The sequence below is a fragment of the Oncorhynchus kisutch genome, linkage group LG19 (assembly GCF_002021735.2).
Source record: "Oncorhynchus kisutch isolate 150728-3 linkage group LG19, Okis_V2, whole genome shotgun sequence".
Taxonomy (NCBI): Eukaryota; Metazoa; Chordata; class Actinopteri; order Salmoniformes; family Salmonidae; genus Oncorhynchus; species Oncorhynchus kisutch.
The window spans coordinates 34,643,865-34,715,953 of NC_034192.2; the positions used below are offsets into that span (position 1 = coordinate 34,643,865).

Below are 72,089 nucleotides of genomic sequence, written 5' to 3' on the forward strand. Positions count from 1 at the left end.
GAAAGCAAGGCAAACAACCTGCGGTGTCTTTACTGGAAGTTCCACATCAGTGACACCATCACATACTATTAGATGCCATAAAGCTCTCATTTTACTCTAGCATTACACCCCTTCCCCGCCTCCCCACTGCCGCCCTCCCGCCTCCCCACTGCCCCCCTCCCTCTCCTGCTGGGCTGGATGGCGGAGCCTGGTGGGAAAACGACATTCAATCCGCCGCCGCCTCATTCAGGCCAAATTGGCAAATGACAGCTCTCCGCCTCTAGGATTTAGGGAAGTGAAAGGTACCACTGCCACCGTCCGCCTGAGCCATGGGGAACAGGGGAGCTGATGGTGGGGGCGGTACGTTCGAGGGGTGAGGCGAGGGGGCTGGAACTCTCCTGTCTCTTCCCCATGTCTGTTCCCTAGTTCTGGTGTGCAGGTAGAGAGAAGAGAAAAGGGGACCAGAATGCCTGCTCATCAGATCTTCCCTGTGACTGGAGGTAAAAAGCTTACACACCAACCAGCCCCACTATCTGAGCTTACACACTGCTGATAGAAAAGCCCTTGGCCTTACAGCAGACCAGAGCAGGGAGAGGACAGAGAGAGTTCTTCTTAAAATAAACACACGCTTCCACAGCACAGACCTGTGTGGCCAGCTTTTCTTTAAGGACCGGAAAAATTTGCCCTTTCATGGCTGTAGTTTGGAGGGGATATGAGTTCCTGGATATTTCAAACAAAATCTTAACCCTCAGCTAACAATGAAGACAAGAAGGCAGGCAAGAAAGTGTAGCACACGCGGACTTTGCACACACGTGCTAACAAAAGGAGGCCTTTTCCTTCACATTGGAGCATTTTGCCGTGACACACAGAAACAGAGCCAGAACATATTGTGTTGGACACTGACTGTCCCCTGTCTGAATGGTACTCTTACTGCTAATGAAGTGCTAATGGCAGTCCCCCTGCAGAGAATACTAATTAATGTTGCTGAGTGAGTACTGAATGTACTCCACCATGTCCTAATGAGCAGAGGCAGGAGGCAGGTTTGTCTTCACCATGTTCCAGGCGGGTAAAGAAAGAGGTCCATGTTGGGGTTTGGGGAGTGTTGGGTAAAGATGGGGGGGGGACTGTAGATGTCGAGGGGGCCAGCACAGTGGAGCCTCAGTCAACCACATGGATATAGAACGGTGACGACGCTGCTGTATCTGATGGGAAAATATAGGACAAGGCCGGCCTTTAGATAATGAATGCAGCAACATACAGCTCTGTAGCTCCGTAACGTCACAAAGACTTCCGCCTGGTACAAGATACTAACATGCTTACCGGCAGTAAATCGCTACACTTCACCTACTACAATATTGCTTTTCTCAAGGACATTTGGATTTGTAAAGGTCCAAAACCTTTTCCTTATGCGTTAAATAAAAGCACTCACAACCTTATCGCCTCGTAAACAAATACCTTGACACCTTGTAAACAAACTGGAAACGTGTGCATTTTTGAACAATGTTCATGCACCTTCAAAATAAATACAGATATTGCACATTGCATTTATCCTAAACCAATGAAACTGCTTCCTGGAAACGACTGACATCTCATAGAAAAGGACTTCAGTGTGATATAGTGTCTACCTTTCTAAGCTTATACACACCAGGGAAAAATAAATATATACATAACATATTTGGAGGCAGACAGCGTGTAGGGGAATCAGATTCAAAGTGTTAAAGAATGAGTGAGTGCGCAAGTGCGTGAGTGTGTGTAAACATAGATTGGGGACGGTATTGGAATTACCTGAGTGAGATAATGGCAGGGCATTAAATTAACTTTCATTCATTAAATGCAACACATTTAGGTAATCTTGTCCCCCAAAAACATGCCGATGGCGTGAAAGGCCTCCCTCTCGCTATCAGGAGCCTCTGGTCCCCCACACTGATGCAGCTGGCAAGGCGCTACCGTCGACTGTCGAAACGCAGCGCTAGATCTAGTTATAAAATAATTGAATTTTCATATCAGAGGGGACCAGAGTCTCTGCAGACAATAGGAGTGCTGAGTCCCCTCTGATATTGGCTCAGGCCCTTTGCCACGCACATGAAATCAGTATGTTAATGTTCCAGGATTTTCTTTTTTTAAGGGCACTTGTGCTCTCTGCAATGTACTACCGATGTGGTTTTAAAAAATTGCAACTATTGATAAGTAGGCTGCCAGCAACCCCTGGACCCCCCCCCCCCCCCCATGTGTAACTCCCCACCTCCTCTCAACCAAGCAAGACTCCAGACATCCTCGTACCCCCACCCTACACCATTATTAAAATTGTAATTTATTTTTCTAAATCAGAATGACAGCTTGCTTTCTTTTCAATGCAGCAAGTGGTGAATCATGGAGCTTTAATTACTTTCGTAACTTTGCTGACCCTGTGAGAGCATAACTCCAGTGGAAAAAATGGGCCCTCCAACAAAGGACTTCCACAGCCACAGACACCTATGTTAATTTAAAATGTGAGAATTTATCAAACTCTGGATTTTATACGATTTTGTTAACATTTCACCTCCTACCTTTCTTACACTCCCTACAACTTCCCTACTTGCAGCTTCCCTGTGACCACAATCTTATGACCCACCTCCTGAAGGGAATGGGTGCACACAGGAGAACTAAATAAACTCACTGCGATAGTGTGAGTGAGTGAGAGAGAGAGAGAGAGAGAGAGAGAGAGAGAGAGAGAGAGAGAGAGAGAGAGAGAGAGTCCACGTGTGTGCGTATGTGTGTTTGCCCTCTTGTGTGTTTAAGTGCATGCCTGTGTGGGTAAAGGCAACAGAGTCCATCCAGAGTTCAGGAGCTGGCCAGAGGTCATCATGGTGGTAGCCCCTTAGTCACCCTCTCATATCCAGGCCACGAGCCCCACAGCAAGCTGACAGACAAAGCAGGATCCCACAGCAGGCTGACAAACAGAGCAGGATCCCACAGCAGGCTGACAGACAAAGCAGGATCCCACAGCAGGCTGACAGACAAAGCAGGCTGACAGACAAAGCAGGATCCCACAGCAGGCTGACAGACAAAGCAGGATCCCACAGCAGTCTGACAGACAGAGCAGGATTCCACAGCAGGCTGACAGACAGAGCAGGATCCCACAGCAGGCTGACAGACAAACCAGGATCCCACAGCAGGCTGACAGACAAACCAGGATCCCACAGCAGGCTGACAGACAGAGCAGGATCCCACAGCAGGCTGACAGACAAACCAGGATCCCACAGCAGGCTGACAGACAAACCAGGATCCCACAGCAGGCTGACAGACAGAGCAGGATCCCACAGCAGGCTGACAGACAGAGCAGGATTCCACAGCAGGCTGACAGACAGAGCAGGATCCGGGAACCCAAAGAGATCAACAGGGATGAATGCTGCAGTGGATCACTTCACAAACCGTTGGTCCACAGGGACCAGGGTCAGGCTGACAGACAGAGGAAGCAATTAAGAGTCGTATCCATCAGCTTCCACTTCTGACCAGGAGTAAAGCCAGGATCTGACTTACTTTGATGCTTCTAAAGCAGACTGTAAAAGCTGTCTCAAAAACGATACACTGCCCAATGCCAAAGAAGAAATTGATCGCTGAGTTTCAAGATTAACACAAAAATATTATTTTTTTAAGCGACGGCACTTTATCATTTCATGCAGGGATCTTTGTTGATTCCTGTAGAGGTTCTTCTTGTTCACCGGCAGAGTCAGACTCCTATTGGTTCCCATGCTGCCTGCCACCTGTCTAATTAAAGTTGCTAATATGGTGTAATCCCTACTATCTCTCTCCCCTTCTCACTGGTGCATCTCTGTTTTGGCTCCAGCGCTGGTGAGAACCAAGGGTAGGCAGGCGGGATTGCTCTTTGGCTGATAATTGAATGAGTGATTATCCCTCCCATTAATAGACAATGACACAGATAGCGCTGCCATATGTCCGGAATATTAATGGGTGGCTGCAGTGGCCCAGATAAGACGAGGCGCCATACCGTTGCTATAATAGGGGTTAAAACTATTTGCCAGTAGTGCCACAGCCCCCTCTCGCCCACCCGCCCACTCAGCAAGCAAGCCCGTCCGTCGGCTCCCCTGCCTGTCTGCCTCCCTCTTGCTATGCTAATCCCTGGTCCCCACTAACTAGGCCTCAACCACCCCCCACAGCCTGCCCTTGTGCTTGGGCCTGACCTTGCTGCTCCCGGGGCTATGAACACCATTGTGTTGTGGAGCTCATTGAAGGCCACTCTGAGAGGCATGATGACATGCTGATGACACGAAGCAGCCTGTGTTTGGTATTTATGGGATTTTACATTTTAAAACAGGAGAGAAGATGGAGGGGTGGTGGGGGGGTCTGGTTGTTGCTGAATATCTGCCTCTGTTCTTTTCGGGTCAAATTAAGATTTGTGTCTACACAATGTTAGTGATGAAAGAGTGGAAGTACCTAACCATACCAAGTAAAGAAAATAAGTAAACAGATATCACCCTTGGCTTATGAATTTCCGCTCAAATTCAGTTTCCACACGAATGCACAAATCGCTTGCCTTTTCCAGTGAATTTAGTGTGGCTAGCCTGTGTTTTTCCCTACCAAATGTTATGATCAGTGAGAGAAAGAGTTATCTGGGGCAGTCTAGACCCTCAGTGCCTCACAGAGCCATCATGGATAACCTCCGAGCTACTCACGCCAAAACTCACCATTTCCCAAAAGGCTGGAGAGCAGGTGATCATTTAGGGCACAGCTCTACATGAATCACCATGCCAATCAATATCTAACATCTATTAGCATTTGAAAGCAATATTTCCTCTTTTTACCTTGCAACATTTGTGCTTAATGCTGTGAAGTACCTTATCATAGGTTTGACAGCAAAAGAAAGGCTGGTTCCCATGGAGACTGTGAAAGCCATTGGTTTCCTTTTCAGCTGGATAATGAACTTCTCTCCTCTTTATGTCACTCTTCCCCTCAGCTCTCAGCCTCTCCAGTTAAATTCAAATCCGTGCGTCCTTGAAATCTTGAATTTCTTCCAAATAGTTCTTCCAAACAAGAACACAGACAGACGGAGAGAGAAAGAGAGAGAGAGAGAGAGAGAGAGAGAGAGAGAGAGAGAGAGAGAGAGAGAGAGAGAGAGAGAGAGAGATTTGAAACCCCACAAATACCATATGCCTGTTATATGGGATATTGATAAAAATCATAGAAATCTAAACATAAACTCATGTTAATTTAATATTTTTTGGACTAATATTCCAAAAACTATTTTTGGTTAGAAAATACATTAAATAAAACTAAAAAGGGTAGATAGCCTACTAGAAAGCATAAAATGAACAGTGGAGGCTAACAAATAACCATATTAGGCAAAACACCGACCTCCAAGACTGACCTCTGTTCAGCAATGCACCAGTTTTCTTATCTTCTCCAACACTCATGGCTTGTATAATTTCTCTGCCAAACTCACCCTGCACCAAATTATAAGAACATTGGTTGTAATTGATAAACATTAAACGTTTATAATTCCAAAAGTATTAAACAAAACAAAAAACAATGGTGAAATTATTCAACAAATGTTGTCAACGATTTGGAGGGCATGGGCAAGCACTACCTCAATTCTGCTGTTTTGGCGCCTCTTTTTTCAGGCGGTCTCCTGATTTGCCCGTCTCATAGGATATTAATTCAAATGGGCCTAACAGTACATTCTAATTTCTAGAGCACAGATATGATATTCGCAACTTGCCAAATTAAATATTTCTTAGGCCTCCTACGGCTTCTTCCTTGATACCCTGTCTGTGCGACAACATTTTTTTCCTGACCATTCGAAACATATTTAAACGGCAACTGAACCAAAAACAAACAACTTCTCTTGTCGAAAACGGTCTATGTGGTATCGATATGAGTCAGAAACATTTATTCTAGTGTCAGAATGAACGACAAAGTGTAAATATGATCATCTTGGTCACAAAGTCAGCATCGAATATAGGGTTCGTAACAGTTTTCATTGAGTTGGGGTTTTTTCAATCCTGCCCACATAGCCAACATTGTATCAACGAACGAGGCGGCTCAGCTAATATTGAAACGTTTTGAATCAACTAGACTGCTCGGAGAATATTCATATTGCAACATAGTAGCCAACGCGGAGGCGGGCCGCAAAAGTTTTCCTCCCGGCCAGCATGTCTCTGTCTGATGTCATTGTGTTGCCTACGCTGCATCTGGGTGCTCATTATATACAACAAAACAGCCTTACATCCACACTATAGTTAAATAACTTAGCAATATATAATAACGTTTTGCCAGCCAGATTGGCCTGTTACAATATATAATTTTAATTCGAGAAGATGAACCAGCAAGACTGATAGAGTGAGAGGTGGAAATGCATTATACCAGAGGCAGGTAAATTACAGGTAGAGATGAAGGCAAAGGATGATGATGTAGGCCTACAGCAAGAAGTTTAAATAGTTAGCCCAACTAGGTAATTATTCACTATTTGTATTATCTCAATTATCGTTATGTCACTGCATGACAATACACATTTGTTATAGTCTACAATTGTTATTGTCTTTGAAGCCAAAAACAAGACATGTATTTGGGGAAAATAGAAAATAGGCCTACACGAAACCAAAATTGCATTAGCCTACTGGGCAAATAAATTAAAATAACAATTAGGCTTACAGCTTTCACAACCTATATTTTAATTTCAATAAAATAGCAACAATGAGGGCTCCCCACCTCCCAATTCCAAATTAAATGAACCCCTGGCTCTCAGATTACAATAAGGTTTACAAGGCCAAGATCAAATGCCGACATCAAATTCAAAGCAATTGGTGCACTGCCTAAACAGCTGACCGACAAAGCAAATGACTCTCTTTTTAAAAGTGACAGAAAAGGTGCACAGGCTGGAAGCTGCTCTACGAGCAATTCTCCGCATGGTCCTAAAGCCATCCCTATGGTAATCAGCCATTGCATTTTAATCGGGATTGGGGGAGACTGAAAATTTGTCGTGGATGTTTATTTTTTTACAGCTATATCGAACCGCTAACACAGGACTGGTACAGGCCCAGTGTACTTCTTTTGTGATTTTTTTTTCCACAAAAGAAAGAAATATATATATAGTACGAGTCAAAAGTTTGACACAGCTACTCAGGGTTTTTCTTTATTTGACAAATTTCTACATTGTAGAATAATAGTGAAAACATTAAAACTATGAAATAACACACATAGAATCATGTGGTAACCAAAAAATATGTTATATTTGAGATTCTTCAAAGCAGCCACCCTTTACCTTGATGACAGCTTTGTACACTCTTGGCATTCTCTCAACCAGCTTCATGAGGTAGTCACCTGAAATGCATTTCAATTAACAGGTGTGTCTTTTTAAAAGTGAATTTGTGGAATTTCTTTCCTTAATGCGTTTGAGCCAATCAGTTGTGTTGTGACAAGGTAGGGTGGTATACAGAAGATAGCCCTATTTGGTCAAATACCAAGTCCATATTATGGCAAGAACAGCTCAAATAAGCAAAGAGAAACAAAAGTCCATCATTACTTTAAGACATGAACTTTGAAAGTTTCTTCAAGTGCAGTCACAAAAACCATAAAGCGCTATGATGAAACCGGCTCTCAAAAAAAGGAAGACCCAGAGTTACCTCTGCTGCAGAGGTTAAGTTCATTGGACTAACAGCCTCAGAAATGGCAGCCCAAATAAATGCCTCACAGAGTTAGACACATCTCAACATGATCCAAACACACCAAGACAGTTGTGAAGAGGCCACGACAACACCTTTTCCCCCTCAGGAGACTGAAAATATTTGGCATGGTTCCCCAGAGCCTCAAAAGGTTCTACAGTTGCACCATCGAGAGCATCCTGACCAGTTGCATCATTGCCTGGTAGGGCAACTGCTCAGCATCTGACCATAAGGCGCTACAGAGGGTAGTGCTTACGGCCCAGTACATCACTGGGGCCAAGCTTCCTGACATACAGGTCCTATATACTAGGCGGTGTCAGAGGAAGGCCCAAAAAATGGTCAAAGACTCCAGTCACCTAAGTCAGCACAGCACGGCAAACGGTACCGGACAGCCAAGTCTATAGGACTAAAAGGCTCCTTAACAGCTTCTCCTCCAAGCTATAAGACTGCTGAACAATTAATCAAATGGTCACCCGGACTATTTACATTGACCTCCCCCCTTTGTTTTTACACTGCTGCTACTCACTGTTTATTATCTATGCATAGTCACTTTACACATTACCTTGACTAACCTGTTCCCCCGCACATTGACTCGGTACAGGTACCCCTGTATACAGCCTCGTTATTGTTATGTAATTTTCTTGTTACTTTTTAAAAGTTATTTAATTTTTTTACTTTAGTTTATTTAGTAAATATTTTCTCAACTATATTTCTTGAACTGCATTGTTGGTTAAGGGGATTGTAAAGTAAGCATTTCACGGTAAGGTCTACATCTGTTTTATTCGGCACATGACAAATCAAATTTGATTAGATTTTTTATATATATATATATATATTTAAAAAAATGTAATGGCTCCAAATGTCAATGGCTTAAAAGCCTCCAACTATAAGTTGTAGAAATGTTTATGGGTCTACACATATTGAAAGTATTTAATGTATTTAATGTTTATTTATTTATTTTTTGTTTATTTAAGGTAATTTATTGACTGTCCCTAACTAGCCCCACTATCCAAAGTCAAACCAATTTTGGAAATTTGCAAAGGAGTTGGCTAGTTTGCTAGCTAGCCTAGGCTACTTCCAAACCCAAGGCCTGGGTAGACTGTTTAAATGTATTTAACTGTGTAATGTGTTGGCAGACTGAATGAACTAAAACTTCCCACATGTAAACACACACATAATGACACCCATCACACCTCCAAGACCCAAATCTCGTTTTCAGTCACATTTCCTAATAATGAGGCTTGAAACCAAGGCTAAATCAGTCAGTTCAGACCTCCTTTAATTTGGATGCTACCATTGTCCTTGAGGGTGGGGGTGGAGTTCGATGGATAGCCTATTGTAGATTCCCTTTTTTAATAGCCTAAAATGTGAACCTGTTATTAGTAATATATTCTTATTTAAATAAAACATATGCACCTTTCTATTGAAATATACGTTCCCGCTTCTTCTGTGGACATCTCAACTGTTGGTCTCATATGTAAAATTCCTTCCAGGCAATTGATCCAGTGATTGGGGGCCGGAGTGGTGTCACACTTGTTCCTCATCCCTAGCAGACACAGCTGATTAAACTAATTGCGTTCTAAACTGAAGATAAACTAGTCAGGTGTGTTAGCTGGAGCTAGGGAAAATGTGTGACGCCAATCAGGCCCCCGAGGACAGGAGTTTCCCACCCCTGACGTAGATCGTGAGAGGTTATAATCACACACGAGAGTGGGAGAGACTCCACAAACGTTGGGTAAAAAAATTACATTGTTTCTCGGTCAACAGAAAAAATCTGGAGAATATCATTTGCTTCGCCGGCAGAGCTCAATTCAGTGCAGAATGCGTCTCTTTCCTTTCACACTTTATATAATACACTACTCAGTCCTCAGAGTAACTTCAAGAAATTATTAGAAACGTATTATCCGTTGGGTATTTTATTTTAATTTTTTACATAGACTGGTGTCTACAATATTGTGACCCTGAGTATTCAGCACAGATGTTCTTCACCTGCGCAGAGCCATGTCCTTGGAGCAGCGGCGCCTTTCATGAGGCGAGCGCGATGTGTGTGGAGAGACTACAGAGGCCGGGGGGAGGGGGGGGGGGGGGGGGGGGGGGGGCACGGATCCCTCTTTTTTCTAATGGTGTAATTAATAAGTGTATGAAGAGTAATACATAGATTACAGTACAATATAGAGTTAAATACAGCGATATGTATCATGCATTACTTTGAAACACTGCATGCATTGTCAAAAATAACTTTTGATTACCCCCAAAAAACGTGGGGAAAAATGAAAACATTCAGGAAAAAACGGCCAATTTGTAATCTTTCCTGTGTTTATTTAAGGAATATACATTTTCAATTAAATCAGTACAATTTCAACGTATTTATGTATTTTGAAGAAAATATATGAAATAGGCTGCTGAGAAGTTAGTATTTATGAAACTCATCAAGCTTTTAAAACGTATAACCCCATATCCTGAAAAATAGCGAGATGTTTAGGGATGATTATAAACATTCAATAACTTAACAGATGTGTTATTACTCTATTAAAATATGTTTACCTTAATACTCTGAAAGTTGTAGGCTTTCAATGCATAGTTTCCATATGCATGTGGTATGCTCAATATAATATTTCCATAAGACCTATTTACATCTATAAAAATATACAATTTGCAAATTACAAAAGTTATTTTCTAAGTCCATTGCATTTTACAAGTCCAACAGCATTCATAAATGTTCTCATTACTGAGGTCTGAAAGGAACAACAATATTTTACCCAAATGTTACCCTATATCAAGAGACAATATGTTCCCATATATTTACCGAATAGAGGTTTCAAAAAATAATGTTTGTATTTAGCTTATACCAAGCTTATACCAAGTTCTAGCATTAAAATATCGTCTGCTGTAAATGAATTGCTGAGACTAGGCTACTTAAACTTGCTTTATGATAAACATTATGCTTTTATTACACATTCTGCAGTGAGCTATACAATGCCTGTTTACTTGACTGTTTATATTATACCAATGAAAATGTATAAATTCATAATGTTTAGCTATTATAGAAAATATTGAGGCCCTTCGTATAGTACATGTCTATAACAATTCAATTGACTTGGTACTGACTTCACTGAAAAAAATATAGTCGAAGAAACTCCTTGCCAAACTTCCCCTCTTTTATTTTGGGTTAAGATTATTTTCAACTCAACATCACTCGTAACAATCTCAACCTATATCTCAATAAACGCGATAAGCCCATAGGTAATTAACTGATATAGTTTCACATGATGCCCATGATTTAGTAAAGAAACCGATGGGGCCACCTACTGACCAAGCTGAGAACATCCTACATGAGATGACTGAATGTTCTGTAAAGATGTGCAGTGGTATATACTATTGGTAATTATATTGTATATGGTTGGTAAATACAACGTTATATATCCAAACAACAGAGTACAGTCGTGGCCAAAAGTTTTGAGAATGACACAAATATTAATGTCCAAAGTTTGCTGCTTCAGTGTCTTTAGATATTTTTGTCAGATGTTACTATGGAATACTGAAGTATAATTACAAGCATTTCATAAGTGTCAAAGGCTTTTATTGACAATTACATGAAGTTGATGCAAAGAGTCAATATTTGCAGTGTTGACCCTTCTTTTTCAAGACCTCTGCAATCCGCCCTGGTATGCTGTGAATTAACTTCTGGGCCACATCCTGACTGATGGCAGCCCATTCTTGCATAATCAATGCACGGACTTTGCCAGAATTTGTGGGATTTTGTTTGTCCATCCGCCTCTTGAGGATTGACCACAAGTTCTCAATGGGATTAAGGTCTGGGGAGTTTCCTGACCATGGACCAAAAATATCGATGTTTTGTTCCCTGGCCACTTAGTTATCACTTTTTCCTTATGGCAAGGTGCTCCATCATGCTGGAAAGGCATTGTTCATCACCAAACTGTTCCTGGATGGTTGGGAGAAGTTGCTCTCGGAGAATGTGTTGGTACCATTGTTTATTCATGGCTGTGTTCTTAGGCAAAATTGTGAGTGAGCCCACTCCCTTGGCTGAGAAGCAACCCCACACATGAATGGTCTCAGGATGCTTTACTGTTGGCATGACACAGAACTGATGGTAGCGCTCACCTTGTCTACTCTGGACAAGCTTTTTTCCGGATGCCCCAAACAATCGAAAAGGGGATTCATCAGAGAAAATTACTTTACCCCAGTCCTCAGCAGCTGCCCTTCTTGACACCAGGCCATCTTCCAAAAGTATTTGCCTCACTGTGTGTGCAGATACACTCACACATGCCTACTGCCATTCCTGAACAAGCTCTGTACTGGTGGTGCCCCGATCGCGCAGCTGAATCAACTTTAGGAGACGGTCCTGGTGCTTGCTGGACTTTCTTGGACGCCCTGAAGCCTCTTCACAACAATTGAACCGCTCTCCTTGAAGTTGTTGATGATCTGATAAATGGTTGATTTAGGTGCAATCTGCCTGGCAGCAATATCCTTGCCTGTGAAGCCCTTTTTGTGCACAGCAATGATGACGGCACGTGTTTCCTTGCAGGTAACCATGGTTGACAGAGGAAGAACAATGATTCCAAGCACCACCCTCCTTTTGAAGCTTCCAATCTGTTATTAAAACTCAATCAGCATGACAGAGTCATCTGCAGCCGTGTCCTCGTCAACACTCACACCTGTGTTAACAATAGAATCACTGACATGATGTCAGCTGGTCCTTTTGTGGCAGGGCTGAAATGCAGTGGAAATATTTTGGGGGGATTCAGTTCATTTGCATGGCAAAGAGGGACTTTGCAATTAATTGCAATTCATCTGATGACTCTTCATAATATTCTGGAGTATATGCAAATTGCCATCATACAAACTGAGGCAGCAGACTTTGTGAAAATTTATATTTGTGTCATTCTCAAAACCTTTGGCCATGACTGTACATTTTTCTGTTGGGCCTAAGACTTATGTGACAAATTATTTTGTATATGAAAAGTCATTCAAATGAAATATATATTTTTTATGGATAGGTACATCAGTACTAAACATCTACATTCAAGCCTAGATATAATTTGTATTCCATTTGAGATACTTAGAGGCACCAATGCACACCACTAATCAGCTTTGTCACAGTCAGCCCACAGAGTGGCGCTAGTGCTCATGGGATTCCAAATCTGACCAGACTACAAATCTTCAGATAAATATCCATGGGAATCATATTCTTCCTGGGGCTTGTTATTACATCAGTGTACGGCTTTAGCAACTAGCTGGTCTCTTTGAGCATAACATCTGTATTTAAATATGACCTTTAATACACCCTTGTTTGAAAGGAGAGCAGAGGTATGAAGGTAGTGGGGAATACAAGACAACTAAATCATTGCAAAACACTGAATTGCAGACAATTAGTTGAACATTAGTTTGACTAGATTATGACAATGGACAACAAGTAACTGAAGGCATACAACAAACAATGCATAAGTAAATGTAATTGCTAAAATATACATAAGTATCAAAACTAAAAGTGGAAATGATTTCTAGTTCCTTATATTAAGCTAACCAGAAGGCACCTTTTTCTTGCTTTTTTTCATTATATACTGATAGCCAGGGGCACACTCCAACAGTCAGACATAATTGACAAACGAAGCATGTGTTTTTAGTAAGTCTGCAAGATCAGAGGCAATATGGATTACCAGGAATGTTCTCTTGATAAGTGTGTGAATTTGACCATTTTCCTGTCCTGCTAAGCATTCAAAATATAACAAGTACTTTTGGGTGTCAGGGAAAATGTATGGAGTAAAAAGTACATTATTTACTTTAGGAATGTAATGATGTAAAAGTTGTCATTGACAACAACTAACAATGCTCTACAGAAATATGGAGAATACACCTGCTGTGTACTGTGACTATTTTAACACCATCTCTTGCTTTATGGAGAGTTGGTCTTCCCCTATTTCAGATGTCAATATCAGTTTGTTTATGGATGATTACGATGGATAATCAATATAGAGCCTTGGCTGGAAAGTGGAAACACAAGATCTTTTCCATGGGGTGTTGGTGGGGCCAGCTTGGTTTTCTTGGCACGGACCAGGGAAGGAAAAACCCAAACAGTCCAGTACCATGACCAGCTCACTTCCTGCTCTTGTTTCTCCATCCGTCCTGTCCTCCCACTTCCTCAGGTCTCCTCACTTTCACCCATGTCTGATTCATGGAGGACCTACATCCGATAACGCCTCATGTTTGGATGAGACACGCAACCAACCATTACTTTCCCACACTCTCCCTCTATCATAACCCCATTCAAGTCTGCAAGACACTGCAGCATGAAGGAGTTCAATTCGATATACGCACACAACTTAGATTTTGGTTAATCAACCAATGTCATAGATAAATATTGACATAACACATAACAAAATAAAATTATAACCAAATGACAGTAAGCAAATGTGGATTTATAAAAATAGATTTAATGGCATTATATTGTTATAAACCTATTGAACCATGTGCCTTCCTATCATACCTTGAACCTGAGTTATAACGCCTTTTATAAACACGACCAGTAGCTTTAATATGAAGTACAGCAGTATAGTACTTCAAATACCCTTAGGAATGAACCTCTGACCTGCAATCTGCTTTAAAGAGACATCTGCTTTCACATGGAAAGTAAGGCAGTCTTTCTGAGAGCAACAACAACCAAAACTAATGCGGAAAAAGACCATGTTGGGTCAAGTAATGAATCCAAATTGGGTAATGCAGGAAAATCTCCTCTTTATCCAAAGTGTGGGTTGTTGGATGGAGTTGATACTCCAGCCTACACACCCATTCAGTCCCTCCCCTGGTTTCCTCACAGCAGAGACAGACAGATAGACAGCTGTGGGGACTGTGCTGAAGGACACAAACAGCTGGGAGAGGACTAGTGCTTTAGCTACCACACATTTTCTGGATAACACACACTGTTTCTGTTGAACTGTTTCAGCTTGCCTCAACCTTTGAGTTTTTTTGATTATTGTAACGTCACCTCCACTCTGACTGGAAGTGTCACAATCGTTGTAAGGATTGGACCAAGGCGCAGCGTGAGTAGAGTTCCACATAATTTTAATAAATTGAAACTCACTGAACAGACCGACCGACCTACCTACCGAAATGTGCCGCTACTGATGTGCACTAAGGCAACCCAAACATAGACAAGATCCCACAACACAAATGAGGAAAATGGCTACCTAAATATGATCCTCAATCAGAGACAACGATAAACAGCTGCCTCTGATTGGGAACCATAAGGATTGGACCAAGGCGCAGCGTGAGTAGAGTTCCACATAATTTTAATAAATTGAAACTCACTGAACAGACCGACCGACCGACCGACCTACCGACCTACCTACCTACCGACCTACCTACCTACCGACCTACCTACCGAAATGTGCCGCTACTGATGTGCACTAAGGCAACCCAAACATAGACAAGATCCCACAACACAAATGAGGAAAATGGCTACCTAAATATGATCCTCAATCAGAGACAACGATAAACAGCTGTCTCTGATTGGGAACCATATCAGGCCAACATAGACATACAAAAAAACCTAGACATACAAAAACCCTAGACATACAAAAACCCTAGACATACAAAAACTAGAGTACCCACCCTAGTCACACCCTGACCTAACCAAAATATATAGAAAAACAGAGATAACTAAGGTCAGGGCGTGACAGGAAGACATTTTTACCAGCCAAACTCCTTGGATCATATTTAAAAAATGTTATAGGAAGAGATGCCTTTGATGATCACAGTAACTCACCGATAATCCATAATAATCCAATCTGTTATACCCATCCACAGAGCCTCTCTCTGAGTATGTGCTACCATAATAACACAAATCTGAACAAACAGATTACAGATGACATACATTTCCTCCTGCTCTTCAGAGTCCTGTAGCTACTGTGCATAACAGTCTGTGGTAATATTTTTATTTGATTTTATTTATTTAACCTTTAATTAACTAGGCAAACCAGTTAAGATTTTATTCTATGAGACGACAGTCTGGCTCAGACAGAGGCACATAAACTGTTTTGTTCCCCTGGTTGAAAAGATTTTAACTCTTGTCTTACAAGCACAGCAACCGGCAGAATTAAATTAATAGACAAGTATTCAGAGTAGGAAGAGACTGTACAGTACATGTATAAAACAGACTTGGCTTTTACATTTTTGCAGAAGCTCTTATCCAGAGCAACTTATCGTAGCAATTAGGGTTAAGTGCCTTGCTCAACAGATTTTTCACCTAGTAGGCTCGGGGATTTGAACCAGCAACCTTTCAGTTACTCTTATCCACTAGGCTACCTGCCATAGCTTCTTACTAACAAGGGGGAATGTAGATGTCTCACGGTACTACATACTTACAACACTGGTTTAAAGTGTTAGTGGTGATAAGGAACTTTAAAGTACTACTTAAGTCGTTTTTTGGGGGCATCTGTACTTTACTATTTATATTTTTGACAACTTTTACTTCCTAAAGAAAATAATGTACTTTTTACTCTATACATTTTCCCTGACATCCAAAAGTACTCATTACATTTTGAATGCTTAGCAGGACAGGGAAATGGTCCAATTCACGCACTTATCAAGAGAACATCCCTGGTCATCCCTACTGCCTCTGATCTGACGGACTCACTAAACACACATAAATAAAAAAGCAAGAAAAAGATGTCGTCTGGTTTGCTTAATATGAGGAATTGGAAATAATGTATAGTTTTACTTTTGATACTTAAGTATATTTTAGCAATTACATTTACTTTTGATACTTAAGTATTTTTAAAACCAAATGCTTTTAGACTTACTTACTCAAGTTGCATTTTACTGGGTGACTTTCATTTTTACTTCACTCAAGTATGGTAATTGGGTACTTTTCCACCACTGTTTTCTGAACTCAACCGTACTCCCACTTCTTCATTCTCTTTAACATGACATTGACCGAACAGCCTTATAGGAACTGAATTTCTCACTCAGGTCTGAGCTCTGGCAAGAGGCCCCTTCGTTCACCCTGGACAGTAGTCATCCTGTGTCTGAAATGACAGAACAGCATCCAAAGAAAGTACAGCTGTGTAGTGGCCAGCCTAGGGCTATTAACTGTTTCCTTCCTGTTTATATTATGGAGGTTAGGCATATCTATATGATGCCCCATAGTTGTCCATATGTATAACCTACTATCTCATAGGTTCAACGCTGGCTTTAGGCTCTGGGTTCTTGTAGACCAGCGCAATCTCATGGTTCTTTTTGGGGCGCTTTTTCAGGCAGGCAGCAGAGAGGCTGGTGGTTGTCGGTCTATTTCCAGTGAGAGCTTTGACCAGCTTAGAGCGGTAGTGATCCCCAGCCAGGAAATACAGGAGGGGATCAATACAACTGTTCACACTGGCCAGAGGCCTGGTGATCTTATAGGCAAAGTTGACGATGTTCAGGAATTCACATTTGGCATTCAGTACACGGTAGGTATAGTAGAGGGTACGTGTGATATGGAAGGGTACAAAACACACGGCGAACACCACCAGCACCACCACAATTAGCTTGATGGACTTGGTGCGTGAGGGTGAGTTCTGCTGGCTGGACGAGAGCCCCCGTCTGGGCCGACACAGAGCCAGTGCCATCATACAGTAGCAGACCATGATAACCATGAAGGGGACGCCGAACAGCAGGACCATGACCGCAGAGCTGTAGTCCACATACTCCTCAAACTGCTTGGGATTGGTCGTATCGTGACACATCGTGTCGTTGTCCCTCTGGCTGGTGGTGACAAAGATGAGGTTGGGCACCAGACACGCCGTGACAGCAGCCCACACCATTCCACAAACGGCGTGGGCATGGCGTGGCTTCACCATGGTCAGGGCCTTGATGGGGTGGCAGATGCCCAGGTAGCGGTGGACGCTGATGCAGGTGAGGAAGAGGATGCTGCTGTAGAGGTTGGCGTAGAACAAGAAGCGGACGATCTTGCAGGCGGCCACGCCGAAGGGCCAGTGGCTGCGGTTAGCGTAGTAGTAGATGAGGGTGGGAAGGGAGAGAACGTACAGGAAGTCTGAGAGGGCCAGGTGGAACATGTAGACGGTGCTGGTGTTCCACGGTCGCATCTTGGTCAGGAACATCCACAGAGCCACAGAGTTCAGCACCAGACCCAGAACACACACCAGGCTATAGGAAACAGGCAGTAGGATGTACTTAAACTCCTCATCAAAGCGACAGGTCTCGTTGGAATAACCAGCACTCAGAAGAATGGACAGGTTCTGCACAAGGTGGCTGTTAATGGCTGAGTCCATCTTCTGTCTCTTCAGCAGAGAGCTAAGGCTTGGATTGTAATATCTGTGGAGACATTGAATACATTTGGAATCGACATGGCATCACTCTGAAAATGACAGTTTCACCAATAATAATATATATATATATATATATATATAGTATGAATTCTAATTTTGAAGCAGTCCCTGATTCATTTTTTTCCGGAAAGAAAAATATTAACAGCATGTTGTGTTAGAAATACAAATGTCTTGTTGACATATTTGAAGAATGAACTGAAGTTCAACATGCTCATAAAAGTTTACGGCACTGCATATAACCAGGGCCGGCTCCAGGCATAAGCAATATAAGCAATCGGTTTTTTTTTTTTAGGAACTCAGTCGGGGTCGCAACTTGTTGAGAGTTAGAATAATAGAATAGACCAGGTGCAAGTTCGAATTTTTGTTGTTCATTAGCAGTTTTTCTCTTGTTTTGTCAGTCACTGACTGTCACTCAATTAGCCATGTCAGCTAAGAATTTGGTATGTTAATATGTTAGTCTGCCAGTTATCTAAACGTGTTGTATTCATGGCTGAATACTAACCGGGCACGCAGGGCACATTGATTTTGTTAGTCACTCTCGCTTAGATATCTTTATATTCGTTTTAAACGGCAAAAACACTTCACCCCACCCCATGGCAAGATGGGTATAATTGCAGAAATAAAAAATAACATGGCAACATTTGATAATTTTATGTGTAGAACTGCATGAAATACATTTTCAAATGTACATTTTTCTCTCAGCTGTCAAAAGGGTTCCACTAAAAGATTAGGCCCGTTTGGTGTGCCACCCCAACCGAAAAGGCTAGAGCCTGTTCTGCTCTGCCTAACCTAAAAAAAAGAGTTTTAATTTCCTACAAAGCCTATCCTGAAATGAACCCCAAATATCGAGCTATAACCATAAACTGAGAACATTGGTATTGTATCTAAATATGTAATCTAAATAGTTCGGCGGAAGATTACAGAGAAATGCGCGCATGATTTAAAAAATATATTTTAAAAACTGACGAGGATGCGCACTTCTAGAAAACCTGGCAAAGCAATGTGACTCATCGTAATAATTGTAATATAGCTAATAACCCGGACATAAGGGTTAACTTCAACGTTGAACTGAGATGTACAACTTACCCACCGTAGATACAAAATTGACTTGCCGAGACGGACTTGATTTGTGACCGCTGCTCTCAGCGCAGTGAGTGCACTATCTCTGCAAACGGTTTGGATAGAAATGGGATATGCATGCGTCTGACTGACTGTCTGGTCTAAAGGAAATATGCCAGGTTCTTCTCATCCTTCCCCCTGAAATACAACTCCGATATTACTGAGGCAAGTTATTCGTTTTAAACCCGATATTCAATCAATAGTTTTGCATGATAATAACACTGATTTCAAATAGTGCTCAATATTAACTTTTTGATTACTTCTATTTTATGCCTTTTGAAGTGATGTAGCATAATTCTCACAATATTGCTTCATGTACACAGAGTGTACAAAACATTAAGAACACCTGCTCTTTCCATTAAATAGACTGACCAAGTGAATCCAGGTGAAATCTGTCATCCCATATTGATGTCACTTGTTAAATCCACTTCAATCAGTGCAGATGAAGGGGAGAAGACAGATTAAAAATAAATAGTTTTAACCCTTACGACAATTGAGACATGGATTGTGCTTGTGTGACATTCAGAGGGTGAATGGGAATGACAAAAATATTTAAGTGCCTTTGAACCGGGTATGGTAGTAGGTGCCAGGAGCACCGGTTTGTGTCAAGAACTGTAACACTGATGAGTTTTTCACGCTCAACAGTTTCTCGTGTGTATCAAGAATGATCCACCACCCAAGGGACATCCAGACAACTTGACACAACTGTGGGAAGCATTGGAGTCAACATGGGCCAACATTCCTGTGGAACTCTTTCGACGCCTTGTAGAGTCCATGCCCCGACAAATTGAGGCTGTTCTGATGGCAAAAGTGGGTGCAACTCAATATTAGGAAGGTGTCCTTAATGTGTTGTACACTCAGTGTATTTGCAGGAATTGGTGACTTCTCAAAAATAAATGATTCACATATAACCGCAACCACAACTATCATATCAAGTAGAAAAACACAAACACACGGCATATGGAGCTGTGTCAGGGACCAAATTGGGAAGTAAAATTGATGAGATGTGTTGACACTACGTGCATGTCTGACCTCCTAAGTCTGCAACTTCCTTTCAATAGAAGAGGACCCTAACAATTTCATGAGAACTGGCACATAACCAAAAGCGCCGAAAATCTTATGACTCAACACTGTCGGCGACCCACTGTGTATGAAATTGGAAACAATCTGTAATAAATCAAAGTGGAACTAACATGAACTGCGATTAGCTGTATAATGACCTACAGCAGGGCCTACTGCACTAGCCTACTAATTGACCAGGGCAGCTGTATCAATATGGAGAGTAATGCAAGACTTTTATCACATGAAGTTCATGTGATAGCCCATGGCCCTTGCAACACTAGTGTTGTGGGTTCTATTCCCACAGGGCACCAAGAAAATATATGCACTCACTACTGTAAATGGCCTTTGTTTATGGATTTGATTTTCCAAATGAGTGTTAAGGTTAATATACAGGGAAAGTGATTCATCAGACTGTATTCTACCAAAAAGTATGCTACTGTTTCTCTTCAACTCTGTCCTGCTTGTCATCATTCTCATGTTACTCTACTGCCAGCCAAGCCTGATATCGGTGGGTCATTGCTACAGCTTTAAGGTTAATATTTAGACAGTTCTGTAAATGGTTGTCTCAAAGTAGCACATTTACACAGCGGTTGATCCTGGCATGACAGGAGAAATGTACTAATGACTCTGGCCTCCTTTTCACGTAATCTCAATATTTTGCGGTAAATGTGAGTGATAAAATTATAAAACATGATCATAAAGAAATAAATGTGGGCAGGATGAGGATTAAGCTACTGTTGGCAGAGATGCATAGTCCAGGTGTTATCTATCTGGGAATGTCAGTTTTCAAGTGACTCCAAACGGACAGTCAGAAACTACAACATTTATGCTTTTAGTTCCATATAGCATGCATCAGATCTGGGCCCGTATTCACAAAGCATCTCAGAGTAGGAATGCTGATCTAGGATCAGCTTTGCCTTTTAGATCACAATGAATAAGATTACATGGACAGGGGGGACCTGAACTTAAATCAGCGCTCCTACTCTGAGATGGGACCTGATTCCTGTACTGTAGCTTGTGGTATGCAGACTGTGTGTGTACGAGCCCATGTGTGTGGCCCTGTTGGGATTGTATATTTGAATATCTATGGCTCAAGTTTTCAAACGCAGCATACTGTCTACATCTTGAAAACTTGATCACTGACAAAACATTTTGGGACTGTATCAAAAGTGGAGTAATTAAACAAATACCAAAGGCTTTTGAATGGAATTTTCCTTTACCTTTGCAGATGCCCTTGTTAAAACAACATAACTTTCACGTGTGAACAATTGCTATTGAGGATTTATACTGTAAGTGACTATTTAGGGTAATTGTGCTTCTTTGGTTCTTCAAACAAATAAGGCTCATTGCAGTATCATGGTGTCATGGTGCAAATTTACTATGCATTTCTTCTGTTCGGCCGGCAGTTTTACTGCTCATATCCTGGGGTCAGTGCAGCCCCTCTTCTCCCTTCCCTTTAAACCCTGACCCCTGACTCATGGAGAAGTCAGAAACCCACTCAGTGGGACAGGCTGACTTGCTTTATATGACTTTCACAGACAGAAAGTCAGTGTATTGTATTTTTTTTAAATGATCAAATCCAATACCATCTGTAGTAGACTACCAGGGTGATGAGTTAGCATCAGATGAGCACTTATACAGATAATATCAATGATATTCCTCTGCTGATGACACCCAGCTATATGTGAAAACCAGTGGAGGCTCCTCAGAGAAGGAAGGGGAGGACCATCCCCCTCTGTGATCCAAAAAAAAAATATATATATATATAGGAAAATGTTTTTAAAAGTTATCATTTTTAGATAAATCTATACCAAATATACGTATTCACATCACCAAATAAAGCGCATTCAGACCCGTTCCCTTTTTCAACATTCTGTTATGTTACAGGCTTATTATAAAATCTACACTACACAAAATTTGCCATAAGGACAAAGCGAAAACACGTTTTTATAAATGTTTGAAAATGTATTAAAAATCCAAATCAGAAATACCTTATTTACATTAGTATTTAAACCCTTTGCTATGAGACTCGAAATTGAGCTCAGGTGCATCCTGTTTCCATTGATCATCCTTGAGATGTTTCTACAACTGGATCGGAGACCACCTGTGTTAAATTACATTTATTGGGCATGATTTGGAAAGGCACACACATGTCTATATAAGGTCCCACAGTTGACAGTGCATGTCAGAGCAAAAGCAAAGCCATGAGGTCAAATAAATTGTCCGTAGAGCACCGAGACAGGATTGTGTCGAGGCACAGATCTGGGAAAGGGTAACAAAACATTTCTGCAGCATTGAAGGTCCCCAAGAACACAGTGGCCTCCATCGTTCTTGGGAGATTTGGACCACCAAGTCTCTTCCTAGAGCTGGCCTCCCGGCTAAACTGAGCAATCGGGGAAGAAGGGTCTTGGTCAGGGCCATAGCACTCCACCAATCAGGCCTTTATGGTAGATTGGCCAGACGGAAGCCACTCCTCAGTAAAAGGCACATGACAGCCCACTGACGTTTTGAACACTGAAGTCCACAAGCGAAGGGAAAAGGTGAGAGGAGGAGAGCATATGGATGCGAGAAGGAATTATACAACGATCAAGGGATCATGCTGTTTCTATGTGGCTTCTATGAAAGTGAACTGTGTTTGCATGTGATCAGGGGTGTATTCATCCCTCCGATTCTGTTGAAAAACGTTTCTTAAACGGAAGCAAACAGAACAAAACGGGGATAAACATAACCTGAATTTGTCCAATAGAAACTCATTTGAAACTGTTGGACTAATGATTACACCCTAGATCAGCTAGATGCAGGCAAAAGTGTGCAAGGCGGTATTGAATGTGCCAATGTCTGTCACCTTGACTACAAAATGTATCTCAACCTGTGCACCTACGTTGAAAAACATTCATTCATAGGCTAGGTTGTAGCAACCTCACGAAGGGTATAGGGAAAACTAGAGTATCATGTAGTAGCCTAAACTTATTGATGTTACATTGAGCTGGGTGAATGTAATATAAATGACAGTCACACAATATGCTGTTATAGAAATAAGGCCATGCCCATAATATTTTTTTAATTTTTAAATGTGTATCGTCCTCCCTCATCTTAAACAACCCTGATCGCCACTGGTGAAAACTGCCCCAAGTCTCTCTGCTGCCTGTGCTCGTCGAAACACCTGCCTTCAACTTAATAGCCGCAAAACCGAGGCTCTACCCCTCACAGGTCCATTGTATCATTTCAAATCCAAAGTGCTGGAGTACAGAGCCAAAACAACAAAATATGTGTCACTGTCCCAATCATTTTGACGCTCACTGTAGACGTGTTCCTTGTTGTGTTTGTAGCGTTAGCTCTGCTTTTTGTTGTTTGTCCCTTAGTTTTTTGTTTCAGGTACCCTGTCTACTTGTGCCCTTATTTTGTGTTTTTTTTATTTGATTTATTTTAACGCACTCACTGTGCATTATACATTCAGGGTATTATTATTATGGAGTGGCTGAGGATCCAACTTTTCCCAGACGTTGTTTTTCTAACGTTAAAGGTCCCCAAGCTCCTGCGCATGTGCTAATTCTCTCCTTATGTGCTCTCCGTGCTCTACTTTTAGAGAACTTGTGAATGGGGCTTGTTTAATAAAGATAGATGAAAGATGAATCAATGTCTGCAAGATCCCATGAGGATAGTACTCTACATAAAATAATATAATAGCATTGCGTTCCTGTAAGACAACAAACACCACCACATTTTCCTCTCATGTGGCTAAAACTCAACAGGTCATTCCGCTAGGCAAAATAAAAAGGTTGGTTCTGTAGGCTACTACGAAACCACACTGTATAGTATAACTAAAGTAGATCTAAGCGCATATCCCAATGAAACTGATTTGAGATCAAATGGTTGGTATGCAGAAGCTGCATGGATGTTTCACCAGTAAAAAGCTGCCAGTCGTGAATTATCATTCACACCTGGCAGCGAGAAATATGAAGGGAAGGAGACCAGAAAAATATGTGCATAACGTAGAGGTAAAGAAACACATGCACTCAGGAAAAAAAGGTCAGGGAAAAGTCAGCTCCGCAGTCACAGCCTTATTACTATTAGTAGTAGAAGTTGGATTAGAATGATTTGAAAGGAATCACAGACACACTGTCATCTTGTTCCTGGCTTTAAACTAACCTACTGTAGTGGACAAAGGCTGTTGGGTTTATAGAGGAGCAGACAGGATCACTATGTTGACGTTCTGCTAAAAGTCCCAGAAACCCCTGAGGATGTCCTGTGATGACATCATGAGAGTTCCACCGGAGCCAGTCTGACCGGGGGTCTTATCAGTCCAGGAGGGGAGACCAGTACACATTTGCCTCTACGGTCAGCCAGGGGGTCACTGACACATACCTGCTGTCAGGGGATACAGATGGATGTGTTGGCTCATTTTTGAATGACTAACTTGTACGTATGCACCACCACAGGACGCAAACACACAGGCCGATAATATCAACAGATTTCTCAGAATCTCACATGGACACGCGTCCTCCATTCTTGCCTGTGTTAGAACGAGTAGAACTTACATGGCCAGCGCAGACAGGAAATGGTTCTGGGTCCCGAAGTTATATCAGACCCACATACAGCTCGTAGTTATAGAACATTTGCTGAAAGGACAAATGCCTTTTATTTTCCCATAATGACTGTCGCTCCATGGGTACACATTACATTGGAATTTTCATAAGAGTAAAAGTATTTCTCCTGTTCAAACATGCAGGCCTTGATAACATCCACTGAGCTAGTGTGTGGTACTGAGATTGACATTCATTATGTAAAAGACCCAAATCATGTCAGGGGAACAAGTGCGTACAGCAAAGAGACAGAGTAGTGTGGTTTTTGTCGGTGTAACTGGCAATATAGTGTGAAACCAGACACAGGAAGTTTTGGGGAAGATATCCAACAAAGGCTTCAAGAAAAAATAACAATTAGCAAAGATAATAACTAAACCTGTTATAATTTTGTAAATTAAGCAAATTATGACAGCTATTCAATTGAATTTCTGTAATTTCTATAAAGATTGCAATATCATTGTGTTTATTTGCTGTATCAAGGTATACCATTTTAGGTTGATGGTTATATCAAGGCATGGTCGATGTGTTTTTCCGCTATTGTATTTTTGTGCCAGCAAGGCCTGCACCATTAAGAGTGTGGCTAGTTTATAGTTTTATATGAAGACAAAACAAACATAATTCCATAGTACAGTCTGGGATATGAAACCTCCCCATGCTCAATCTCCTTTGGATTATATGGTCCCAAATGTCCTAATAAATATATAGAGTTTATTTCATAATGTTGACACAACATTGTTTTATTCACGTGGTGCCCCATTTGGATGAAAAAATGTAACATCACCTGCATGTAACACTTCATTACCTTAATTCAACAACCTTCAGCAAATAAAGTAGTAAAAGTTCTATGATCCACAGTTAAATGTATATCTAAAACTCAGATGATGACCAAAGTAGCGACACTGGCAAAGAACCACAGGCGTCAAGCACAAGTTTTACGCCCTCAATCTTCCCACAGTAGCAGTGTCTAAGAACCCACATATGTCAACAGTTAGTTTTATACAATAACGTTTTAAAAAGGCAGTAAAAAAAATGCTACGTTCACAGAAGCATTGATTAAGTGACTGTAATGTTCATCTTAAATGGGTGGGTGCCACTTTATTATCTTGTGAGCTCACGAGAGTTATGGGATAAGGGAGAGAATAGAGAAACATGTACAATGTAATAGTAAGAATGTAAATAAACCCAGAAAGGTTTATTTACAGAATAAACAGAAAGCGAGGCCTTATCATTAACTTTCCAGGCCATGTTAAAATGTGTACAGGTAAATATGGACAGCTGTACATTTCATCCTCCATGGCCCTTAATTGAGTGATTTTACAAGCTCTGTGCTGTTCTTTATAAACGGCAGAGCAGTGGAAAGGGCAGGGGAGGAGGTGATGCGTGTGAATGCTCAGTAAACACTCTCGTCTGGTGACTGCTGGGGAGACATAAGATCAATATTTAGCTATGTGGATCTAAAATTGGATATAAAAAAAATTGACAATTTTAAGGTGAACACGTGAATGGAAACGGATATGAGATGAAGATTTCATGGGTCAGGCACCATGTCTGTGTGTGTGCTTACTAGAAACATTTTTTTACTGTATATAAAAGGACGTGAGTGGAAGAGATGACGAGTTGTCCATTAGGGCAGGCATCTGTCACCAACGTCCATTGGGTTCAGTTTGAGAACTAAGTGAGTAGGTCTATAGTGAATCCCAGATCCTGGGTAGGTTCTCCAGGATCCTCCGGCGATGCGACGGGTTCGACACTCCGGCTGCACGCAGGTCCTCCTCTGTGATGCCACTGTGGAGAGAGCAAAGGTCATTTAGGTATCCAAACCACCGAGACCAAACAAATCAGGTTCCATCCACCGTTATTCCTCCTCTCACCTGAAGTAGTCCAGGTCGTCCCAGCCGTTGAGGCTGAGTCCCAGAGTGTACTTCTGTAGACCCAGGGTGCTGAGTAGTTCTCGCACCGTCTCTGGAGCTCCATAGAGGACCTGTATCAAACACCAAAACAAATGTCTAGTCAAAAAACGGAATGATAAAGCCTTAGGTCTGGGCCAATTACTAGGCACCTACAATCTAAGATAGATTCCCTCAATCTCACACAAATTATCAAGGAACGTACCAGGTACAACCCCAAATCCGTAAACACGGGCACCCTCATAGATATCATCCTGACCAACCTGCCCTCCAAATATACCTCTGCTGTCTTCAACCAGGACCTCAGTGATCACTGCCTCATTGCCTGTATCCACTATGGGCACGCGGTCAAACAACCACCCCTCATCACTGTCAAACGCTCCCTAAAACACTTCAGCGAGCAGGCCTATCTAATCGACCTGGCCCGGGTATCCTGGAAGGATATTGACCTTATCCCTTCAGTAGAGGATGCCTGGTTATTCTTTCAAAGTGCTTTCCTCACCATCTTAAATAAGCATGCCCCATTCAAAAAATGTAGAACTAAGAACAAATATAGCCCTTGTTTCACTCCAGACTTGACTGACCTTGACCAGCACAAAACATCCTGTGGTGTACTGCATTAGCATCGAATAGCCCCCGCGATATGAAACTTTTCAGGGAAGTTAGGAACCAATATACACAGTCAGTTAGGAAAGCAAAGGCTAGCTTTTTCAAACAGAAATTTGCATCCTGTAGCACAAATTCCCAAAAGTTTTGGGACACTGTAAAGTCCATGGAGAATAAGAGCTCCTCCTCCCTGCTGCCCACTGCACTGAGGCTAGGAAACACTGTCACCACCGATAAATCCACGATAATTGAGAATCTCAATCAGCATTTTTCTACAGCTGGCCATGCTTTCCACCTGGCTACCCCTACCCCGGCCAACAGCTCCGCACCCCCCGCAGCTACTTACCCAAGCCCTCCCTCGCTTCTCCTTCAACCAAATCCAGATAGCTGATGTTCTGAAAGAGCTACAAAATCTGGACCCCTACAAATCAGCTGGGCTAGACAATCTGGACCCTCTCTTTCTAAGATTATCTGCTGCAATTGTTGCAACCCCTATTACTAGCCCGTTCAACCTCTTTCGTATCGTCTGAGATCCCTAAAGATTGGAAAGCTGCCACTGTCATCCCCCTCTTCAAAGGGGGAGACACTCTAGACCCAAACTGATATAGACCTCTATCCATGCTGCCCTGCCTTTCTAAAGTCTTCGAAAGCCAAGTTAACAAACAGATCACCGACCATTTTGAAACCCATCATATCTTCTCCGCTATGCAGTCTGGTTTCCGAGCTGGTCATGGGTGCACCTCAGCCACACTCAAGGTCCTAAACGATATCGTAACCGCCATAGATAAAAGACAGTACTGTGCAACTGTCTTCATCGACCTGGTCAAGGCTTTCGACTCTGTCAATCACTGCATTCATATCGGCAGACTCAACAGCCTTGGTTTCTCAAATGACTGCCTCCATGGTTCACCAACAACTTCTCGGATAGAGTTCAGTGTGTCAAATCGGAGGGCCTGTTGTCCGGACTTCTGGCAGTCTCTAGGGGGTGCCACAGGGTTCAATTCTCTGGCCGACTCTTTTCTCTGTATATATCAATGATGTCACTCTTGCTGCTGATGATTCTCTGATCCATTTCTACGCAGATGACACCATTCTGTGTACAACTGGCCCTTCCTTGGACACTGTGTTAACAAACCTCCAGACGAGCTTCAATGCCATACAACACTCCTTCCATGGCCTCCAACTGCTCTTAAATGATAGTAAAACTAAATGTATACTTTTATACCGATCGCTGCCTGCACCAGCCTCCCGCCCAGCATCACTACTCTGGACGGTTCTGACTTAGAATATGTGGACAACTACAAATACCTAGGTGTCTGGTTAGACTGTAAACTCTCGTTCCAGACTCACATTAAGCATCTTCGAATCCAAAATTAAATCCAGAATCGGCTTCCTATTTCGCATCAAAGCCTCCTTCACTCATGCTGCTAAACCCTCATAAAACTTGACTTCGGCGATGTCATTTACAAAATAGCCTCCAACACTCTACTCACCAATTTATATGTAGTCTATCACAGTGCCATCCGTTTTGTCACCAAAGCCCCATATACTACCCACCACCTGTATGCTCTCGTTGGCTGGCCCTTGCTTCATATTTGTCGCCAAACCCACTGGCTGCAGGTCATCTATTTTTGTAATTTTTTTTAACCTTTATTTAACTAGGCAAGTCAGTTAAGAACAAATTATTATTTTCAGTGATGGCCTAGGAACAGTGGGTTAACTGCCTGTTCAGGGGCAGAATGACAGATTTGTACCTCTTCATCTCTGGGATTTGAACTTGCAACCTTCCGGTTACTAGTCCAGCGCTCTAACCACTAGGCTACCCTGCCGCCCCATCTATAGGTCTTTGCTAGGTAAAGCCCCGCCTTATCTCATCTCATTGGTCACCATAGCAGCACCCACCCATAACACTCGCTCCAGCAGGTATATTTCACTGGTCATCCCCAAAGCCAACTCCTCATTTGGCCTCCTTTCCTTCCAGTTCTCTGCTGCCAATGACTGGAACGAATTGCAAAAATCACTGAAGCTGGAGACATATATCCCTCACTAAATTAAAGCATCAGCTGTCAGAGCAGCTTACCGATCACAACACCTGTACACAGCCCATCTGTAACTAGCCCACCCAACTACCTCATCCCCATATTGTTATTTATTTTTGCTCTTTTGCACCCCAGTATCTCTACTTGTACATCAGTATCTACACATCTATCACTCCAGTGTTAATGCTAAATTGTAATTATTTTGCCACTATGGCCTATTTCTTGCCTCACCTCCCTAATCTTAGTACATTTGCACACACTGTATATAGATTTGTATTTTTTCTATTGTGTTATTGTTTGTACGTTTGTTTATCCCTTGCGTAACTCTGTGTTGTTTTTGTCGCACTGCTTTGCTTTATCTTGGCCAGGTCGCAGTTGTAAATGAGAACTTGTTCTCAACTGGCCTACCTAGTTAAATAAAGGTGAAATATAAAATAAAATAAACATTTTATATCTATCCACCTCTTTCTCCCAGCAGTATCCTCTTTCTGCAGCTATGGCCAGGTCATTCCTCTGGGCCGGTCTCTGGCATGGGGTAGATGGAGCCTCAAGGTCCAATGGGAAGAAGTCTACCTCGCTGAGTGACTTGGCTATCTGCAGGGCTGTGAGGGAGTGGTCCCCAAGGGGCCCAACTGGCTGCTCCACCACCCACGGTGCTGAGGCCTGAGTGTGGGGTACACAGGTGGACACATATGGGTAGAAGGCTGGAAGTTTGCTGCTCCGTACAGGGATGGCTTGTTCCTGTTGGTGCACCCTAGGCTGTTCTCTCCTGGGGGTCTCTCTGATGATGGCGGAGTGGTTCATGTACATGTTCCTCAGGTTCTTGGCAGGCAGGATGGAGTCCTGGACAACATTGTTTTTGCTTGGTCGTGGTTGTATGGGTTGTTCATGATAGTGAGAGGTGGGGCTTGGGGCAAGGGGGATTGGCGATGGGTCCTTTGCTGGGAAGAGCTGATAGGAGGAGTTAGTCTGGGGTGGATGATGGTCATTGGTGGAAGGATAGTGGGGCAGGATCCCTGGAATCTCAATTTCAGTGAAGTCAGACCTGCGAGGGGACTTCCTGTCACAGCCACGCCCCCCGAAGAGTTTGGGTAACTGCAGCGCGGAGTCGCCGGCCCAGACCACCTGAGGGTCCCTACGAGGGGGTGGAGACTCCTCTACTCTTCCCAGTACAGACACACCTTCAAATATGAAGTAGGCAGGGTTTGTGTAACTGCTAGGGGCCGGCTTGGGTGGAGGCGGTGAGGATCTGAAATGGGTGGACAGATAATAATGAAAGTAGGCTAAATGACAAACCATACTATAAACTCCCATCACTAATTATATCTCAGAATCATATGCTGACAATGTATGTTGACTACTTTTACAATGAGTGGCTTGAAAAACACCGAAAAGATCCTCACCGGCTGATAGGTGCCCGAGTGGACGGAGGAGACAAGCATCCCCTCACCAGACCCTTCTCATCCTTCTCAAAGCAGAACCATTCTGAAAAAGACAAAACAGATGTTTATTGGACACCATCTAACTAATGTCTTCTCCATATGTCCGGTGTTGTCTGGGGTAAAGGTTGCCCGTGGCGTGTGGTGGCAGTGTTTATGTGTGTTGTCATGGCAATGCATAATGCCTGACCTATAGGGCAAATGGCACCCACTCACACTGTGTGTCTTTTGAATGTCTCAGGATGCATCTGGTCAGGGTCAGTCAGCGAGGAGCCAAAAGAGGAAGCCAGGGCAGAGACCACAGAGAGAGAAAGCCAAGCCTTGGATCAATCAGGAACCAAATAGAGGAAGCAATGAGAGATACACAGGAGAACCAGAGGGCATATTGACTGTCGCAACAGAAGCCCAGCGGGAAGTGATAGTGTGAGCAGAGGAAGGAGAGGAGAGCAGTGATGAGGTTGGTGGGAGGGCAGCCAGGGGAACCCACCGTAGATCTTCTCCCGTGTTCCTCGCCGGTCCTTGGGCACATGGACCCTGACCCGCCCACGTATGGAGCCCATCTCCTCACCCCGGTGGGTCAGAAACGTCTCAAACTGCTCTGCCGCGCCGATAAGGGAGCGCAGTGCCACACAGCACTCACCTACAGAGTCAACAGTAGGATCAACAATGGAGTGGACACTGATCCCGGCCTAAACACTGATCTCTGGTCAGTTTAGCTTTTTTCTCTCCTAATAGTTAAGATTTGAAGACTGTACACTGGTCTTTGATCTGTGCCTAAAATACACTTTAAAAAATCTAAACATCTCAATGACTACGGTCAAAGGGCATTGATTGACTAAGTGACTGATGAGAGGGGAAATAGTGAATGGTGGTGGTTACGAACAGGAAGGGAAGGAGTAATGACCAACCGTATGACTCAAACCCGTCACATGACTTGACAGACAGCAGGAGGTGCTGATCCTGAAGGTACTCCATGTCTGAGACGATCGGGAGAAGCTATGATATGTAGACACACACACACACACAAACAGGTTAGCTATGAGTCTTTGGTATGAGTTTGCTCATCTAGCTCCAGATTGATGTATTTACCTTGGGCAGCTGCTTGGGGGACCAGCCCAGTTTGAGGAAGCCAGGCACTTCACAGCTCTGTGAGTCATTCTCTACGGAACGGCGGATCTCTGCTCAAAACAGATATCGACTTAAATTATTCATCACATAAGTCACAGAGTTTGTTATAGAACTTTAGATGAACTAGGTGAGAAAGGGTTAAGGACAAAGCACCTTCAAGGCAGGATGAGTGAAACTCAATGAAGAACTTGGCTTTGCTGGCTGTCTTCACAATGGCCTCAACACCTTCCAACTCCATCCAGGCCCTCTCCATGCTCGAGTTTGGGTCTGTTTTGTAGTGCAAAGAAATCGAGGCTCACAAGCAAGTATCACAGTTATATTATACAACGTATATTGATCCAAATTCTTATGTCAAAATAACCACAATCACCTGTTTTGGAAATGAACTGTGACGTCACCCCTACATGGAATGTAGCAAAAACAGGCGAGTGGTCGCTGGTGAAGATGTCATCTGTACAACCTGGAGACAGAGAGATCTCAGTCGTAATGATACAACCGTGTCCATTATCCTTATTCTGTTAACTGTACCATCATACAAGCATTCTTATGTCACTAATGATCACTTCAGCACTCTATGCTATTCAACCTTTTCGTCAAAACCTGCGGCATAGACTAAACTAATGATCCTCTAATGGCTATGACGGAGTATGCTGTATGGTATGCTGTATGGTATGCTGTATGGTGAGTATTTGCTGAAGGAGGGCAAAAGCAGTGCCCTGGAGTCAGGGCCACAGTGAGGAAGTGACTATTCGTCTGAGGACCACAGACCAGAGGACGTAGGAGTTGCCAATCATACCTTAAACAGGGACTCTCGCATTTTACAGGAAAACAATCAAAGAAATGGCCACAAAATATCTAATTTAGGAACGCCACGAGAAATAATACAATGATATCCAATTTGCTGTGCCTGAATGCTAAACTACAACGCTGTTAGAGTGCCTTCGGAAAGAATTCAGGCCCCTAGACTTTTTCCACATTTTGTTATGGTTACAGCCTTATTTTAAAATGTATTAAGTTGTTTTTTCACCTCATCTACACACAACACCCCATAATTACAAAGTAAAAACAGGATTTTAGAAATGTTTGCTAATTTATTAAAAATTAAAAATGGAAATATCACATTTACCTAAGTATTCAGGCCATTTGCCTCGAGTCTTTTGGGTATGACGCTACAAGCTTGGCACACCTGTATTCTCCCAGTTTCTCCCATTCTTCTCTGCAGATCCTCTCAAGCTCTGTCAGGTTGGATGGGGAGCGTTGCTGCACAGCTATTTTCAGGTCTCTCCAGAGATGTTCGATTGAGGTCAAATCCAGGCTCTGGCTGGGCCACTCGAGGACATTTAGAGACTTTTCCCGAAGTCACTCCTGCGTTGTCTTGGCTGTGTGCTTAAGGTCGTTGTCCTGTTGGATGGGGAACCTTCGGCCCATTCTAAGGTCTTCAGCGCTCTGGAGCAGGTTTTCATCAAGGATCTCTGTACTATGCTCCTTTCATCTTTGCCTCAATCCTGACTAGTCTCCCAGTCCCTGCCACTGAGAAACCTCACCATAGAATAATGCTGCAACCACCATGCTTCACTGTAGGGATGGTGCCAGGTTTCTTCTAGACGTTATGCTTGGCATTCAGGCCAAAGAGTTCAAACTTGGTTTCATCAGACCAGAGAATCTGGTTTCTCATGCTCTTGAGTCATTAGGTGCCTTTTGGCAAACTCCAAGCGGGCTGTCATGTGCCTTTTACTGAGGAGTGGCTTCCATCTGGCCACTCTACCATAAAGGCTTGATTGGTAGTGCTGCAGAGATGGTGGTCCTTCTGGAAGGTTCTCCCATCTCCACAGAGGTACTCAAAAGCTCTGTCAGACTGACCAAGTCACCTCCCTGACCAAGGCCCTTCTCCCCCAATTGCTCAGTTTGGCCCGGGCGGCCAGCTCTAGGAAGAGTCTTGGTGGTTCCAAACTTCTTCCATTTAAGAATGATGGAAGCCACTGTGTTCTTGGGGACCTTCAAAGCTGCAGAAATGTTTTGGTACCCTTCCCCAGATCTGTGCCTCGACACAATCCTGTCTCTTTGAGCTCTACGGGCAATTCCTTTGACCTCATGGCTTGGCTTTTGCTCTGACAAGCACTGTCAACTGTGGGACCTTATATAGACAGGTGTGTGCCTTTACAAATCATGTTCAATCAATTTAATCTATCACAGGTGGACTCCAACCAAGTTGTAGAAACATTTCCCGGATGATCAATGGAAACAGGATGTACCTGAGCTCAATTTCGAATCTCATAGCAAAGGGGTCTGAATACTTAAGGAAATAAGGTGTTTCTGTTTTTTTATTTTATTAATAAATGAGCAACAATTTCTAAAAACCAGATTTGGCTTTTTTATCACATGGTATTGCTGACTATTTTTATTTCTTTAATCCATTTTAGAGTAAGGCTGTAATGTAACAAAATGTGGAAAAAGTCAAGGGGTCTGAAAACTTTCCAAAGGCACTATTGTATGAGGATAATGTTACGAGCCAACAAAAAAGAAACTCAGCAAAAAAAGAAATGTCCTCTCACTGTCAACTGTGTTTATTTTTTAGCAAACTTAACGTGTGTAAATATTTGTATGAACATAAGATTCAACAACTGAGACATCAAACTGAGTTCCACAGTCCAGCCTGTCTCAGCTCAGGACAATCTGAGCACTGATGGAGGGATTGTGCGTTCCTGGTGTAACTCGGGCAGTTGTTGTTGCCATCCTGTACCTGTCCCGCATGTGTGATGTTCAGATGTGCCGATCCTGTGCAGGTGTTGTTACACGTGGTCTCCCACTGCGAGGACGATCAGCTGTCCGTCCTGTCCCCTGTAGTGCTGTCTTAGGCGTCTCACAGTACGGACATTGCAATTTATTGCCCTGGCCACATCTGCAGTCCTCATGCTTCCTTGCAGCATGCCTAAGGCATGTTCACGCAGATGAGCAGGGACCCTGGGCATCTTTCTTTTGGTGTTTTTCAGAGTCCGTAGAAAGGCCTCTTTAGTGTCCTAAGTTTTCATAACTGTGACCTTAATTGCCTACCGTCTGTAAGCTGTTAGTGTCTTAATGTCTTAGTGTATGTTCATTAATTGTTTATGGTTAATTGAACAAGCATGGGAAACAGTATTTAAACCCTTTACAAGGAAGGGATTTTTACTAATTATCTTTAAAGACAGGGTCCTGAAAAAGGGACGTTTCTTTTTTTGCTGAGTTTATGTTCTAAACCAGGGATGGGCAACTAGCTGCCCACAGCCCCCCTTTTGTAGGCCTGTGGCCCAATAATAATAATAACAAAAATACTATTTTTGTTGGAACTCAATCGGGGTCTCAACTTTCTGTTGAGCGTTGGAATAATAGAATCCACAGTGTGCAACTTAGAAATTTGGGTGTGCATCAGCAGTCACTCAATTAGCACGTCAGCATTTTTTTTAGGATTGGTAAGTTAGTCTCGCGGCCAGCTATCTAAACCTGTAGTAAGCAGGGTCTAATTACCGACCGAGGTGGGGCCCATTGATCATCAGTTATCACATAAAAAACTGCAAACATTTCCCTGCACCCTGTGGCAAAATGTGTTGAATTGCCGGAAATTAGCTTCAAAACTGCTAATGTTTATCTCCGCCCCATGGCAAAATGAGTAGAATTGCAGGAAATTCACCTTCAAATGTAAATATCGGTCATGGCTGTCATGAGTGGGGCCGCTAAAATGTTTTCTCACAAGGGGATGGGGTTGGGGGGGGGGGGGGTACGCAAACCCATGAGTCACTGCGGCCCCTCATGATGAGTTTTTTGTGGTCCCCAGCCCCATCAAAATCATCCATGTCGTAAAACCTAAACCCACCATAGGAGTTGCAGGTGATATGTGTCTCTGAGTAAGACTTCCACAGAATCCGGTCACACCATGATGGCACATTGACACGCACCTGTAGACACAGAATAGAAGAATGGCTATATTTATGGTGTGTGTGTGTGTGTGTGTGTGTTCGATGCGGACACATTGAACAAAGAATTGAACAGAAAAATTGAATTATATAATGTAGGGAACACTGCATTCCAATCATACAAGCCATTTCACTCTGTGAGGTAGTTTTAGTAGTCGTGATGACAGCTGCCGTCAAAGCACCCACCCCCCGTGACCCCAATAGAGACTGATTGGGTTACACATACAGTAAATCCAGTCGTGAGCTATACTTCTTTGTGTAGAATGTTTAGGGGGGCAGGTTACATTTCCAACCTAGCATTATGCAATTCCCTTATTTGCTGACTGCTTTCACAAGGCTCACAATGATGCTTTGTATGGATTATTTATCACTTACTGCTTGAATGTAATTCAGACAACACGCTGATTTGGACACAATGTAGCTTTGAGAGGTTGTGTCAGAGAGTGTCATAAGGAGATAGACTCACGCCAGAGGTCTTGTACTTCTGCCACAGGTAACTGTCCCTGGACCCCCTCTCGTACCGATAGGTGGGCGGAAACGCAATCTTCTCTTCCTCTTAACCAGGACAAAGTGAGAGAAAGGGAGAGAGAAGGGGTAGATTCAGAGACAAAAGCAACAAAGAGGAGAAATTATTGACAAGAATAAATAACAGGTATTTTCACCCGCACAGGAACACACAGTTGGACATGACGTCAGTAGGATGCTACTCACTGAAATTGAGGAAGGCCTTCCTCTTGTGTCGTTCTCGCGTCAGCTGGTCAGCACACATGAGCTCATCAAACTCCCGCTTGGAAACATGTTTCAGAATGTCCTGTAAAGCAATAGCAATTCAGTATGAGAGAATTCAAGGTACCGCTCTGGATCTATGGAGATTCTTGATTTCGGGTTAAACTACATTTGATCTATTTGCTGGGGAACAACGAAACAGAGAACGGAGAGCAGACAGGGTTTGTCTGACCTGTACGTCCAGATCTAGTCTGTAGTTGAGGTCTCCACACCAGAAGAGATGTGTGAAGCGCAGGCTGACGTCAAAGGCACTGAGTTGCCGGTCACCCAGGGACAACAGTCTGAGGATGTCCGCACAGTTCTGGTTCCTCCTGACAGGATCACAAGCACAGGGAGTGACAACATCATCTCACACACACAGACATGCTGCGTACATACATTGGAAATGTATACACTCTACAGCCCTGGCATGTCCTTATATAGAACGGACACAGTGGACATCAATCTGATGATAGTTGTGTTGAACATTACCCTAATGTTTTATCTGTCAACTAACAACCAAATGATATACCAAAGAGCTGAACATTGGAAATAGGTGTGTATACAGTTGTGTATACCACAGGAGGCTGGTGGCACCTTAATTGGGGAGGACGGACTCTTGGTAATGGCTGGAGCGGAATTAGCGGAATGGTATCAAATGCATCAAACACATAGTTTGATGCCATTCGCTCCGTTCCGGGCCATTATTATGAGCCGTCCTCCCCTCAGTAGCCTCCACTGGTGTATACAATATGTACATACCTGACTACTTTCTCACTGCCAGAGGTCAGATGGCAGTTAACAAATCCAAAAGAAGTACTGTTGAAGAGTAAGGAAACCCCAACAGCACCTTTATTTCCTGGAAACAAACAGATTTGACATTTAAAGGTTTTAACCTCATTTAGTTGATAAAACACATCTCGTTCCTGTTGATCATGCTCTGATATCATAGATCAGGGATGTAAAACTCATTCCACGGAGGGCCGAGTGTCTGCAGGTTTTTGTTTTTTTCCTTCCAATTAAGACCAAGACAACCACGTGAGGGGTGTTATTTAATAATTAGCAACGTTAATTCATCAATCAAGTACAAGGGAGGAGCAAAAACCCGTAGGTCCTCCGTGGAATGAGTTTGACACGTGTCTTTGGCTGTAGGCTATGCCAAAGATACAGGATGTGTCCTTGGAGGCTGCTGACGGGAGGATGGCTCATAATAATGCCTGGAATAGAGTCAATGGAATGGTATCAAACATGTGGTTTCCTTGACATTCTATTGACTCCATTCCATCCATTACTATGAGCCGTCCTCCCCTCAGCAGTCTCCACTGGTGTGTATGTGTATACTACACATTCATTTCTGAGACGAGGAGGAGGGTGTGGTGTTATGGGTAGCCGACCCATAGACGACCCAAGTAGGGGCCTGGTATCATACCCAGTGTGTTCCCCAGGCCAGTCTTCACACTGGCTGTGTTTACATGGCTGATGCGACTCTCGTGCTCCGGCTTCACGAACACTGCCAGCCTCATGTTCCACAGTGACTGTACTGCCACCTGCAGGACACATAACCACAGAACACTATAACAGAGCAATCAAGACATCGGCCTACAGTATTGCTGAATGAAAAAATATTATTGCGAGGCTGACTCCAGTGAGTATCAGGTAAATGAATGAGCAATAAACCTTAAGATGCTCTAGACTTCCAGTTTATACCAACGATTTATATATACACTAGATGACTAACAGGGGAAGCTGTTTTGAAGCCACCGCGCCCCCATCTTGGCACTCCACTGTTGTAAAAAATGTTTGGGGAAGCTATAGAAATGCATAGTTTTTGCCGCGTTTATTCCATTACAGACACATTAATGCAAACCTTTTCATTATATTATGTGAGCTAAACATACAAATAAAAAGTGTAAAATATATACAATTATTTTCCTTAAAGCATACTTTTTGAAAGTCTGAATGTTACTGTCCCCACTACAACGACAAAATACTGAAATCGATGTCATTTTGTCCTTAAAACATTTATTTGAAATACTGTAGAATTCCATTCATTACTATGGAGAACCCTCTCTACTAGGGAGTGCCAATATGGCCCACTGGTGGTTTCAAATCCTCTCATTGGCCAATTCATAGCATCCGCAATCCAGGGTTTATATACGTCATTGGTTTATACACCCTTTTCTATTACCTCTTTGTGCAAATACAACGAGCATGTAAAGTCACTGTCACAGAGAGATAAACAGCTATCATTGCTTCAGGATGAATGGTAAAAGAAAAAGTACATCAGAACAGATATCCTATAAGGTGAGCAAGGACATAATGACTTAATGCAAACACATGACAATCAGAGACACTGAAAGCTGGGAGAAAGGGCCAATAAGGTATAGAGACAGAAAGAAAGAGACAGATGGAAAGATGGCGAAAGAGCGGCACATAGAGTAGAGATGGAGGAAAAGAGGGACATGGCGATGGAGAAAAAGAAGCAGAGAGAGATGGAGAAAGAGGACTGGGGGACAACAGATGGAAATGAGCTGTTTGCTAAATCTGGTGCAACATTTCCTTTCTCCGTGTTCTAAAACGGATGTTTTTGTTGTACATTGTCTGTGTCTCAAATTTATTTTGAGTTAAATGGAGGACAATAGAGGAAAAAGTGATGCTCACCTGTTTGTACTCTATATGAGTGTAGCTGTGTAGGGAAGCCTTGACGTGCTCGGTCCACTCCTTCTCCCCCTGAGAGTTCTCCTGGGTACCCAGGGCGTAGATGTCGTGAGGCAGCAGAGCTGTGGACTCATCTGGGGTTCGCCCCAGACCACAGCACGTCACCCAGGACTGCAGACTGCGAGGGGGAGGGGAGCCACCTGGACACACAGCCAATAAGATCATTAGTGAGGGTCCAACTCAGCATAGACCACTATCTAGTGCTTCAAATATAAAAAACAGTGTTTCTAATAAGAAAATTGTGGCTTTCCAGTGTAATAACCCTGTAATAACCGTAGCCATACCAGGAAAAGTACTGATGTCAGACAGTGACAGCGGAAGACATATTACTCTAGGACAGTGAGGTTCTATTGATGTCATAGTTACCCATATTCCAGCTGCCCACAAACACAGAGATGACATCAGGTTCACTCAGATGGGAGTGTCTGGTCTTCATCAGCTGTAGCAGCTGGCAGAACGCCTCCCGTTTCTGGAGGGAAGAGAGAGTGTTCTCAGTCAATACAATGGAATCCAATGGGTGGCAACATACACAGACGAATGTAGACCTGTATGTACCCTTGCACTCTCAAACATGAGCTCTCGTGGGGTGTTGTGATGACTGTCCACTACCATGCGCAGCTTGGCTGGACTGCTCTGGAACTTGACTAGCTGCAGAACTGACATGTGCGCACGCAAGGGAAAAGAGGGGAATCGTTAGGCTCATTGAACACTTCTTCATCGAACTCGGTCAAGTAATGTCAGATGTTGATGTTATTCTCTTACTCCGGTCGTGTGAGACTGTCTCCGCTCCGAATGACCCGGCCTTCCTGTCAAACAGCAGCACTCCTGTGTCCAAGTCCACTGACACGGTCTGTCTGCCATAACGCACCATCTTAATCTAGACACACACACAAAGATGAGACAAGATATACAATACTGTACCACAAAAATGATCAAAATATGACTAAACAGCTGGTATGCCCCCCTAAAAGTATGAAGTGCCCTTCATACTTTCTCTCTCTGTCACCTGAAAGGAGTGGACAGGTATGGGCCTGGCATTGTTCTTGGCTACAGGGACTAGTGCTGGAGCAGGGACTGGGGCTGGAGAAGGGGCTGGAGCTGGAGCATGGGCAGGAGCAGGGGATGGAGCAGGGACTGGGGCTGGAGCAGAGACTGGGACTGGAGCTGGGGCAGGAGCAGGGACTGGAGCTGAGACAGGGGCGGGTTCACGGAGAGGGGCAGGCTGCACAGCCAGGTTGTGATTGGTCACAGCATCTTGAAGAGCTTTCAGCACCTGCACAGTAAGAGCATAGAGAGCTTTAGACTGTAAAGTAAATTAATATCAGACTGGTTTGCATGGGGTAGTGTGTGTGTGTGTATGTATGTGGGTACAAACCCTCTTCTCCAGGGAGGACAGCAGGCTGACCAGGGCAGAGATTTTACACAGCAGGCTGTCCAACTCCATGTCTGGACCTCTACCCATATTCTAAAAGGAGGGACAGTAATATTAAGTATTAAGTAGCTGTGTGCTATGTGAAATACAGGTATAAATATAGAATTGTACCCCATGAATGGAACATATTTCGAGGTGTTTTATTTTCAACTTTTTTAACAGTGATGAGCTGTGAAAGTTATTTTTCTCAATTAGTGCACTAGAGGGCGCAGCAGATCAGATTTCCATTCATTTTCTGTCTTCTTTGTTTGAGGGTCCATTGTGGACCATAGTAGAGTAGACAGGGTAATACAGACAGGGTAGGACATCACCGGGTAGGGGCCTTCCAAGTGGCGCAATGGTCTAAGGCTGTGCCACCAGAGATCCTAGGTTCGAGTCCAGGCTCTGTCGCAGCTGGCTGTGACAGGGAGACCCATGGGGCGGCTCACAATTGGCCCAGCGTCGTCCAAGTTAGAGGAGGGTTTGTGTCCGATGACACGGTCGCCAGGTGCACGGTGTTTCCTCCGACGCGTTGGTGTGGCTGGCTTCCGGGTTAAGTGGCCGTTGTGTCAAGAAGCAGTGCGGTTTAGCTTGGTTGGGTTGTGTTTCGGAGGACGCACGGCTCTCGACTTTCGCCACCTCCGAGTCCGTACTGGAGTTGCAGCAACAAGACAAGACTGTAACTACCAATTGGATGCCACGAAATTGGGGAGAAAACAGGGTAAAAAAAAAAAGGACAAACAGAACAGGTAGGACAGACAGGGTATATCACAGATGGGATGTACCTGTGACTTGGTGGAGGTTAAAGGGCAGGTGGGATGGTCAAACACTTTGGCCAGCGTCTCCAAACTGGACATGGTCAGATCAATCTCACTGTGGATCAGACAATCAGTTTCATTTTCTCCCTGTGATAACTAACAAATCCATCACATCACAAACACTAAATGACATACAGCACTAACTGTAGTAGCAGTAGCAAAATGCTGAAACCCACCTGTTGAGTCCCTGGCATGCTGTGCCCAGGGTGTGGTGTAGATGGAGTAGGCCTTTTGCTCCTCTACGCAGACCCTCCACATCCAGAGGCAGCTCACTGCACAGATACTCACTGAGCAGCCCAACCACCTCACCTGCCATGCTGTGAAACCACAGTAAAAAAAATCTAAATTTTATGTGGTTTATCCATAATTTTTTACCAGAAAGAGTAGATAAAACTAACGGAATGGAATGTTTGTGTAAAAAAATAAATATATTCAATACACTCTTGAAAAGAAACAAAGTTTATCGTGAGTGTTCGCAAACGTAAGCCTTGTTGAAAGCAGCACTCAGGCAAGCTGACGAGGAAGGGAAAGGGGATACCTAGATGCCACAGGAAAATACTACAGTGCTAAAGTACCCCAAATAGCCCCAGACCAATAGTGCACATTTTTCCCTATTTATGTGTGGAACTGGAAGTATATCTGCATTCTCCTGATGTGTGATTGGTGTTAGGGAGTGTGTACCTGGGTGTGTTGAGCTCCTGCAGCCTGTGGAGGAAGAGGAGATGGGGGGATGGGGTGACTGGGGGTCCTTCTGGGGGAGATGTACTGACTGAGACTGGGGCTGGGCTGGGACTCCACACCAGCCCTGGCTTCTCATCATCACCTGAGCTCTCCTCACCAGTATCTGTGTCCCTCCCCACAGGGTACAGCAGGGGGATGACCAGACCCTTATGAGGGTGCTGGTACCCCAACACCAGGTCCCCCAGTGTACGGAAACAGTTCACCTGCACCCCTTGAGACGTCTGTGGGGAAACACACATACAGCATAGACAGAATTATAATATAAATAGACATTCATAGACATAGCGATTTGCTCAAACATGTAAGAATGAACGTACATGGGCTGTGGTTATACATATATGGGCTGTGGTTATACATATATGGGCTGTGGTTATACATACATGGGCTGTGGTTATACATATATGGGCTGTGGTTATACATATATGGGCTGTGGTTATACATATATGGGCTGTGGTTATACATACATGGGCTGTGGATATACATATATGGGCTGTGGTTATACATACATGGGCTGTGGTTATACATATATGGGCTGTGGTTATACATATATGGGCTGTGGTTATACATATATGGGCTGTGGTTATACATACATGGGCTGTGGTTATACATATATGGGCTGTGGTTATACATACATGGGCTGTGGTTATACATATATGGGCTGTGGTTATACATACATGGGCTGTGGTTATACATACATGGGCTGTGGTTATACATACATGGGCTGTGGTTATACATATATGGGCTGTGGTTATACATATATGGGCTGTGGTTATACATATATGGGCTGTGGTTATACATACATGGGCTGTGGTTATACATATATGGGCTGTGGTTATACATACATGGGCTGTGGTTATACATATATGGGCTGTGGTTATACATACATGGGCTGTGGATATACATACATGGGCTGTGGTTATACATATATGGGCTGTGGTTATACATACATGGGCTGTGGTTATACATATATGGGCTGTGGTTATACATATATGGGCTGTGGTTATACATACATGGGCTGTGGTTATACATATATGGGCTGTGGTTATACATACATGGGCTGTGGTTATACATATATGGGCTGTGGTTATACATACATGGGCTGTGGATATACATATATGGGCTGTGGTTATACATACATGGGCTGTGGTTATACATACATGGGCTGTGGTTATACATACATGGGCTGTGGTTATACATACATGGGCTGTGGTTATACATACATGGGCTGTGGTTATACATACATGGGCTGTGGTTATACATACATGGGCTGTGGTTATACATACATGGGCTGTGGTTATACATACATGGGCTGTGGTTATACATACATGGGCTGTGGTTATACATACATGGGCTGTGGTTATACATATATGGGCTGTGGTTATACATACATGGGCTGTGGTTATACATACATGGGCTGTGGTTATACATACATGGGCTGTGGTTATACATATATGGGCTGGGGTTATACATATATGGGCTGGGGTTATACATATATGGGCTGGGGTTATACATATATGGGCTGGGGTTATACATATATGGGCTGTGGTTATACATACATGGGCTGTGGTTATACATACATGGGCTGTGGTTATACATACATGGGCTGTGGTTATACATACATGGGCTGTGGTTATACATACATGGGCTGTGGTTATACATACATGGGCTGTGGTTATACATACATGAGCTGTGGTTATACATACATGGGCTGTGGTTATACATATATGGGCTGTGGTTATACATACATGGGCTGTGGTTAACCAGAAAGGTCAAAAATACCATAAACACATGATACAGAACCTACATAACACAAGTGATCTTCATGAGAGTTTCCTTTATGTCCAGGATAGATGAACAAATTCCCTGAACTGATGCCACAATGAGCTGCAAACCGTCCATCAAGATAATGTTTATAAACTGTTTCTCTAAAGTTCCTAAAGCTTGGAAGACCGTACAAATGTCTCAAATCCATATGAACCTGTTCAGGATACGCATGTGTTGTTCGAACAGTTTCCACCAAAACAAAATGGACCTGGATATACTCAGGGGGATCCCTTGGAGTAGAGGTGCGGTCTCTTGGGCCCTGGAGGTGCCAAACAGAAGCCACAACCACTCACCTCTGTTTGCATAGCCAGAACAAGAACCACATCAAACACTCATTGCCAAGCAGGCTGCAGAAACCACTGCTAATCAGCCAGAGGACAGGAGATGATGTCACAAACCTACCCCCCAAATTCTGGTCACTGGCAAGGTTGGCTGCCATGAGTCACAGTGTTCCAGCCGTTTACTAGCCAACCTCTGTGTTCTGAGCCAGTCTACCGTACACACGCACAAACGCTGCCCGCTATAAACAACACTCCAACAGCCAGCTGTCTCAGATACGTACAGTAAACATGGAAGGGAAACACATATTCAACAGCCATCGACAAACGCATTAAGTGCCAGTCACACACACACACACGTCGGGCATAGACATATTAGATGCCACGGACACACTCTCAGACACAGGACCCAAAGGGCGCACACAGCAACACTGCAAACTAAAAGCCCCTTTCCTGTACGTCTTATTTTAGAAACGTTTGTTTTCATTGTGTGGTTTGAAAAACCATTTTTGGCAGACATTACCTGCCCCAGTTGCCAGGGACTCCTCTAATGGTTTATGCATTTTTTTCGAGGAACTCTTGAGAAGTAATTACAAAGAAAATACAGACTAAACGACTCAGGGAGACAAAAACGGCCTGTCTTTTAGCTCAAAATATCCCTTCTATAAAATAGCCCCCTCAGAAAAACAAGAAAGCAACCACGCAATCCCCATGTGGAAATGTTTTTTAATAGCAAAGCCAGTGAGACAATCTGCTTATTGGGGACTTGACTGACTTCCGTGGAAAACAAGCGAGGCAGCGATACAGTACATGGAGCACAGCCCTCATCTGAAAAGAAGGTTTACATGGTGTTTTCAAATCAAAGACTCATTAAATGACTGTCTCTATGAGACAATTGTTATTGAGCTGGTTTTGCACCAGATATGGTAAAGGAATGCACAGGCTGGTTTGCGGGCTGCCTCAAATGTTTTTTGTTACTGTGTTTTTTCCCTCATTCCTGATAATTAGGACCAGGAGCTGTGGCTCTTGAAAGGAGTTGTCCCCTATAGTCACTATCTAAAACACACCCATACAACCGCCATACACAAACTAATCCGAACCATCCCTATCCCCCAACCAACTAACCCTCAACACACACATCCTTGTCCACGGCACATTCACACACAAAGCACAAACAGACCCATCCTCCTTAGAGCACTGGTCAATGAGTGGGTAGGTCAGGAATCTGTGAGACACACACGCAATTTCTCCTCTGTGCAATTGTCATTCTCCAAGCATGCAGCCGCATGGCAGAGATGCCATTGAAACTAAAAGGCCTAAGGCAGAATGAGCCTAGTATATGAACACAAGACACTTCCTGTTTCCCTTACAACATACAACAACACAACTCTTTTGTAACGATAACAATTACAGTATTGTACAGTCCATTCTTTCTTGAAAGTGGTTGCTACAAGAGGATAATATCATGCTTGCACATGTAGGATATGCTACAGTATTAGCCTAGTTACTGTCAGGATTAGGTCATGTGTGTATGTGAGGGGGGGTTGGAAAGTTAAACTGATGATGGTCACTCACCTGTACAGCCAACAGGCCGTCTGCATCAGGAAGAATACGATAAGTGTGAACGTGCCGTTGGTACCTGAAAAGGGGAAAATAACATTTACAAATGTACTGTATACCCCAAGACAGCACTACACATAACTATACCACTGTCATGGGCAGAAATAAACATTCAAAGGCAAAACACGCTTTAAAGTAACAATGAAATAAGGATGAGCAGATGTGCTGTCCTTGTTAAAGATAAACAAGATGCTAATTTGTTGATGGTGTGACTCAGTTAGATGGTTATTTTAGCAACTTCATGGTCCACTGCACAGCGTGGGATTACATGACTACTACTGGGCAATTCCATGGAAACGGAACTGCGCTGAGACTCCGATTTTCCACTTAAAATGTATGCCAAACAAAAACCATTGATTTCAAAGTTAAACAAACCATATAACTCCATGCACAATGACTGCTTTTAACAATTTACACAGAACAGTTTACAGAAACATTTACTGGAAGAACTGTGCATATGCAAAGTTTAGTGAAAAGATTTCGGTAAAATCTCCCTCCGTTTTTCACGTGACCATGTTTTTCATGGTTAAAAGATGTCTACCGAAAGAAAGGGAAGTTAGCTATGCCATGACACCTTGACTCTGAACAAAATCTATTTTGGTTATTGAGCCACAGTAAGTGGATTTACACCTTGTAATGGGATTGCGGTAACAGAATTCTTTCATGGGTCCCTGATCTGTACTACACAGAAATGCATAATTATAGATATAAATGTCATTATCTTCATGGCGTGTATCCTACACTCAGGTATTAATATGCAAAATCCTCCTTTGCATATTTGGTTATTATTCTACACACTGGCTATTATTTGAATGAGCTCCTCCACTTAGCAAAACCAAATCTGAACCAATCATATACATCTATGTTTCACAAGTTTTGACATCAAAGTACAGCACAGTAGAGATCAGTAGAGTACAGTATAGTGTACTCAACTCGTTTGCTCTACTGTACTGAACTCTACTCTATACTAATCTACTGTACTGAACTCTACTCTATACTAATCTACTGTACTGAACTCTACTCTATACTAATCTACTGTACTGTACTGAACTCTACTCTATACTAATCTACTGTACTGAACTCTACTCTATACTAATCTACTGTACTGAACTCTACTCTATACTAATCTACTGTACTGAACTCTACTCTATACTAATCTACTGTACTGAACTCTACTCTATACTAATCTACTGTACTGTACTGAACTCTACTCTATACTAATCTACTGTACTGTACTGAACTCTACTCTATACTAATCTACTGTACTGAACTCTACTCTATACTAATCTACTGTACTGTACTGAACTCTATTCTATACTAATCTACTGTACTGAACTCTACTCTATACTAATCTACTGTACTGAACTCTACTCTATACTAATCTACTGTACTGAACTCTACTCTATACTAATCTACTGTACTGTACTGAACTCTACTCTATACTAATCTACTGTACTGTACTGAACTCTACTCTATACTAATCTACTGTACTGAACTCTACTCTATACTAATCTACTGTACTGAACTCTACTCTATACTAATCTACTGTACTGAACTCTACTCTATACTAATCTACTGTACTGAACTCTACTCTATACTAATCTACTGTACTGAACTCTACTCTATACTAATCTACTGTACTGAACTCTACTCTATACTAATCTACTGTACTGAACTCTACTCTATACTAATCTACTGTACTGTACTGAACTCTACTCTATACTAATCTACTGTACTGAACTCTACTCTATACTAATCTACTGTACTGTACTGAACTCTACTCTATACTAATCTACTGTACTGAACTCTACTCTATACTAATCTACTGTACTGAACTCTACTCTATACTAATCTACTGTACTGTACTGAACTCTACTCTATACTAATCTACTGTACTGTACTGAACTCTACTCTATACTAATCTACTGTACTGAGCTATATTCTACTCAATTTTTTAAACCTTTACCATACTGTACTGCGCTCTCCAAACTTGTGCGAAATAGACGTCTATGATTGGTTCATTTGTTTGGTCTGGACCAAATCTTAACCAATCAGACACGTTTGTTTCAGTCAAATCATGGCCCGTCCGGAACAGACCAAAAATCAACATCTGTGGACATTGAAATTAAAGCCGGTCCAGGCCGTACCAAAATATGGCATATGTGGACATTGAAATCAAGGCCAGGGTGGACTGACCAGTTTTCAACAATTCTTCAACATCCATGAAAGAAAGAGAGGGGGCTCATGGGTAGGTGTTGGTAGGTAGGGGCACAGAAAGGAGTCAACCTGTGGCTAGTACATGCCCCTTTACCCTTCCACTCACCATGTGCCGTTTTGGGTGGTGGTATAGATATTTTTTTGTATTAAGTTTTGTTATTGTTGTTCTAAACCCATTGCCCGCATGTCCGTCATGACGTCTTCAAGGGATAGATCAACATTTACTGTATTACAATAATTGTAGCGACCCTGTGTTTATAAACATGTATATCTACTTGGCTTTTGGGGCACAAAAATAAACTCATCAAAAAAAGAAACGTCCTCTCACTGTCAATTGTGTTTATTTGTGTAAATATTTGTATGAACATAACAAGGTTCAACAACTGACACATAAACAGAACAAGTTCCACAGACATGTGACAAACAGAAATGGAATAATGTGTCCCTGAACAAAGAGGGGGTCAAAATCAAAAGTAACAGTCAATATCTGGTGTGGCCACTAGCTGCATTAAGTACTGCAGTGCATCTCCTCCTCATGGACTGCACCAGATTTGCCAGTTCTTGCTGTGAGATGTTACCCCACTCTTTCACCAAGGCACCTGCAAGTTCCCAGACATTTCTGGGGGGAATGGCCCTAGCCCTCACCCTCCGATCCAACAGGTCCCAGACGTGCTCAATGGGATTGAGATCCGGGCTCTTCGCTGGTCATGGCAGAACACTGACATTCCTGTCTTGCAAGAAATCAGGCACAGAACGAGCAGTATGGCTGGTGGCATTGTCATGCTGGAGGGTCATGTCAGGATGAGCCTGCAAGAAGGGTACCACATGAGGGAGGAGGATATCTTCCCTGTAACGCACAGCATTGAGATTACCTGTAATGACAAGCTCAGTCTGATGATGCTGTGATACACCGCCCCAGACCATGATGGACCTTCCACCTTCAAATCGATCCCGCTCCAGAGTACATGCCTCGGTGTAACGCTCATTCCTTCAACGATAAACGTAAATCCGACCATCACCTTTGGTGAGACAAAACCACGACTCGTCAGTGAAGAGCACTTCTTGCCAGTCGTGTCTGGTCCAGCGACGGTGAGTTTGTGCCCATAGGTGTATCTGCAGTCCTTATGCCTCTCCATATCTGCAGTCCTCATGCGTCCATGCAACATGCCTAAGGCAAGTTCACGCAGATGAGCAGGGACCCTGAGAATCTTTCTTTTGGTGTTTTTAGAGTCAGTAGAAAGGCTTCTTTAGTGTCCTAAGTTTTCATAACTGTGACCTTAATTGCCTACCGTCTGTAAGCTGTTGGTGTCTTAACGACCGTTCCACAGGTGCATGTTTATTAATTGTTTATGGTTCATTGAACAAGCATGGGAAACAGTGTTTAAACCTTTTATTATAAAGATCTGTGAAATGATTTGGAATTTTTACAAATGATCTTTGAAAGACAGGGTCCTGAATAAGGGAGGTTTCTGTTTTTGCTTTGTTTACTTAGATAAAATACATACATACACAATTTCTTTTCCTTCATTTTTCTTGAGTGGGCAGCCTGATGAAAGCCAGTCAATTTTTAAATCACCCAGATAATATACCTCTGTTGATATCACATACGTTATCGAGCATTTCACACATGTTAGCCAGATACTGACTAGCACTTGGTGGTCCAAAGCTGCTTCCCACCAGAATGGGCTTTAGGTGAGGCAGATGAACCTGTAGCCATCTTACTTCAACAGTATTTAACATTGTCACACTGGTATAACTGTTAAGGAGACAGGTGCAGGAATGCGTAATTGTAAAAAATTAAAAAATGGACCCAAATTTCTACCAAACAAAGACGTATACAAAACACAGGGTTGAGACCCAAACAAAAGAGCGAGGAGTACCTCAAATAAATACACAAGCGCACAATGATACCATACGGGATGAGACCCGTAATAATCTGCGCCATATGTGCGGCACGAAAGCCAAAACAACACAGCACAGGTACTCACACAACCAACGGACATTGTAACAATAATCGACCGAATAATGGTGATCAAAGGGCACATTCATTAAATTACTAATCAATGGGAATAGGGACCAGGTGTGCGTAATGACAGTTCCGGAGGGATCCGTGACAAACATGAGATCCTCTCTAAGCCTTACAGAAATGTGTATCTGAATAGAAAACGGCCACACCACCTTTGGCATTTGGGTCTTTTCTGTAGATTTTATAACCATGTATTGCTACCACTGTATCATCAAATGTATTATCTAAGTGGGTTTCAGAGATTGTCAGAATATGAATGTCATCTGTTACTAGCAAATGATTGATTTCATGAACCTTGTTTCTTAACCTACATATGTTAACGTGGGCTATTTTTTGCACTTTTCTGGGATGCTTAATTGTTTTTATTGCTTTACTGGGAGGTTTAGATTTTGTGTCACTGGACTACACACAATACCCCATAATGTCAAAGTGGAAGTATGATTTTCGAAATTTTTACAAATTAATAAAAAATGAAAAGGTGAAATGTCTTGAGTAAATACGTAAGTATTCAACCCCTTTGTTATGGCAAGCCTAAATAAGTTCTGGAGTAAAAATGTCCTTAACAACTCACATAATAAGTTGCATGGACTCACTCTGTGTGATATAATAGTGTTTCAACATGATTTTTTTGGAATGACCACCTCATCTCTGTACCCCACATATACAATTATCTGTAAGGTCCCTTAGTTGAGCAGTGAATTTCAAACACAGATTCAACAACGAAGACCAGGGAGGTTTTCCAATGCCTCGCAAAGAAAGGCACCTATTGATCAGCAAGCCCACCCCCTTTTCCCGATGTCAATCATGTCTTCAGGAGGCACTGTAACCAGCTTGCTCACAAATTGTGATGAGTTAGTATGTTGTTGCAGAAATAAATAGACCTGGGGGAGGGGTTGTCCAGACACATTAGCGTTGACCATCAGATGACAGAAAGGGAAAGAAAACAGTTATCAACATGACAGTGGAAGGGAGGAAGAAATTCTGTTGCAGATTTTTCAGAAATTCTGTTGCCAATTCATTAACCTAATTGATATTGGTAAAAACTCTATAACTAATTGATATGTCTACCTTTACTGGTTACTTCTGTGAACTTTCATTATTCTCCCTCCACATAAAAATATATTTAAAATATGTGGGTTTTTGGTAACAGAATTTCAAGGCACAAGGCAATGTTTCTTCAACTTACAGAAAGCAGAAAATGTTTTCCTAACCTAAATACAAGTGTTGATATTAGTTGGCAGGGGTTTTTACTTCAGCATTATTGTGTTTTAGATGTATTTTCTAATACCTTTTAAGACTTATTCTGATAGATGTTTTCTCAGACTCCTTTTCCATCTGTTTGACAAGGAATTAAAGCCTATGCTTATTCCATATTCTAAGGATGGAAAAGTCTTGTAAAATGTATATATGCCTTAATTAAAAAATATATTAACTCTTAATTAGTTTTCTTTTGCCACCCATTTTGACATGATCCCATTAATGTCACATGTTGGTGCTCATAAAGAACCTACACCACACATCTCACATTTTTACACACCACTATTTACACAACCTACACAAACTGGCCAGAGGGGTGTGACTCATCTGGACCGCATGTGGGCTTCATGTTCGATAATAATCACTTGGTAGCAAAACCATACCACTAGTCTGTGTCAAGTATCCAATAGATGGCTAACTTTTATCTCTACTTTATCTCTTAACACAGTACAGTAAATGCCTGTAACCCCCCCCCCCCCCCCCCCCCCCCTGTTGAAAAGACACCAGTTGAAAGCCCCCTGCTGAAAGCATGGCCTTGTGATGCCTGGTAGAGAATCACAGGTATCATTCATCTGGAATGAATTCATATTTCCCTGTAATGACAGCAGACCTGTATTGATGTGGAGATTAGATTAGTGTACACTAGGCCTACATACAACATAGAGAGGAGGAAGAGGAACAGAGACAGAGGGACAGAAAAAACACGGAATAGAAAACAACAGCAAAAGAGAGGGAAAAGAGAATGAGGAAAGAGAGAATGAGACAGCTAAGAGGGAGAGAGAATGAGACAGCTAAGAGGGAGGGAGGGGGGGCAGCATGAGCAGCAGTGGGGCTCAGCTTTCAGGAATGTGTCTGGCTCGGGCCGCTGTGCACAGAGAGCCGTGTGGTCACTGTAGCTCCCGCCCTCTTCCAGGGGCCCCAGGGAAGACTGAATGGAGGGGGGAAGAGAGGAGAGTGGACCAGGAGAACAGGAGCCCTAAGCCAGGGTCACGGACACTGGCCAGGCTTGGTTGGGCTGTATCGGGACTGGGCAACCTGAGTGTTCAGGAGCTATAGACTTCCAGCAGCCCTGTGAGCCACAGCCTTCTCCCTGCCCGCTGTCCCAGGTCAGAGTGACAATGATAAAGATGACAGAGAGACAGGCTGCTGAATCTATTTACAATGCAGAAATTGAGACACGCTATAGCACTTGTGAATGTGAGGTTAGTTCCCATTCCACTGACTGTGAGCATCACTGAGTTGATATTGACCATACACACTCAGAGATGGAAAGGAATTTTATGCGTGCGTGCGTGTGTGTGTGTGTGTGTTTGTGTGTGTGTGTGTGTGTGTGTGTGTGTGTGTGTGTAGTGGAAGGCTACTCACAGCAGACAGAGGGCGTAGGCTCCAGGGACAGACTCACTGTCTCTGACCAGGAAGCTGCCGTCCCTCCCAGCCCGGGCCAGCAAGTCCTCTGCATGCACGCGGCTGATGTCGCGGTGGTACCACGCCACCGCCATGACAACCGATGCTGTTGTTATCCACCTGTCAGTCAGTGGAGTGTCTGTCCGTCCAACGGGGTAATCCACAACAAGGTGTACGGTCAGAGATGACACACACACAGTCTGTCCCACACCTGTGTCATGGCACCACGAGACCCTCCAGCTCTCGTTGTTCAGTCCTTTTGAGTGTTCACGGCTTCTCCAGCATCCTCGTCCTCATTAGTAAGGTCGACACAGGACAACAACAATAGTCCTCCTCATTTAAGACAGGCACGCCTTCCAGGGTCCTACTGGGTTACACATCCTGTTGCATTTGAGGATTGTTGTCGTTGTAGAGTCAGAGTCAATATCCCTCCCACAGATTTCTCTGTGTCCAGATTCCAGAACTACAGTTGCTGAACTCTGGCTCACCTTGCTGTTAGTTCCCCCACAGAGAACAACTGTCTCAGTGTCTGTGTGCAGGTTGCTGCCAGCCGGATGTTCCTCTCAGGTAGACAGACAGCTGGATGTTCCTCTCAGGCAGACAGACAGAGATAGAGAGAAAGAGAGAGAAAGAGAGGGAGGAGCAATGATGCATATAGCACTACCCCTGGGGGTAGTGCCTGCAGTCTCACCACAAAGACCGACAATGCTGCTGTCCCCTCAATAAAAGCCCTGCATGCAAACAACACAGGAAAGAAGAACCAAGAGAAGTCAGTCAGCCATACAAAGAAACCCTGCTGCACAGCCTGCTGTGGTGGATAGATATCAGACAATTCAAATGATTTTCCAGTTGTTTTGCCATATAAGGGAAAGGGCAAACACCCTGCAGAAAGTTCAGCTGATGGTTGCAGTTCTCTCCAGATTCCACAGTCTCTCTCTTCCTCTCTGTTGTCAGACGTAGATTACAGAGGGTGGGTCGGGGGTGTGGTGGGGGGTGTCAAGGGTCCCTGGTCGGTCCCGTGCAGAGAGTGTGTTGGGAGCGTCCCGTCCCCCTGGCGTGGTGTGTTCCGTATCTCCCTAGAGTGTCGTCAAAAGAGGAGGTGAAGGGGGGCTAGCCCTGTTAAAGCACAACACAACGCGGGGCAGCACAGACAGAGGAAGTGACTCCCCGCTCCAGATGTGAGTAAGAAGGAAAAGCGAGGGCAGAGAAAAAAACTGACGCAGCAGCAGAAAGAATTCCTGCGAGGGGCTTCACTTCATCACTGGTGTGTGAAACCAATGCTGCCAGCAGACTCTTCCTTTCTCTGGCCCACCCCACGCTCCATCCTCCTCCCCTCCTTCTCCTCCTCCTTTTCCCTGAAATCCCAAACACAAAACACAGCCGCGCCGTGCACACTCAGGTGGGAGGCTTGGCACAGCCTCTGTCTGTCTCACTCCTGCGTTCTTGTCCTCTTTTCCAGCCTTTTTTCCACTGTGCTGGCTAGCTTTTTCCCCTCTCGCTTTCTCCGTTCCCCGCCCTTTTCTTTTGTTACTCTCCCTAACATCCCTTTCTCTCTTTCCTTGCTCTCCCTGCCTTCTCTCCCTCCTTTCTCTCCCTGCTTTCTCTCCCTCCTTTCTCTCTCTCCTTTCTCTCCCTTTTTCTCCACCTTCCTTTCTCTCCCTCCTTTCTCTCCCTCCTTTCTCTCTCTCCTTTCTCTCCCTTTTTTCTCCACCTTCCTTTCTCTCCCTCCTTTCTCTCCCTTTTTTCTCCACCTTCCTTTCTCTCCCTCCTTTCTCTCTCTTCTTTCTATCCCTCCTTTCTCTCTCTCCTTTCTCTCTCTCCTTTCTCTCTCTCTCCTTTCTCTCCCTCCTTTCTATCTCTCCTTTCTCTCCCGGCAGAAAAGCAGCCTCCAAATGGATATGGAGGCTTATTTTTGGCATGCAAACAACGCCCCTCTTCCTCCTCTTCTTCCCCTCCTCTCTTCACCCAGTGGGTGGAACTGTGTTTGTGGGCAGCTGTTTGGCTCCAGCTTTGCTGTGCTGCCTCTTACAACTCAGCAGAAATCCATTGCCCACCACCCCCACCACACAAACCCATAACATACACAAACAAGCTGACGTCAGTACAAGCCCATTCCATTACCCGCCCTCTCAACTCCTCTGTTTATTACAGGCCTAATCCCATCTCACGACTTTCCAAAGGCCAAAAACCAGTCATTGTTGTTGCTCCCTGTAGCTTTTTCTTATAGGAGGTCAGTGACTGCTGACTCACCCATCCCAAACCCTCACCCACCCCCAAATCTAAAACCTTACTGCTGTCCCTGAGGTAGTCTGTTCTTACAGCTCTGTTGTGTTTCTCAACAGATGTAAGTGGGTCAGAAGAGGGTACACAGCAAACATGGCCCCGTTTGGGTATTTGGTGGGCAAGGTAGATAGGGGCTAGCCCGCAGCAATCCCACACCAGCCCAGTGTCGTTCCAGTTGAAGTGTTCTATTGTGTGATGTCAACATAAACGTTTATCTTGTACACAGTCTGTAAAAAGGCTTAGATAAGCGCATGTGACATATGAGAACGTTTTAAGTTAACCCCGCATTGGGCCAACATCATACCAATGTGGGCAGCCTACATGGTCCAGTGTTTTAACCCGCATTGGGCCAACATCGTGCCAATGTGGGCAGCCTACAAGGTCCAGTGTTTTAACCCGCATTGGGCCAACATCGTGCCAATGTGGGCAGCCTACACGGTCCAGTGTTTTAACCCGCATTGGGCCAACATCGTGCCAATGTGGGCAGCCTACATGGTCCAGTGTTTTAACCCGCATTGGGCCAACATCGTGCCAATGTGGGCAGCCTACATGGTCCAGTGTTTTAACCCGCATTGGGCCAACATCGTGCCAATGTGGGCAGCCTACATGGTCCAGTGTTTTAACCCGCATTGGGCCAACATCGTACCAATGTGGGCAGCCTACATGGTCCAGTGTTTTAACCCGCATTGGGCCAACATCGTGCCAATGTGGGCAGCCTACATGGTCCAGTGTTTTAACCCGCATTGGGCCAACATCGTGCCAATGTGGGCAGCCTACATGGTCCAGTGTTTTAACCCGCATTGGGCCAACATCATACCAATGTGGGCAGCCTACATGGTCCAGTGTTTTAACCCGCATTGGGCCAACATCGTGCCAATGTGGGCAGCCTACAAGGTCCAGTGTTTTAACCCGCATTGGGCCAACATCGTGCCAATGTGGGCAGCCTACACGGTCCAGTGTTTTAACCCGCATTGGGCCAACATCGTGCCAATGTGGGCAGCCTACATGGTCCAGTGTTTTAACCCGCATTGGGCCAACATCGTGCCAATGTGGGCAGAATACATGGTCCAGTGTTTTAACCCGCATTGGGCGAACATCGTACCAATGTGGGCAGTATACATAGTCCAGTGTTTTAACCCGCATTGGGCCAACATCGTACCAATGTGGGCAGAATACATGGTCCAGTGTTTTAACCCGCATTGGGCCAACATCGTGCCAATGTGGGCAGCCTACATGGTCCAGTGTTTTAACCCGCATTGGGCCAACATCGTGCCAATGTGGGCAGCCTACATGGTCCAGTGTTTTAACCCGCATTGGGCCAACATCGTGCCAATGTGGGCAGCCTACATGGTCCAGTGTTTTAACCCGCATTGGGCCAACATCGTGCCAATGTGGGCAGCCTACATGGTCCAGTGTTTTAACCCGCATTGGGCCAACATCGTGCCAATGTGGGCAGCCTACATGGTCCAGTGTTTTAACCCGCATTGGGCCAACATCGTGCCAATGTGGGCAGCCTACATGGTCCAGTGTTTTAACCCGCATTGGGCCAACATCGTGCCAATGTGGGCAGCCTACATGGTCCAGTGTTTTAACCCGCATTGGGCCAACATCGTACCAATGTGGGCAGCCTACATGGTCCAGTGTTTTAACCCGCATTGGGCCAACATCGTGCCAATGTGGGCAGCCTACATGGTCCAGTGTTTTAACCCGCATTGGGCCAACATCGTGCCAATGTGGGCAGCCTACATGGTCCAGTGTTTTAACCCGCATTGGGCCAACATCGTGCCAATGTGGGCAGCCTACATGGTCCAGTGTTTTAACCCGCATTGGGCGAACATCGTACCAATGTGGGCAGCCTACATGGTCCAGTGTTTTAACCCGCATTGGGCCAACATCGTGCCAATGTGGGCAGCCTACATGGTCCAGTGTTTTAACCCGCATTGGGCGAACATCGTGCCAATGTGGGCAGCCTACATGGTCCAGTGTTTTAACCCGCATTGGGCGAACATCGTACCAATGTGGGCAGTATACATAGTCCAGTGTTTTAACCCGCATTGGGCCAACATCGTACCAATGTGGGCAGAATACATGGTCCAGTGTTTTAACCCGCATTGGGCCAACATCGTACCAATGTGGGCAGCCTACACGGTCCAGTGTTTTAACCCGCATTGGGCCAACATCGTGCCAATGTGGGCAGCCTACACGGTCCAGTGTTTTAACCCGCATTGGGCCAACATCGTGCCAATGTGGGCAGCCTACACGGTCCAGTGTTTTAACCCGCATTGGGCGAACATCGTACCAATGTGGGCAGCCTACATGGTCCAGTGTTTTAACCCGCATTGGGCCAACATCGTGCCAATGTGGGCAGCCTACATGGTCCAGTGTTTTAACCCGCATTGGGCCAACATCGTACCAATGTGGGCAGTATACATAGTCCAGTGTTTTAACCCGCATTGGGCCAACATCGTGCCAATGTGGGCAGAATACATGGTCCAGTGTTTTAACCCGCATTGGGCCAACATCGTACCAATGTGGGCAGTATACATGGTCCAGTGTTTTAACCTGCATTGGGCCAACATCGTGCCAATGTGGGCAGAATACATGGTCCAGTGTTTTAACCCGCATTGGGCCAACATCGTACCAATGTGGGTAGGCTACATGGGTCCAGGGTTTTAACCCGCATTAGGCCTACCTCGTGCCAATGTGGACATGTTTGCTGGGTAGTGATTTAGCACACAGACTCCTATCAATCCTATGGCCCTTGCAGACTCTGTACTGCCTCCTTCTATACTGCAGGTATAGTAAGGAGATATTTGCTTAGAATCATATGTATACTGTATAATATTGTTTAATACTAATTGATCATACAGTTTAAATTTGGGACAGGCCAGGTTTTGTTTTGTGCTCATTTTTCCTAACAATTTCACTGACATTTGGAGTTGGGTTCAGCACATCATTAGCATTTTGTATGTGGTCATTTCAATTGGTGTAAAAAATAAAGGTTCATTCCCGAACACACAGACAGCATGCTCTGCTCCTGTCTGACCCTGTCTTATTATAACCCTGGGCTCATCCCATTACTGTTGCTGTCCATTCAATTACCAGGGCTGCTATGTTAACGCAAGCGCTGAATTACACAGAAATATCTGACAGAAAACCTTCCCTTTCTGGTAACTTAGTTATGTGCTTTCACTTCTCTGCTGTCTCTCAGTTCTACGCTGATGGAGGGAGCCTAGCTATCTCAAGGCAGCTGTCTACATAATAAAATAGAGGCATCAGACTTTTTTTTGCCCTGTCACTTCTCCAAGCCTGGTATTCTTCATCTTTAATCTGATAATTTAGCGACACCGTATAGCACATAGCTAATACCTGCCTGCCCATAGAAATATGGTCAATGATGGCATGATGGGTGGAATGCCAGCCATTTTGAGTGTACCCATGCCAGGAAGTAAATCGTTTCTATGTGCCTGCCCATCACCACTGAGAAACCATGTGAGGACACGAGCATATGAACATCATGGCTGATTAAGTTACTTACTTTAGTTGGGTGACTATACAGTGTATCAATATAGCGTATAGCTCAATATACAGTCAACACAGAGCGCTGCACCACAACTGTTTGAACTGGTCATTTTGTAGATGATAATATTTTCTAAAATCACATATTTCTGCTTCAGCCAAACATGTTAGTCTCCTTTCATATCGATGTCCATCTCCCCCTCAGTGTCTCTGACTCTCCACGTCACTTGTTGTGGCTTTTATAACCCTGCATGGTGCAGTACTGGTGCGTTATAACTGGTACCGGTTTCGCCACTGGTCTGGGACAATGATTCAGTTATTTATTGTGTATCTATATATAGTTTCAGCCACATGGGGGCTAAATGGGAGAGAGCTTAGCTGTAAGGGGATTAGATGAAGACATAAGCTATTTTGTGATCTCATCCTTCAGCTGAAACTGTCAGATGAACACCCAGGAAAGTAATTGAATACCAAAGGAAGAGGCCTGGAAATAGATGGAATTAATTAACCCTGGACAAAGCTTATATTTGTTTTACCGTAGTCACGCGACATACATCTTTTGTCACCTGCTAAAAATAGGAGATAAATATGAAATACATATTGATTGAATTGATTGGTGTAATGCATACTTACAATGCAAAGTATGGACCATACAGTACCAAAAGCACATGGCGATTTCATCCCAGTCCACCCACTGACTGTTCTTAGATTCACAGTGTCTAAAAGCAGGGCTAAGCCCAGTTAAACCCAGTGTGAATGTGTGAAGAGAAGTGATTTGCTATACACTTATAGCATCTTAGGCTTTCCTTGAGGAGTGGAGAATCAGGTTGCCAGAAGAGCAAGGCATAAGAGGCTTACTGATAAGACACATCTAATGATTGCACACAGACACTGTTGTCCTGGCTTCTCATGTGACCTGAGTCCAAGCAATGTATCTCATCGATAAAGAAGTCACACACTGGATAGGATATCAATATCTGGAATTGCCTATCTTGCTTTATTGTCATGGGATGCAAGGAACATTTGCTTAAACCTTTCATTCCAGATATTATTTATCAGGGATCTTTAGAACTGACACGAGGGACTGAGTATAATCCCCAAAAACTATTGTAGAATAGCAAGGATTTCACCAACTTCTTTGAATGGACAGGACATGTGATGTGCCCATTTGAAATACATGAATCTGTCACCTGTATAGAGCTCGCCAACTTGTAGTCCTAAAAAACAGAAATGAGTTACCTCTGGTTCGTTTTTGGAATAAGCGGCGAAAATAAGGTCTGAGGTAAACACATGCTTAGGAGATCTTAAGCATATTTTGTTTTATGAGATAATATCAGTTAACATGAACTTTATGAATTATGAAGCCTTTATGTGCTTTTTCTGATTACATAAATGCTTTAAAATTCATAAAAAGTGACTAACTGATTAAGATTATCTCAGAACAAAACGTATAAGATCTCCTAAGCCTGTGTTTACCACAGACTTTCTTTTCAGAGTTGATTCAAAACCCCTACAAAAACTCCATTCATTTCGCTATAGGCTTGAATTATAGCGGAGTTAGTGGCTACAGTAATATGCCATTATCATTGCTCTCTATTGGCAATCAATGTGCTGTAGTATGTTTACAATGGCAGCCTCGGTCAGGTCTAGACAGTGTTCTCGGACCAGCTCATTTCATGCAGATTTCTCCTACAATAGCTTTACTACTTGCCACTTATGGAGTGAACTTCAGAAGAAAACGGGAGGTTTAGCATGTATAACAGTGTGTCTATGTACATGAAGTTGTCTTGAATTTGTTAGGACAGCCATTGGATACAGGGGAGAGGACAGAGGCAGAAGTGGCATGTGTTAATCTGACCTCAACTTAGATTAGGGGACCAGTACATCGTTATGTTAATCTCCTCTCCCAGTGATTAGCTACACTGGTTTAGATGTATACACTGGTTTAGATGTATACACTGCTTTAGATGTATACACTGCTTTAGATGTATACACTGGTTTAGATGTATACACTGCTTTAGATTTATACACTGGTTTAGATGTATACACTGGTTTAGATGTATACACTGCTTTAGATGTATACACTGGTTTAGATGTATACACTGGTTTAGATGTATACACTGCTTTAGATGTATACACTGCTTTAGATGTATACACTGGTTTAGATGTATACACTGCTTTAGATGTATACACTGGTTTAGATGTATACACTGCTTTAGATTTATATTATGGTATCAATATTAGTCAAAAATATGTCATTCCTAAAACAGTATTCACTTTACCACAGATCTGAACAATAAACACTGAGATACAGGAATGAGGAAGTGTTGGTTCCTTTTAGGTAGTGTACACAGAGCAGATGTTCATTGTTCCACCACATTATATTTACATTTGACATTTTTGTCATTTAGCATCTTTGATCAGTAGAGCAATACGGTGTACTATCAGAATGACTATAAGGCAGACGTTACAATAAGATAGAATGGAGAATCCCTTATATGGATGGCCGTATAAGCTACACTAGAGTCATACTCAAATCAATGGAGAAAATAACCTAATCATGCTCACTGCAGACACAGTGGAACCCAAAATGAACTTTTTTAAAGGGAATAATCTTCATTGTTTGTGTTGTGTAAACGGAACACCTGAATGAAACTAAAGATGTGCCTGCTGCTTTCTCTGCTGCAGTGCACATTGCCACATCATCTTTCCTGGAGTACCAGATGTCTTTCAAGGAAGTGTGCAGTACATCTAAATAGAATCATTCTATTTTTATGCTGCAGTGATATGTGTAGTAGCAGAAGAGGTAGTGAGGCCACTGAGGAGGAGTACAGGAGACAGGTATTAACGTTCCCAGTTACCCTTGGTTAACCCTCGGCCGGCCTTCTCTTGAACATCTCTTGATCTGGAGATGCCTCTGCCTGGGTACGCTTAAAGGAGATCCCACTCTTTCTGGCACATGAATGGCAGCAGGCAGGGCCGTGCCACGGTGCCAGCAGAGGCATCGCTCAAGATCCACTGCGAAATTAGATGTCCCTCCAGGTAAGCAGGACATCAGGAGATGATGTCAAAATGGCCACTAGGGGCAACAGTGAGCGTTATTAACATTTGTATTTGTATTTATTATGGATCCCCATTAGCTGCTGCCAAAGTAGCAGCTACGCTTCCTGAGGTCCAGCAAAATGAAGGCAATTTATACCATTTTAAAAACATTACAATACATTCACAGATTTCACAACACACTGTGTGCCCTCAGGCCCCTACTCCACCACTACCACATATCTACAGTACTAAATCCATGTGCATGTATAGTGCGTATGTTATTGTGTGTGTGTGCCAATGTTTGTGTTGCTTCACAGTCCCCCCTGTTCCATAATGTGTTTTTTTATCTGTTTTTTAAATCTAATTTTACTGCTTGCATCAGTTACTTGATGTGGAATAGAGTTCCATGTAGTCATGGCTCTATGTAGTGCTGTGTGCCTCCCATAGTCTGTTCTGGACTTGGGGACTATGAAGAGACCTCTTGTGGCATCTCTTGTGGGGTATGCATGGATGTCCAAGCTGTGTGCCAGTAGTTTAGACAGAGAGCTCCGTACATTCAACATGTCAATACCTCTCTTAAATAAAAGTAGTGATGAAGTCAATCTCTCCTCCACTTTCGGCCAGGAGAGATTGACATGCATATTATTAATATTAGCTCTCTGTTACATCCAAGGGCTAGCCTGCTTGCCCTTTTCTGAGCCAATTGCAAATTTCCTAAGTCCTTTTTTGTGGCACCTGACCACAAGACTGAACAGTAGTCAAGGTGCCACAAAACTAGGGCCTGTAGGACCTGCCTTGTTGATAGTGTTGTTAAGAAGACAGAGCATCGCTTTATTATAGACAGACTTCTGCCCATCTTAGCTACTACTGCATCAATATGTTTTGACCAGGACAGTTTACAATCTAGGGTTACTCCAAGCAGTTTAGTCATCTCAACGTGCTCAATTTCCACATGATTTATTACAAGATTTAGTTGAGGTTTAGGGTTTAGTGAGTGTTTTGTTCCAAATAAAATGCTTTAGGTTTTAGAAATATTTAGGGCTAACTTATTCCTTTCCACCCACTCTGAAACTAACTGCAGCTCTTTGTTGAGTGTTGCAGTCATTTCAGTCACTGTAGTAGCTGACGTGTATAGTGTAGAGTCATCCGCATACATAGACACTCTGGCTTTACTCAAAGTCAGTGGCATGTCATTAGTAAAAATGTCTAAAAGCAAGGGGCCTAAACAGCTACCCTGGGGAATTCCTGATTCTAACTGGATTATATTTTAGTTCTGTTAGACTAGTAACTCTTTATCCACATTATAGCAGGGGGTGTAAAGCCATAACACATACATTTTTCCAACAGCAGACTATGATCTATAATGTCAAAAGCTGCACTGAAGTCTAACAAGACAGTCCACACAATCATTTTATCATCAATTTCTCTCAGCCAATCATCAGTCATTTGTGTAAGTGCTTGTTGAGTGTCCTTCCCTATAAGCATACTGAAATTCTGTTGTCAATTTGTTTACCTTAAAATAGCATTGTATCTGGTCAAACACACAATTTTTTCCAGAAGTTTACTAAGGGTTGGTAGCATGCTGTTTGGTTGGCTATTTGAGCCAGTAAAGGGGGCCTTACTATTCTTGGGTAGAGGAATGACTTCAGCTTCCCTTCAGGCCTGAGGGCACACACTTTCTAGTAGGCTTAAATTGAAGATATGGCAAATAGAAGTGGGAATATTGTCTGCTACTGTCCTCAGTATTTTTCCATCCAGATTGTCAGTCCCCAGTAGCTTGTCATTGTTGCTTGGGTTTTATTAGGGCGTTGTGGATGTGAATGGTAAATATGTGTAAGCCACACGCTCCAGCTCCGAGGCTTTCGTGTTCAATCCCAGTGCAAGGTGCTGGTTTTCTTTGAACCCTATCCCAAACCTGAACCCTTAACCATTCAGTTTGCCGTGGAGTTGATTGACGTTTAGGGACAAGGGTTTGGATGTCTGACTCTGCAGAGAGACTGTGAGAGCTTGTTGAGGCCAGATATAATTCAATCTAGCTACCTGAGTGTCACCATCTGTCTTGTGTGAATTCGGACAGAGATTGCTATTACAGACTGTGCATTTAAGTGGAAATGACAACCAATACAAGGAAAGATCATAAAAGTAAGGGTCTCCACATAATAGTGGAGAGGATATCAGTACTGCTTTAAACCCTATCTGACAACCATTGTATCACTGATGTCAACCATTATATCGATGGTGTCAAACATGTAAGAATACAATAGAGATACCTTTCACTTGTTGACCTCATGTTGTCCTACCTACACCATCAAGAGTCAGAGGGATAATTTGGAGAGACCCCATAATCTCCTTGTCACGTTGAGTGCCACACCATTGGAGTCAACAGATCAATTCACATTTCGCTGTGCCAGCCATCTGCACAAGACTTGGGTTGGACAACCATCTGTCGTCCTGGCAACAACACGAACCAAAACACAAGCCCTAATACCACTTTACACCATGTCTAACCCATACAAGAGGGACAATTTTATTTATTATTACTGTCTTAATAAACAAACACATACATCTGCCCACATTCTTGATGCATTGATAACTTTTATATGATAATATATGTTCAAAGCTTTGCTTCTATTAGGTTAAATAAAACCAAACTGAACATTAGTCCACCTTTTGGTGGAATAAACAGACCATCCACTTGAGAGAACATTGTTCCTGGTTGACTTTGCCAGCCAATCAGAAATAGCAATCCAGACCGTGCGGTTTCTTAGTTCCCCTTTGAAACACTGGTGAGCCATTTCTTTGTGGAGACAGGACTGTGCACAATGAAAGAGTTAAGTAACATAACCACATGAAAGAGTTTTAATGACGTAACCACATGAAAGAGTGTTAGTGGGGGCCTCGAGTGCATCGCAGTGCTAGCTGTGCCACTAGAGATTCTGGATTCTAGTCCAGGCTCTGTCGCAGCAGGCCGCGATCGGGAGACCCTTGGCCCAGCCAATGTGTACAGTGTTTCCTCCGACACATTGGTGTGGCTGGCTTCCGAGGTAAGTGGGCATTGTGTCAAGAAGCATTGCGGCTTGGTTGGGTGGTGTTTCGGAGGACGCACAGCTCTCGACCTTTGCCTCTCCCTAGTCTGTACTGGAGATGCAGTGATGAGACAAGACTGTATCTACCAATTTGATACCACAAAATTGGGGTGAAAAAGGGGTAAAAAAATAGGAAAAAGTTAAGTAACATAACCACATGAAAGAGTTTTATTAACATAACCACATGAGAGAGTTAAGTAACATAACCACATGAGATAGTTATTAAGTAACATAACCACATGTGAGTTTTACTAACATAAACATGAGAGAGTTAAGTAACATAACCACATAAAAGAGTTTTATTAACATAAACATGAGAGAGTTAAGTAACATAACCACATGAGAGTTAAGTAACATAACCACATGAAAGAGTTTTATTAACATAACCACATTAAAGAGTTTTAGTAACATAACCACATGAAAGAGCTTTATTAACATAACCACATGAAAGAGTTTTATTAACATAACCACATGAGAGAGTTTTATTAACATAACCACATGAGAGAGTTAAGTAACATAACCACATTAAAGAGTTTTATTAACATAACCACATGAAAGAGTTTTATTAACATAACCACATGAGAGAGTTAAGTAACATAACCACATTAAAGAGTTAAGTGACATGACCACATGAAAAAGTTAAGTAAGAAAACTATTTGGTACATAATTGTTTACTTAGTGGTTCATGATAAGATCTTAAACAGACACACAGACAGACACAGACAGATAAAGACAGACAAACAGACACAGAAAAACAGACAGGAAGACACAGACAGAAATAAAGACACATGACCTGTATGCCACAAATACACACACTAGGGAGAAAGGCTGGTACCCTTTTGGGCGGTGGCATCGCCAATGGTATTTGTATGCTTCTCTTCTGACTCATCGTGCAAGCCAAAGCACCACAGAGAATACAAGTCCAAAGTGGACCCAGACAGCATAACTCTCCCACAAAGATGTAGACTGACAAAGGGCAAGACCCTTGTTACAATACATTTCCTGTAATCCAACCAAATGCCCTCTACTCTTCACACCCACTCATTCAACAACACATTACTCAGGAGCTGATCCCTTTAAGTCACCTACTCTGCTTATTTTTAACCCTGTTGTCTCTCCAAAACAGCAGCCAGCTAATTAATTAATAGGATTGGGCCTAAATGTAGTGTCCTATAACGTGCCGGGGAAGCTGAGGGGAGGGTTGCGAGGTTGAGAGGTCGAGTTATAAGACCGGAGGACGGGAGGTGAAGGACGCTCACAAACGCTCAGACAAAAGACACAGTCAGGACACTGAGGAGGTGAGTACACTGCAAGCCCCGGCTGACCCTGCTTTACATCCACAGCATAGCCTACTGGGGAAAGATGACATCATGCATGGAGGATTATATCGTGCATGACACCATATCTTGTATACATCTCAGAGAACTGTATCTGCATTTAACCTGTATCGTAAGTGATAACTATAATGCTGATTTTAGGAATGACTGACTAGAATATATAGATGGGTGTGCAGTGTAGCCTTCACTGCAAGGATGGAAAATAGTTTTCAGTTTGAGCAAGCTTTAGCTCTAATCGTGCTCAGGTTAGGGATGCACTAGAACAATAACCTATACTCTGTTGCTGCCTAGGGATGGAATTGCTCACCTTGCCTTATTGTCTTGGGATGGAATGAACATTTTGGCTCAATTTTTCATTGCAGATATACTGTATCTATGTCATGTTTTTAGAACTGACACTAGGCACAGAGTATAATGTTTTATTTATTGTAGACTAGGAAGGATTTGACCAACTTCTACCACCTTTGAATGGACAGGGCATGTGATGTGCCCATTTGAAATATATTCATCCATCACCTGTATTGGCAATCATTGTAGTATGTTTACATTGGCAGCCTCGGACAGGTTTAGACAGTGTACAGAGTTAAATCGGACCAGCTCAGATTTGAACAGCTTTAATACTTGCTGATAGGTTAAGGCCACTTATGGAGAACTTCAGACAACCCGGGAGGGTTAGCATCTTGAACAGTGTTTCTCTGAAGTTGACTTGAATTTGTTACGACAGCCATTTGGGGGATTAATCTGACCTCAACTCAGATTAGGGGACCAGTGGATCGTTATGTTAATCTCCCCTCCTAGTGATTAGCTACACTGGTTTAGACAAATTAAAGACTAAGTTATAAAGCTTCACCATATAACTTCCTTGCGATCTCATTTAGGAAAATGTTACAGTGCCTTTTCTGTTGTGTTGAGCTGTACTGTACTTGTTATTGTATTGTAATGCTGTCCCTTATTGTCTTATTAACCATTCTTTTCTACCTCTACAGACAACCTCATCCAATTCACCACAGACATGGCAAAGTGAGTATCTTTTAAATTTACCCATCAACTAACAATGATGGCTAATTTATAATAATAATAATTAGGTGGCTGCTTATATTTGTCCTATTTCACACATGTACAAGTGTGTATTAATACGGATGTGCAAATTGGAAATGAGTTTTTTTGCACATCCCAACTCTCCCTGACACCTAACCTATAGCACATTGCCTAAGGCTATCAGGGCCGTGTGACACCTCTGGGGCTTTATGTTAAGAGGATCCAGATAAATCCTGATTAGGATGGATCATCTCTGGATTAGATCCGGAATAGAGCAGTTTAGAATTAACAGCCCAGAGCCTAGCATACGCAAGGAAAGACGCAAGTAAATAGGCAAGCGATGCACACTATATTGATGTTTAAACTGATATAAAAATAGGAGAAAAGGAACAGATAGGATTCTATTATTTATATCAAAAAATCATTTAAGAACAAATTCTTATTTACAATGACGGCCTACCCCGGCCAAACGACACTGGGCCAATTGTGCACCGCCCTATGGAACTCCCAATCACATCCGGATGTGATTTAGCCTGGATTCAAACCAGGGACTGTAGTGACGCCTCTTGCACTGAGATGCAGTGCCATAGACCGTTGCGCTACTCGGGAGACATTATGAGATATCGTTGGAAAAAACAACATATATGAGAAAATGAATATGCAAACCAAGTAATTGTAACTCCTCAGTAGTGTTTCTGTTGTAACCAGATCAAAGCAAAGTGTAGGTCAGGTTCCCCTTCAGACAGATCTATGGTTGCATAAGTATTATGTAAAGTTAGGTGGTTGTACCAGTAATGCCAGCGGCCACCATGCCACCCTGGGTCCTAATCCATCCAGAGCCTCAGTGGGAGGAGGAGGGGGGGGGGGAGTATAGGCCTCATCCTTTAACTGGAGCTGACAACAGGTCAGTTAAGGTAGGTCAATATAAATCAAGCAACATACTGGGATGTCCGACTATGACACAGATTTGTTGAATCCAATCTAGAATCTAAACTCCTGACTCTTCCTATCACCCTCCCTCTGTAGAGTCTACAAGAAGACCAGCGGCAACGAATCAGTAAGAACCCACTTTGACATCATCACTGAGGGACACACTGGTCAGGGCCTGCTCTGATGCTGATGACTTATCACATAACAGAGCAGGAATCCATAGGCTTTCTTCAACAGAGCCAACCTATATGTATACAGCACTGCGGTTCTTCTGGCTCTATCAAGATAACTTAGATTAGGCCTATCTATATGGTGTTGATGTCAGGCAGGAAGTAACCTCTCGCTTTCCTTTTCCCTTTTTCCTAGATTGCTCTCTACCTGGGGAAGAGAGACTTTGTGGACCATGTGGAGAGTGTTGACATCGTCGGTGTGTTATAAAGTTTTCTGAATATCTTTAGGCGTTACTGCTCCTTACAGAGTAGTGCACATGTGAGTGTGTGTGTGTTATATCTACATCTTCTCTTGCAGATGGGGTGATCAAGGTGGACCCCGCTGAACTTGAAGGCAGGAAAGGTAACATTCAGTTGATTTCACTGTATCTATTGAACCCTGAAAACATGCATGAAGTCACATTCAACCAATCGAGGTTCAGTCTTAATATCGAAGCCCTATCTTTCTGCAGTATGGGTGTATCTGGCATGCGCCTTCCGTTATGGTAGTGACGACCTGGATGTGATCGGGCTGTCATTCAGAAAAGACATCTGGGTTAAAAGGATTCAGATCTACCCTGTTGTTGGCACCAATCCAGCCAACACCCCCATGCAGGAGGCCCTCCTGAAGAAATGTGGGGACCAAGGCCATCCCTTCACTTTCACTGTGAGTCTCACTGTGTTGCCTTCCATCTCATCCTTCACATGGCATCCCACAATATGTCAGTGCAGAGCTCACTGTTCAGCCACACAACATGTGATTACAGTCCACTCTCTTAGACGGTGTTGGAAACCACATCAGAGAAGTTGTCACCATGGACATTCCCATTCAGGGAATGCACATACTAGACTGTTGGTTTGTATATATTCACATCTCATCACCTCTTCCTTCCTGTCCATTTCAGATTGATACCAACCTGCCATGCTCAGTCGGCCTTCAGCCCGCACCAGAGGATGCTGGCAAGGTATGTTAGTTTCTCTCTTTCTCTCGCTCTTTCAATCTCTCGTTTTAAACCTTTCATTAAAGGCAAATGTTTTCTACCCCTGCAGTCTTGTGGTGTTGACTATGAGGTGAAAGCATACATCGCCAAGGAGGCAGATGACCCTGATGAGAAAATTAGCAAGAAGTATGTATTAGTGGAATGCTACCAATTTCACACAACTGTACAGTACATGCCATTTGCTGTGGCTAGGAATCAGATTATTGTGTATTCTGATGGTTTTCTCTCCCTCTCTTCCTCTCTCCTGCCAGGGACACTTGCCGTCTGATCATTCGTAAGATCCAGTTTGCCCCAGGCAAAGTGGGTGCTGGACCAAAGGCTGACATCAGCAAGAACTTCATGATGTCTGACAAGCCAGTCCACCTTGAGGCCTCCATAGAGAAGGAGGTAGGCCTGTAGACGTTTATTCTGTAAGCCTAGGAGAACATTGATTACTGTGCTAGTTTTCTATTGATGGGTCATTCTGTATGATACCTTTTGATTTGAACATGTTTGCTTTCATTTGGTGACCTTCAGCTCTATTTCCATGGAGACCCAATCCCTGTTCATGTCAAAATCAACAATGAAACCACCAAAGTGGTGAAGAAAATCAAAATTACAGGTGAGTGGTTGTGACGCGAGTTCTCATTGCGTTTGTACATGTGTTTCAAATCTTGATTATGGCTGAAACATCTCTTTCTGACCAGTTGAGCAGACAACAGAGGTGTTGCTTTACCAGTCTGATAAATATTCCAAGACGGTTCTTACTGAGGAATTTGCGTAAGTCGAGAACACATTCATTCCGTTACTACTGCAATCTAGAATTACTAAGCCTTATGTCTATCTTACCCCAATACTCAACTCAAACAACAATAAAATATATTTGTATTTTCACTGTTGGTGGATCACAACTTCCTGTTTGTGTGGTCATCCTGTGCAGGGAGGAAATAAAAGGTGAATCCACCCTGGAGAAGACGTTCACGGTGATCCCTCTGCTGTCCAACAACAAAGAGAAGCGTGGTCTGGCCGTGGACGGCAGACTAAAGGATGAGGATACCAACCTGGCTTCCACCACAATGTGAGTCAGTGGGTTCCCCAAGACATAGCTCAACCACACCTGCCTCTCCTTCTGTAGATGATGATAAAAAAAACATTTACTGAATTGAAATGCCTGAGGTAACCCATCCTTGTCCTGTCCTCCCCTCTCCTAGCATCCGTCCTGGCATGGATAAAGGAATGCAGGGAATCATGGTCTCTTACAAAATCAAGGTGAACCTCTTGGTCTCCAGCGGAGGCCTCTTGGGAGGCCTAACAGCCAGGTAAGAACTGGAGTTGATATATGACATACATGTATATACAGAATAAAAATATAAACGCAACATGGAAAGTGTTGGTCCCGTTTCATGAGCTGAAAGAAAAGATCCCAGAAATGAACCATATGCATAAAAAGTGTATTTCTATCAAATGTTGTGCACAAATTTGTTTACATCCCTGTAGGTGAGCATTTCTCATTTTGCCAAGATAATCCATCAGCCTGACAGGTGTGGCATATCAAGACGCTGATTAAACGGGATGATCATTACACAGGTGCATGTTGTGCTGTGTACAATAAAAGGCCACTAAAATGTGCAGTTTTGTTACACAAGACAATGCCTCAGATGTCTCCAAGGTTGAGTGCAGTTGGAATGTCCGCCAGAGAATTTAGGTAATTTCTCTACCAATGTTGTTTTAGAGAATTTGGCAGTACGTCCAACCGGCTTTAACAAACACAGACCATGTGTAATCATGCCAGCCCAGGACCTCCATCTGATTTCTTCACCTGCAGGATTGTCTGACACTAATCACCCGGACAACTGATGAAACTGAGTTTGCACAACCGAAGAATTTCTGCACAAACTGTCAGAAACAGTCTCAGGGAAGCTCCTCTACGTGCTCGTCGTCCTCACCAGGGTCTTGACTTGACTGCAGTTCGGCATTGTAACCGACTTCGGTGGGCAAATACTCAGCTTCCATGAAGTGTGCTCTTCACCGATGACTCCGAGGCGGGCACTGTAAACGGGCAGATGGCGTGTATGGCATTGTATGGGTGAGCGGTTTGCTGATGTCAACGTTGTGAACAAAGTGCCCCATGGTGGCGGTGGGGTTATGGTATGTGCAGGCATAAGTTACGGACAATGAACACAATTGTAATTTGAATGCACGGAGATACTGTGACGAGATCCTGAGGCCCATTGCCTTAGAATTCATCCGCCGCCATCACCGCATGATAGTGCCCTATGTCGTAAGGACATAGGGCACTATGTCCTATGTCCCCCAATATCCAGCAACTTTGCACAGCGATTGATGAAGAGTAGGACAACATTCCACAGGCCACAATCAACAGCCTGATCAACTCTATGTGAAGGAGATGTGTGTAACGGTGTTCTTCGTTTGTCGAAAGAGAGTCGGACCGAAATGCAGCGTGGTGGTTAATCATGATCTTTAATGAAGAAAACGGCGATACATGAAATAACTTATAAATACAAAAACAACAAACGGAACGTGAAACTTATTACAGCCTATCTGGTGAACACTACACAGAGACAGGAACAATCACCCACGAAATACAAAGCGAAACTCAGGCTACCTAAATACGGTTCCCAATCAGAGGCAACGAGAATCACCTGACTCCAGATTGAGAACCGCCTCAGGCAGCCAAGCCTAACTAGACACACCCCTAATCATAGCAATCCCAAATCCTATAAAACCCCAATACGAAACCAAACACATAAACCCA

General features: G+C 43.3%; 3 protein-coding genes across 4 annotated transcripts in view; 1 reads left to right on the forward strand and 2 right to left on the reverse strand.

Annotated features, from left to right (window-relative positions):
* Window positions 1–14,069: 14,069 nt before the first annotated feature.
* LOC109910056 (P2Y purinoceptor 4-like) lies at window positions 14,070–19,172 on the reverse strand. The gene is made up of 2 exons (XM_020509210.2): window positions 19,067–19,172; window positions 14,070–17,966 (listed from the first exon to the last, which is right to left on the reverse strand). Exon 2 carries the CDS (start codon window positions 17,921–17,923, stop codon window positions 16,823–16,825), a length of 1,101 nt encoding a protein of 366 aa, XP_020364799.1. The 5' UTR covers window positions 17,924–17,966; window positions 19,067–19,172; the 3' UTR covers window positions 14,070–16,822.
* Window positions 19,173–25,460: 6,288 nt separating this feature from the next.
* LOC109864903 (phosphatidylinositol 3,4,5-trisphosphate 5-phosphatase 2B) lies at window positions 25,461–54,520 on the reverse strand. The gene is made up of 26 exons (XM_020452963.2): window positions 52,851–54,520; window positions 45,941–46,004; window positions 42,204–42,484; window positions 41,699–41,839; window positions 41,490–41,577; window positions 40,669–40,758; window positions 40,300–40,566; window positions 40,056–40,170; window positions 39,849–39,949; window positions 39,660–39,762; window positions 39,237–39,433; window positions 38,005–38,122; window positions 37,338–37,434; window positions 36,769–36,907; window positions 36,522–36,621; window positions 36,277–36,365; window positions 35,711–35,792; window positions 32,234–32,323; window positions 32,017–32,130; window positions 31,825–31,913; window positions 31,644–31,731; window positions 31,223–31,375; window positions 30,700–30,781; window positions 29,759–30,545; window positions 26,616–26,725; window positions 25,461–26,529 (listed from the first exon to the last, which is right to left on the reverse strand). The coding sequence occupies exons 1-26, from the start codon at window positions 52,982–52,984 to the stop codon at window positions 26,430–26,432; spliced, it is 3,819 nt and encodes a 1,272-aa protein (XP_020308552.1). The 5' UTR covers window positions 52,985–54,520; the 3' UTR covers window positions 25,461–26,429.
* An 11,490-nt stretch (window positions 54,521–66,010) lies between these two features.
* Window positions 66,011–72,089, forward strand: part of LOC109910149 (arrestin-C-like) — a 7,811-nt gene continuing 1,732 nt past the window's right edge. Inside the window, exons 1-13 of one of the 2 annotated variants that reach the window (XM_031797768.1) lie at window positions 66,011–66,117; window positions 67,143–67,176; window positions 68,221–68,251; window positions 68,491–68,551; window positions 68,653–68,697; window positions 68,807–69,000; window positions 69,239–69,298; window positions 69,384–69,460; window positions 69,586–69,721; window positions 69,851–69,935; window positions 70,021–70,093; window positions 70,254–70,391; window positions 70,525–70,632. In XM_031797768.1, the coding sequence (XP_031653628.1) occupies window positions 67,169–67,176; window positions 68,221–68,251; window positions 68,491–68,551; window positions 68,653–68,697; window positions 68,807–69,000; window positions 69,239–69,298; window positions 69,384–69,460; window positions 69,586–69,721; window positions 69,851–69,935; window positions 70,021–70,093; window positions 70,254–70,391; window positions 70,525–70,632 (1,016 nt within the window). In that variant the 5' untranslated portion in view covers window positions 66,011–66,117; window positions 67,143–67,168. The remainder of the gene's footprint in view (window positions 66,118–67,142; window positions 67,177–68,220; window positions 68,252–68,490; window positions 68,552–68,652; window positions 68,698–68,806; window positions 69,001–69,238; window positions 69,299–69,383; window positions 69,461–69,585; window positions 69,722–69,850; window positions 69,936–70,020; window positions 70,094–70,253; window positions 70,392–70,524; window positions 70,633–72,089) is intronic. The other variant, XM_031797767.1, reaches the window with a different exon arrangement.

Bases quoted from the DNA above. Each gene is read 5' to 3' on its own strand.
- LOC109910056 (XM_020509210.2), bottom strand. From the start codon at position 17,923: ATGGACTCAGCCATTAACAGCCACCTTGTGCAGAACCTGTCCATTCTT.
- LOC109864903 (XM_020452963.2), bottom strand. From the start codon at position 52,984: ATGGCGGTGGCGTGGTACCACCGCGACATCAGCCGCGTGCATGCAGAG. The intron at 31,376-31,643 runs GTTGGTCATTAC...TTGACTCTGTAG, and splicing joins TGACGGGTTTGAGTCATACG to GTGAGTGCTGTGTGGCACTG. The intron at 26,726-29,758 runs GTGGATAGATAT...TGTTTGATACAG, and splicing joins GATACTGCTGGGAGAAAGAG to GTCCTCTATGGAGCTCCAGA.